This window comes from Petromyzon marinus, unplaced genomic scaffold, assembly GCF_048934315.1.
Source record: "Petromyzon marinus isolate PM22_M1 ecotype Great Lakes invasive population unplaced genomic scaffold, UKy_Petmar_22M1.pri1.0 PM_Scaffold_7, whole genome shotgun sequence".
Taxonomy (NCBI): domain Eukaryota; kingdom Metazoa; phylum Chordata; class Hyperoartia; order Petromyzontiformes; family Petromyzontidae; genus Petromyzon; species Petromyzon marinus.
This window is the reverse complement of record NW_027423677.1, coordinates 2,091,868-2,163,956: the sequence shown is the minus strand read 5'-3', so window position 1 is coordinate 2,163,956 and position 72,089 is coordinate 2,091,868. Positions and strand designations below refer to the sequence as shown.

Sequence of the window (72,089 nt, the reverse complement as noted above, 5' to 3'; positions counted from 1 at the left end):
AGCTATGATATTTAATACTTGTGTATACGTGATCAATCAGTGATTAAGCAAAGGTGATTTTTTTGATCGGTATAGTGATTTCTGTAAGACGATTTACGTATCGTAAAAAAGACGATTTGTAGATCAAAAAAGCCCAATGGTGGATTTTTTTGGCTGTCAGCCCTCCCATTGTACCTGATTGGCTTCCCTAAGCATGAACATAATGTATCATTAATTTTGTCGTAGATTAATTTAATTCTGTTACAGCGCCTGTGTGCATGAATGCGAGGGGAGAATGTACTCACTGAAGATGTCGCCGTGACGGTACAAGAGATGTTGTGGATCTTCACCTTGTCAACGACTTTGTTAACGATGTTACGGACGTGGTAAACCTCGTTAATGTTAGTCAACGAAGTTTACCAAGTCAGTTAACTGTGTCAACGATGTTTCTTAGCGATGTTGACAAAGTGGGTCCCGTATGCGATGCTGAAGTGCACAGCAAGCACGTCGGACCCCCACGGAGAACTCAAGTCACTACTTGTCGAGCCGCTTGTGGAGATCACGTACCCACAGCACCTAGACGCCACAGATAATGAAGCTGAGTGATCTCGGGTCAAATTTTGCCAACTAACTCCATGACTCACAACTTGTGGCACCTACCGTATACTTAGTGTCCACCATGTATGGGTCAGTCGAGAACGAGCTATGACATTTTGAATACATCTGTCTATGTGTTAAAGCAGTGATCGAGCTATGACATTTTGAATACATCTGTCTATGTGATCGAGCAGTGATCAACCTAAGACATTTTGAATACGTGTCTATGTGATCGAGCATTGATTGAGCAGTGATCACGGTGTGACATTTTGAATACATGCGTCTATATGATCGAGCAGTGATCAAGCAATTACATTTTGAATATTTGTTTCTATGTGATCGAGCATTGGTCGAGCGTTGACAAATTAGATAATAAAAAACGATTAATTCTTAATTTACCAGCTTAGGCCCACTGAACGACATAGCTCTTTTTCAGACGTGTCCTGGCCACAAATGATAGCTCATTGAAGTGGCTTATCACGTGGAAATTTATCTCAGCCAGGGCTCAAACCCACAACCGTCTGTACACCAGACGAGGTCGTTAACATCTCGCCACCATGGCACCACATTACATGTGTCTATGTGATCGAGCATTGATCGAGCAGTGATCGAACTATGATTCTTAATACTTGTGTTTACGTGACCAAGCAGTGATCAAGCAGAGGCATTTTATTTCAATCGGCAGTGATTCCTGTCACACGATTTGTGGATCAAAAAAGCACACTGGTGAAATTCCTTGGCTGTTAGCCCTCCCATTGATGCTGATTGGCTTCCCTGAGGATTAACATAATTGATCAGAGATTAGCTTTACTACCCGGCTTCGCCTGGGACTTGGATTCTTGTCTTGGATTAATACACGGCCTACGCGGAGGGTGGGGGGGGGGGGGATGCGTGACGTCAGCAGGCACACTGCGTAACGCTGCCGCATGCCGGTGACATCACAGATGTGACGTCACTTGTGCAATATATTATATCAATTATTCACCCCCCCCCAAATTAAAAAAGTATATTTTTATACTTTTTACATTGTGTACAGTATGGAAGCTAGCCACATGCCAAATGTAAAGTTTGTAGCCTAGTATATTATATCCATTATTTCCCGCCGCCCCAGCCGCGCATTTGTGCGGGATACACGGCATACAAGGAGGGTTGGGGGCGGGGGATGCGTGACGTCAGTAGGCACACTGCGTGACGCTACTGGATGCGGGTGACGTGAACAGTGACGTCACTAATGTGACGTCACTAATGTGATGTCACTGCTCACTTGCCGTGCAATATATTATATCCATCTTCTTTGGTTCTTTCGGTAAAGTCACGTAGAATGAGAATAAAATAATAAATTGATAAAATAAAATAACAATAATATTCTCACGACGTTTCGGGCACAACACAAGTGGCCTTCATCAGGTGAAGGGGACGAGACTGTCTGGAGGACAGCGCTGGAGTGAGAAAGCCACGCTGAGATCACGACCTTTAAGCTGTGTGAGAAGAAACAAAGCGCCTTGACAAAGGAATTAGCATATAATTTAGCATTGAAATGGCTGAGTGATTAGCTTGTGACTGGTCACAGAAAAGCCTATGTTAAAGTTAAAGCATACACATCCGCAAAGGCACCCCTTGACAAAGGAATTAGCATAGAATTTAGCATTGAAATAGCTAAGTTAAAGTATACACATCCGCAGAGGCACTCCTTGACAAAGGAATTAGCATAGAATTTAGCATTGAAATAGCTGAGTGATTAGCTTGTAACTGGTCACAGAAATAGCTATGTTAAAGTCAGAGCATATACATTCACCGAGGCAACTAGTACAAATCAAACAGGAGAATTTAGCATTGAAATAACTAGGCGAATTTAGCATTGAAATAACAGAGTGATTAGCTTGTGACTGGTCACAGAAATGGCTTTGTTGAAGTTAAGGCCTACACATCTGAGCTATTCACAGTAACTGGGTATACAATACAATATATAATGAATACTATATAGTGAACCAATAAAAATACTAAAATATAAATTACCTCAATGTTATCAATAAACTATATATTCTCCAATCAGCTAAGCTACCAACAATAAGTCGTTATATATCACAATGCTATATGGCGAAAAAATGGGTGGATTCTTACCCTCAACTTTAGCACCACGGATAGCTACGGGTCCCGTTCAGACGGACGAGTTCATCCATGATCGGAACAGAGGAGGGGGAGAGAGACAGCTGCGAGGCGCTATTATACTCCATGTTGTAAAACCATACCATTAACCGTGGTGTGAGAGGTATTAAGAGTCAATGCCAGCGAAAGAGCTGCGGTCTGAAGGTCATCATAAAATACAATTAATTAAGAATAGAAATGATTTAAAACATCTTTCCAGTGGTTACTAAGCCAGAATCCATCTTCTCGGTTGAAATTGTCTCTGTGCTTGTATATGTGAATGGCCTCATGAACGAATCTCTCATGGTAGCCGGTTGGTTTGCAAAGAACCTCCGTCTTGGAGAAGTCAATGTCATGTGAGCCCACTGAATTATAACAGTGATCTGCCACGGCAGAGGAGTTCGTCCTACCGTGTTTCAAGTCTGCTTTATGTTCGCGGATGCGGTCCGAGATATGTCTTTTGGTTTCTCCAATGTAGCTACTACCACAGAGGCACTTTAGTTTGTAAATGCCCGGGTACTGTATGTCTGGAACAGCATCTTTTACAGATGGAACTAGATCACAGATTTTATGTACTGTGTTGAATCGGACCTGGATCTTGTGTTTATTCAGGATTTTGGAGATCGTTTTAGTGACCCCTGCAATGTAGGGTAAGGTGATGGTTTTGAGTGGCTCCACAAGAGGATCCTTCTTCATGACTGGAGTGATGGCTTTGCGGATTGTGTAGTCGGAGTAGCCATTAGCCCTGAGAGCCTGGTGTACGTGCTTGAGTTCACTGGTAATGTGTTCCTGGTCGGAAATGCATTGGGCTCTATGGTATAGAGTCTTGATGAGGGAGTTCTTCTGGGATGGATGGTGGTGGGAATCCGGTTTCAAGTAAGCATCTGTATGGGTAGCTTTCCTGTAGACAGAGTGGCTCATTGAACCATCATGTCTCCTTTTAATTAAGACATCCAAAAAGGGTAGTTTGCCATCTTTTTCGACCTCCATGGTAAATCTGATGGCTGGGTGTATGGAATTGATGTGGTCGCAGAATTTGTCTAGAGCAGGCTGGCCATGTGGCCAGATGACAAAGGTGTCATCAACGTACCTCTTCCATAAGGTCGGGCGTAGAGTGGCAGTCTGGATGGCGTCAGTTTCAAATTTTTCCATGAATACGTTGGCTACAACCGGAGATAGGGGGGAGCCCATTGGGGTGCCCTCAGTTTTTTGTAGAAAGTTCCATTCCAGGTGAAGTATGTGTTGGTTAAACAATGTCTCTGGTGTCAGGTACTGGGACTTTGGTGAACAAGGACACCACATCAAAACTGACAAGCAGGTCGTTTGGGGACAGGGAAATGCCTTTGATTGTCGATACCAGGTGAGTAGAATTTAGTACCGCAGAGGTGGTTTTTCCAGTGAAAGGTCACAGTATATCAGCAAGAAAACGTGCCAGTTTGTAGGTGGGGGAGTTGATAGTAGCCAACGTATTCATGGAAAAATTTGAAACTGACGCCATCCAGACTGCCACTCTACGCCCGACCTTATGGAAGAGGTACGTTGATGACACCTTTGTCATCTGGCCACATGGCCAGCCTGCTCTAGACCAATTCCGCGACCACATCAATTCCATACACCCAGCCATCAGATTTACCATGGAGGTCGAAAAAGATTGCTGATTGGCCGTGTCGGGTGGTGGAGTGTTACGACACATTTATAAATAAACGCGATCTAACCCAAAAACCGTTATTATGAATAATATTGGTCGCGAAAGCCTACGTGTTAAACTGATTCATAATCTTAGTTCTTTCGGTAAAGTCACGTTGAAGGGAAACAACAAAATAATAAAATATATATAAAACAATACAAATTCTCACGACGTTTCGACCATAACACAAACCAATTCCTCGACCACATCAATTCCATACACCCAGCCATCAGATTCACCATGGAGGTCGAAAAAGATGGCAAGCTACCCTTTTTGGATGTCCTAATTAAAAGGAGACCTGATGGTTCAATGAGCCACTCTGTCGACAGGAAAGCTACGCATACGAATGCTTTCTTAAAACCGGATTCCCACCACCATCCATGCCAGAAGAACTCCCTCATCAAGACTCTATACCATAGAGCCCAATGCATTTCCGACCAGGAACACATTGCCAGTGAACTTAAGCACGTACACCAAGCTCTCAAGGCTAATGGTTACTCCGACTACACAATCCGCAAAGCCATCACTCCAGCCATGAAGAAGGATCCTCTTGAGGAGCCATTCAAAACCATCACCTTACCTTACATTGCGGGGGTCACAAAAAAGATCTCCAAAATCCTGAATAAACACAAGATCCAGGTCCGATTCAACACAGTACATAAAATCCGTGATCTAGTTCCATCTGTAAAAGATGCTGTTCCAGACATACAGTACCCGGGCGTTTACAAACTAAAGTGCCTCTGTGGTAGTAGCAACATTGGAGAAACCAAAAGACATATCTCGGACCGCATCCGCGAACATAAAGCAGACTTGAAACACGGTAGGTCGATCTCCTCTGCCGTGGCAGATCACTGTTATAATTCAGTGGGCTCACATGACATTGATTTTTCCAAGCCGGAGTTTCTTTGCAAACCAACCGGCTACCATGAGAGATTCGTTCATGAGGCCATTCACATATACAAGCACAGAGACAATTTCAACCGAGAAGATGGATTCTGGCTTAGTAACCACTGGAAAGATGTTTTAAATCATTTCTGTTCTTAATTAATTGTATTTTTACGATGACCTTCAGACCGCAGCTCTTTCGCCAGCATTGACTCTTAATACCTCTCACACCACGGTTAATGGTATGGTTTTACAACATGGAGTATAATAGCGCCTCGCAGCTGTCTCTCTCCCCCTCCTATGTTCCGACCATGGACGAACTCGTCCGTCTGAACGGGGCCTGTAGCTATCCGTGGTGCTAAAGTTGAGGGTAAGAATCCACCCATTTTGTCGCCATATAGCATTGTGATATATAACGACTTATTGTTGGTAGCTTAGCTGATTGGAGAATATAGAGTTTATTGATAACATTAAGGTAATTTATATTTTAGTTTTTTTATTGGGTCACTATATAGTACTGTGAATAGCTCAGATGTGTAGGCCTTGACTTCAACATAGTCATTTCTGTGACCAGTCACTAGCTAATCACTCAGTTATTTCAATGCTAAATTCGCCTAGTTATTTCAATGCTAAATTCTCCTGTTTGATTTGTACTAAGTGCCTCGGTGAATGTGTATGCTCTGACTTTAACGTAGCTATTTCTGTGAGCAGTTACAAGCTAATCACTCAGCTATTTCAATGCTAAATTCTATGCTAATTCCATTGTCAAGGGGTGCCTCTGCGGATGTGTATGCTTTAACTTAGCGATTTCAATGCTAAATTCTATGCTAATTCCTTTATCAAGGGGTGCCTCTGCGGATGTGTATGCTTTAACTTTAACATAGCTATTTCTGTGACCAGTCACAAGCTAATCATTCAGCCATTTCAATGCTAAATTATATGCTAATTCCTTTGTCAAGGCGCTTTGTTCCTCTCACACAGCTTAAAGGCCGTGATCTGAACGTGGCTCTTTCACTCCAGCGCTGTCCTACCAGACAGTCTCGTCCCTTCACCTGATGAAGGCCGCTTGTGTTGTGGCCGAAACGTCGTGAGAATATTATTGTGTTATTTTATTTGATCAATTTATTATTTTATTCTCATTCTACGTGACTTTACCGAAATAACCAAAGATGAATCCTTGCAGTCACGAAAGCTTTAAATCGAAATATTATATCCATTTTTGCGCCCCCCCCTCCCCCCCCCCAAATAGAAAAGTCTATTTTTATACTTTTTGAATTGTATACAGTCAGGAAGCTACCCACATGCCAAATTTCAAGTTTGTTGCATGTCGGCAAGTATATTAAACATTTCGAACACACATTCACATATAGATGTTCTCTCAGATTAATGTTATCCTGATACAGCGCGCGTGTGGATGTACTCACGGAAGATATCGCCTTGAAGGCAGAACGAGAAGTCACGGATGGTCACGTTTTGTCAATAGATTTCGTTAACTGTGTTAATGAAGTGTTCAACCTCACGGATGTTTGTCAATGAGGTTTACCAAGTAATTTAACCGCGTTAACGATGTTCACTGACGACGTTGTCGAAGTGTGCTCCCGAATGCGATCTTTAAGCACACGGAGCGCGCGTCCACCTCCGTCTGTAATGATCGCCGTTGCTAAGGAAGTGACGTCACTTGTTGTTAAGGTAACAAACCCCGGAAACCACGTGGTCCACTGTATCCTCCAGGCCTGATTAGTTACACGACTGTCAAATTTTTACTTTAAACTTTCGTAACTTGCAGTAATTCATAATTTTTGGTTCTTTCGGTAAAGTCACGTAGATAGAAAATAACATTTTAAGTTAAGGCAAAAAACCCACGACGTTTCGGTGGCAACACAAGCGGTCTTCATCACGTGTTGCGATCGAAACGTCGTGGGTTTTTTGCTTTTATTTTAATTTATTTTTATTTTATTGTTATTATTTTCTATCTACGTGACTTTACCTGAAAGAACCAAGAATATAGTAACGATTGTACCCTGGTCGCCACGGATGAAGAGGTCGAGCGGGCTCGGTTCAACTGTTGCCAGGTACCTCCACCACTCAGCTCGCAGCACACACACACAGTGTCCACTATGTAAAAATCAGGCTAAACTAAACCTTTCTAGAAGTTACTAAAATAATGCTATAAAAACAATGCAACAGTGATCATAAGAAATGTGATTGAAAGTTAACAATAGCGACATATATAACATATATTACTAAACCTAGCATCCTTCGCTAGCTGCTTGAGTCAATCCATAATAGCAGGAGTAACAATTATGTATGTTGATTAACTGCGAATAACCCAATCAATAACAGATATCCATTGTAATTTACATCAATACGTTACCCCCCCCCCCCGTCTTCGTATCGGATCTGCTTACAAGCGACGACGTCACATTTATCCCCCGTCTACGTCTATTAAAGACCGAAACAGGGGAAGGATTTCACCACAACTCTGGCTGTCACCTGACGAGGCGGGTTGTTGTTGTAGTTACAGGCGAAACGTCACGGTACTTGAATTGTAAATGTTGTGGGTTTACTCTCCAACACACCGATGTGCTGAAATAGTCACTAATTGGCATGTTTTGTTTACGTGACAAACTTGACTAAGATTTACGAGATCTAACCCAAACAAACAAAAACACTTTCTAATAAGTAACTATTTGTATTAATTCCATGAATGGACCTTGGCCTGGGACTGTGGGGATTGAGAAGTTATGGATGCAGCTTCTGTTTGTCCTGCCATCAGAATGACCAACAAATAAACAAATAATACACACGGATTGGTGACTACAGTACTAGACCCCCAGTGCTTTTATATTTAAAAGTGTATGTGCTTTGTGGTTGCTTTATTGCGCGTGTGTACGTACTGTGTAACACTTGTTTGAACGCAGGTGATGGGGTTGTCTATGTTGGGTGTCATTACAGCCAAAAACAAGCAGCAGTACGAATACCAGGACGCCGTGGCCGACCATGAGGACGGAAATTGGCCTCGCCCGGTCACAACGTACGACAGCAGTACAGGTTTCCCTCCACACATGCACACACCTACGAGTTTCCCACTGCAGAGACGAGGATCCCCCATATAGCCTTAACAGACTGTTGTGGCAAGTGCTGTTTGCAAGCACCAATGAAGGTCGGCATGGTATACCAGGGGGTAGGTGGCCAACACCACACCCGGCCGCCTTTGTCTCCCAAGCGGTGATGTATACACACACCGCTCCAGGTATTCATTTGAGGTTGAGTCGACCCAGGACCAGTTCAGATAAATAATCGTTATTGGTGTTGGCCATGAGCGGGACTCCAACTCGCTTGTTTGCGGGGTTCGGAGCGTAGCGTACTATCCACTGCGCCACTGCTACCCTCACATAACGCACACACAAACAACACACAGGGACCGACACGCACGGACACACAGGGACCTGCTCAACATTGAAATGTGCAGCCCTTGTGTGGCAGCCTGCGTTGAATTTGGGCGTTCATCTCGTCACCCATACAAAAGGTCTCGACACAATCAATGGCAGTCCCCCTTGCCCTGCCTGGCACGCACATCGGCCAGTCACCCCACGCACAGCACACACAACGTGCGCGTCGCGTATGCCAAATCAAGAGTCGTCCCCGAGTGTCTGGCAAATTGGACCGACTATCCCGGGCCCCGCGCTTCGGGGGAGGCCCCACGTGTAGACATCAGTGTCACATGTAATGCTTCCGGTTTAGTTTGAAGGCATCGGGGGGGGGGGCCCACGCACCCCCTACGGACGGCCCTGGTCAAAGCACACGGCAGCGCGGAGCACGCGCGTCACGCGCACGGGCCACGTGCGTCACGGGTACGTGACATCTACAAGGCAAGCACCTGCATCGCGTGGTCATCACTTGTAAGGCATGCCCTTTGTGCATGGGACGTGCGTAGTGTGTGCAACACGTGGCACATGTATGTCACACATGAGCATCGCAATGTGATGTCATGTGTACGTGGACATTTGAATCGCATGTAGCTGTCTGGTGGGCAGGACGGATCTACGTGTGGGCAAGTAAGGGGGTGGCTGAGTAAAACTGATACGGAGACACGTCAAGCCACACACTCACCACACACTCACCGGCACACTCACACACTTACCACATTCACCGCACACTCACTTACCGGCACACTCGCACACTGGCACTCACTGCACACTCACACCTCACACTCACCACGCACTCACTTACCGGCACACTGACTGCACATTCACACACACTCACCGCTCTCACCACGCACTTACTTACCAGCACACTGACTGCACATTCACACACACTTACCACACACTCACCACGCACTCACTTACCGGCACTCTGACTGCACATTCACACACACCGCACTCACACCGCATTCACACACACACTCACACCGCACTCATTCACTCACACACACTCACACACACACACATTTCCACACACTCACCGCACACTCACACTCACCGGCACACTCGTGTGCAAGCACACTAGTGAGCTTCCACAAAATGTGCTGCACATTAGTGAGGCCACACACCAAAGAGCACACACCAGCAGGTTTACACATCAGTGAGCTTACACACTAGTGTGCACACACACAGTCCGTAAGCTTACAGATTAGATAGCGTACACACCAGCTCACCGGTGAAGTGAGCTACACACTGGTGAGTTAACACACCCACCTGTTTGTGTGTGCAAAGCTCTTAACCCTAAACCGAACATATCCCAAATGTAATGGCTAAAGTTCTTTTACACACGCACGTGCATACACACGCACGTGCATACACGCATGCGCATATGAAGGCACGCATGCACACATACGTGCACACAAACACACGTGCACGCACGTTTAAACATATACAATTCCATGGCGTTGGACTTGAGACTCCCAGAAGTGGAATCAGGACTCCTGAGCGTGCGATATAGCTCAGTGGGCCTTACTTGGTAAAATTGAAATAATTAATTTAGTTTCAGGATGTAGGGTTCTGAAGATATTTCATCTTTCAGTCCTTTCTGACCGTTTGAGTGTGGGTGAGTGAGTGACAACTACTTATGCATTTTTTGTTATTACAAATACAAGCATTTCCAGCTATTGACATGAAATGTATTAACTCTGGAAGATGATGGTGATACAGGTGGTGGATAGCGGTAGTGTAGCGTTTAGCACGCTGCGCTACGAACCCGGCAACCCGAGTTAAATTCTCGCTCATGCCCAACGCAGGTAACGACTCTCTGAACTGGTCATGGGCCTCCCCTAGGTCGACTCAGCCTCAAATGAGTACCTGGTGTGGTGTGAACATCACTCCTGGGGAGACAAAGGCAGCCGGGCGTGGTGTTGGCCACCCACCCCTCGTGTGCCATGCTGGCCTTCACAGGTACTTGCTAACAGCACTTGCCCCAACAGTCTATTCGGGCTATATGGGGAGTCTTTGCTTTGGTCGTGATGATACAGATGGTGATTGATTATACAGATGGTTGGGATGATGATAATGATACATTTGGTGATGATGGTGGTGATGATGGGACTGTATGAGTGGTCCTTGAAGATATTTACTGTGTAATATTAAGACACACTAATATAAAATGTAATGATTGAAGCACAATATATAACATTTGTAATTTCTGTTTAAAGCATGTGCTTATAATCGGCACGTGTATTTGTACGTGGTTGTGCATGAATGCACGTGTTTTTATTTTCTGTATTAGGTGCTTGACGACAGCACTTGGCCCAACAGTCTATATTGGTTGTACAGGAAATCTTTGTGTTTTGATTTACGAATGTTCCATTCACGAAATTTAGTGAAAACGAAATTGACAAATTAAGGATACTTTTCGACTTACGAAATAGAATTTCAGCAGAAACAATATATCACATGGCACGCACCATGAGATCATCAAGCAAGAAGCTGTCATCCATCCACGACAGTGTCACGGTATCCCCATAGTGCAAAAGTAACGCCTCGTCACCTCTCCAGTCATTCCAACATGCAGATCTTTTGGTGAGTTCCTTGAAGATGTTAATTATTTTTGTCTTAAATTTATTATTATTATTCAACCGTTATAATATGTGTTCTTTATTATTTTTTGTATTGTGAAATATTGGTGTATATTTTGGGTTTAGGAGTATAGCAGAAATGACTGTCTGAAACACATGGCAAGTTTTTCGTATTCAATTAATGGGAAAGGCCATTCCGATTTACGATATTTTGTTTTGCGTGCGTTTTTAGAAGAACGCATCCCTTTCGTAATAGAGGCATACATCTACAGGAATCCCTTGCCAACCGCGAATTTACCAACCACGAGATTTTAGTAAACACGGATTGACTACTGGACACCTGTTTACTAACCACGAGCATCTCGCTTTTAGTATTCGCGAGTCGCGCCGAGTCGTGAAATCAAAACAACACGATGTACCTTATGGGGGGGGGGGTTCTTGTATTTGTTCTTGTATTTGTACGAGCTGTTGTTTGTTTATGTTACCGATGTTTACGAGGAGCGTTAGTGCAGCGGGTTAGCGAGCTGTACTATGGAGCCATAAATCCTGGCATAATTCCTGCTCACGGCCAACACCAGTGGCAATTATCTGAACCATTCCTGGACCTACCCTCGGCCTCAAATGAGTACTTGGTGCATTGTGAAAACATCAGCACTGGCAGAGAGAGACCCCATATGCTGTGCTGGCCTGCATAAGTGCTCATAACGGCACTTACTCCAACAGTCTGTTACATGGGGGGATCTTAGTCTTGGCGTGTAAGTGAGAGTTTGTGGACTTTGCATGTTCTTCCCCTGTTGTGCACGCGTTTTCTCAGGGTTCTCAGCTTTCAAAAAAGAACAACCAATTCTAACAGTGAGATTTTACTTGCAAATTACTTAAACAGGGATTACACACCGTGGCAACATTGCCTCCTTCTGTGAAAGCTGGACAGGACCCTCCTGCAAAAGAGTGAGACTTCCCTGAATAAACAAATGTAGCACGGTAATCTTTGAAATAATAAAATAAACTATTCACCCCTAGAGTGGACAGGGTAACGAGGGCGATCCTAGCAAGTGAGGGAGCTGTGCTCGGACGGAACGGACGACGGCTCCCAGCCGACCTCTTCGCCTTTGTCGATCTTGTCATCGTTGGAGACCGGTCTCAGCTCTGCGAGGATCGCCTCAAACGTGGGGCGCTCTAACGGCGCGTGGCTCCAGCAGCGGTGCATCACCTTGCGGCTGTGGGGCGAGGGGAGGGTGCGGTGAGGGTGCGAGGAAGGCGAATCGCGCACAAGCTCGGACTGCGCTTTGACCTCTTCCAGTGTGCGTTCGTTCTCAGAATGGTTGAATGAGTGCTGATGATGTTAATGACGTCACGGGGGGATGAAGGGGGTCAGGTGGCGAGGGGGGTGAGGGGGGGTGAGTAGGTAGAGGGTCATGAAGGCATAAAATATCTACAGTATGGATTCACACAGCGGCGTCTAAATGCCACTGCATCTCCATACGTAGTGCAGAAACACTGGTCATGTTTATCTTGTAGAGAGAGAAGAAGTCTGTGGGTCTCTACAGTGAGGGAAAAAAGTATTTGATCCCCTGCTGATTTTGTACGTTTGCCCACTGACAAAGAAATGATCAGTCTATAATTTTAGTGGTAGGTTTATTTGAACAGTGAGAGACAGAATAACAACAACAAAATTCAAAAAAACGCGTGTCAAAAATGTTTTAAATTTATTTGCATTTTAATGAGGGAAATAAGTATTTGACCCCTATGCAAAACATGACTTAGCACTTGGTGGCAAAACCCTTGTTGGCAATCACAGAGGTCAGACGTTTCTTGTAGTTGGCCACCAGGTTTGCACACATCTCAGGAGGGATTTTGTCCCACTCCTCTTTGCAGATCTTCTCCAAGTCATTAAGGTTTCGAGGCTGACGTTTGGCAACTCGAACCTTCAGCTCCCTCCACAGATTGTCTATGGGATTAAGGTCTGGAGACTGGCTAGGCCACTCCAGGACCTTAATGTGCTTCTTCTTGAGCCACTCCTTTGTTGCCTTGGCCGTGCGTTTTTGGTTATTGTCATGCTGGAATACCCATCCACGACCCATTTTCAATGCCCTGGCTGAGGGAAGGAGGTTCTCACCCAAGATTTGACGGTACATGGCCCCGTCCATCGTCCCTTTGATGCGGTGAAGTTGTTCCACCTCCATGCTTGACGGTGGGGATGGTGTTCTTGGGGTCATAGGCAGCATTCCTCCTCCTCCAAACACGGCGAGTTGAGTTGATGCCAAAGAGCTCCATTTTGGTCTCATCTGACCACAACACTTTCACCCAGTTGTCCTCTGAATCATTCAGATGTTCATTTTTGACATGCATTTTTCTGGATTTTTTTGTTGTTATTCTGTCTCTCACTGTTCAAATAAACCTACCATTAAAAATAGAGACTGATCATTTCTTTGTCAGTGGGAAAACGTACAAAATCAGCAGGGGATCAAATACTTTTTTCCCTCACTGTATATGTGCTTTCTTGAGCAGGCGGACCTTGTGTGCGCTGCAGGATTTCAGTCCTTCATGGCGTAGTGTGTTACCAATTGTTTTCTTGGTGACTATGGTCCCAGCTGCCTTGAGATCATTGACAAGATCCTCCCGTGTAGTTCTGGGCTGATTCCTCACAGTTCTCATGATCATTGCAACTCCACGAGGTGAGATCTTGCATGGAACCCCAGGCCAAGGGAGATTGACAGTTCTTTTGTGTTTCTTCCATTTGCGAATAATCGCACCAACTGTTGTCACCTTCTCACCAAACTGCTTGGCAATGGTCTTGTAGCCCATTCCAGCCTTGTGTAGGTCTACAATCTTGTCCCTGACATCCTTGGAGAGCTCTTTGGTCTTGGCCATGGTGAAGAGTTTGGAATCTGATTGATTGCTTCTTTGGACAGGTGTCTTTTATACAGGTAGCAAGCTGAGATTAGGAGCACTCCCTTTAAGAGTGTGCTCCTAATCTCAGCTCGTTACCTGTATGAAAGACACCTGGGAGCCAGAAATCTTTCTGATTGAGAGGGGGTCAAATACTTATTTCCCTCATTAAAATGCAAATCAATTTATAACATTTTTAACATGCGTTTTTCTGGATTTTTGTTGTTGTTATTCTGTCTCTCACTGTTCAAATAAACCTACCATTAAAAGTATAGACTGATCATTTCGTTGTCAGTGGGCAAACGTACAAAATCAGCAGGGGATCGAATACTTTTTTCCCTCATTGTATGTGAGGAGTCTGTGGGTCGCAACAGCACGTACGGCTGGAAGTAGGACATTCCAGACTAAGAGGGTTCATAATGGCCGTGTCAACGAGACTGAACCAGCCAGCACAACTCACTGCCAATAACACATCACGTAATTCACCCTTAAGCAATTGTTCAATCAATTAATTGAATCACTACAATTAAAATCAAAGAATATCCCAGAACAAGCACTTCGCACTCTCCTCCGTCAGCCACCTGCATCCACAATAGAAACGCATCAGTCCAGCAGTGGATAAAACCTGGAGTGGGAGGTATGGGGGGGCGGCTTACACTTGCGGTGGACAGCAGGGGGGTGGCTGCATGCAGTAGCCATCGCAGATCAAGCAGTAGAACTTGTCATCGACTGCCATGCGCCAGGGTAATGGGCCTCTCCTACACCCACACACATCACACTGAGCGGCACACACGTCACACCGAGGAGCACGCACGTCAAACCAAGGAGCACGCACATCACACATCCAGCGGCACGCACGTCACACCGAGGAGCACGCACGTCACACACGGAGCAGGTTGCACAGGTCTCCTTTATCAAGACAAACGTGGAGCAGATTACAACTACAACTCTTCTACGCCTGTCACAATGCCCCCCTCTCCCCCCCACCAGTTTATGGGGGGCCGCGGGCCTCACTCCCCCCTTCGCGTCAGCCTCCCCTAATAAATGGTCCGGTTGCATTGTGAATGCACCACTCGAATGACGTGCAGTCCCGTGGTGCACTGTAACGGGCTCGTGATTTACTCAATAAAATTCAACGTAAAAAAATAAAAACGATCCCAAGACATTATTTAAAATAAAGTATGGCCATCGTGTGTCAGCATCACAGGCGACAATTGGCATGTAAAAAAAAAACTTCACTGCGACTCACTCAATTGGGATTGCTCGCAGCAAACAGCACTTGACCTGCTTGCAGGTTAGGTGCTGAATAACCGTGTGTGACACAGAGAACAGTTGCCACTGAGGGTGCCCTTTTCAAATGCTTGAGATGAGATGTGATTATCGCGTGTAACTGTGCACACTTAAAAAAAAAATTCTAAGCGAACTATTATCGTTTCAGGTGGCAGGGTGGTGCAGCGGTGATCTTTGACCCTCACAACAAGAAGGGCCTTGGTTAATTATCCGACTGGCACTTTGCGGAGTTTTCTACGTTCTCCCCTTTGTTCTGTATCGGTTATCCAGTTTGCTCCCATAGCTAGAAAACACACAATCACAATGTAACTGGGTATTGGCCAAGCATCCCAATGCTAAAGTTACCTGCAAATTACTTCATTGGGATGACACTCGGCAGCAGAGCCAGATGATGGCATTGCTGGGGCCCTATGCCATTGTCAAGCTTAAGAGGCCCCTTCTATGAATGCCTGTATATTTTTGTCAGCAGAATGAAAATAACTGCTTTGGAGAGTCTTTTTTCTCACCGATCTTTATTTATTAAGCAATTATGTTAAAACTCGAAACCTCGTGTCCATTTCTTGTTTCGTATTTAGAGATCCCCCCCCTCTCTTATTGCGAGGCCCTAAGCTGCAAGTGTAGCTGGTGTGAGCTCGCCTGTGATGAATCACATGTATAATTGTGCACTCTAATTTTCTATGGGTGGCCAGGAGAATTTATTATTATTTAAGTGAATGCAATGGTGATCAGGGGATTGGATCCAGAGCCCCACGTACACAGTAGAGTACAAGGGAACGCCCACAATACAGATTTGAGCTGACCTGCGGATTGAGAAATTGAACTGTTTTGTGACGTGGAGGGTGTTTCTGAACGCTATTGTGACCGACCCGTCCCGACGGGAGGAGAGAGGACAGGGTGGACGGGCTCCATGAGCTTACTCTCCGGCACTGCACAGCACAACATCGCCTCCCTACTGCAAAAAACTCGGCAGGACCCTCCTGAAAATGAAAGTCTTCGGAATCAGTGAGGCCTGTCCTTGGGAGGACAGGCGTAGCCTTGGTCGTCACAAGCGAACATTTGTTTCTTCACATTAATTTTTATCCCCGGGTTACCATCAGGGCTGGGCGCTGCAAGCTTAGCTTCTGAGATCTGATGAGACTGGCCGTTTTTTAAAAGGTAATTTCGGCATCTGGAGCCCAAGCATGCAACAACTTTATGCAACTTCTTGGTTATTTTGGTAAAGTCACGTAGAATGGAAATACAATAATAAAAATAAAACATAAAAAATAAAATTCTCACGACGTTTCTGCCAAAACACAAGTAGCCTTCTTCAGGTGAAGGAACAGAACTGTCGGGACGACAGCGCTTCAATAACTGCTGCTAAGATTCGCAGCGTCTTTTAAGCTAGGTGGGAGAGGTAAAGTGCCTTGACAAAGGAGTTTACATATCAAACAGGAGAATTTAGCATTGAAATCGCTGTGTTAAAGTGTTGGATCAGCAGGGTGTTAAAGTCAGAAATAAGCATGTAACTGGGAGATTAGCATGATGTTAATGTGAGGGATTAGCATGTGACTGGTCACGGAAATAGCTATGTTAAAGTCAAAGTTTACATCTCAACAGAGGCGTTTAGTATATGGACGCTAAAGGACTGCAACTACCCAACTATCATACAATAAACCGATGTGAAAAAAACTAAGTATAAACTACATCAATGTTATCAATAAACTCTATATGCTCTCCAATCAGCAGAGCGCTTCAATGAACGCTGCTAAGATTCCCAGCGTCTTTTAGGCTAGGTGGGAGAGGTAAAGCGCCTTGACAAAGGAGTTTACATATCAAACAGGATAATTTAGCATTGAAATAGCTGTGTTAAAGTGTTGGATCAGCAGGGTGTTAAAGTCAGAAATTAGCATGTAACTGGGAGATTAGCATGATGTTAATGTGAGGGATTAGCATGCGACTGGTCACGGAAATAGCTATGTTAAAGTCAAAGTTTCCATCTCAACAGAGGCATTTAGTATATGGACGCTAAAGGACTGCAACTACCCAACTATTATACAATTAACCGATGTGAAAAAGTATAAACTACATCAATATAATAAATGTACTCAATATGTTCTTCAATATGTTGAGCTATAAACATAAAGTAACTGTGTATACACTACACTATATAATGAATACCATATAGTAAACGAATTAATAAAACTAAAATATAAACTACATCAATGTTATATTTATATTCTTAGTTTTTTCGGTAAAGTCACGTTGAAGAGAAACAACAAAATAACAATAAGTCATTATAAGTCATTATACATTACAATGCCATATGGCGAAAAAATGGGTGGCGGTTTTTTCCTTCTTTCCAACGTTAGCACCACGGAGAGCGACGAGCCTCGTTCAGACGGACGAGTCCATCCATGCTCGGAACGGAGGAGGGGGGAGAAACAGCCACGATGTGCTGCTCTGTCCTGTGTTGCGTTACAACCATGCCATAAACTAGACTACTATACATTGTAATGTTATACCTTCCAATCAAAACTACATTGTATAATATCGTATACACAGCCCAATGTAAGCTCGAACATTATGCAGTGTATTTATATGTCTTCAACTAAACTTTTTCCTACATTACACGACTATACACCGTAATATACACTACCATAGACAAACCCACCCTTGAATTACACAATGCGTTACTTTACACTACCCTATACTTTAGACTGTAAAATGTTAGACTTGTAATATTACACTATGTATTATTCTACCAACCCTACTGTATACCACACTGCTGTATATTCACAATACAATTACGATACTATATATTGCCTTATGAATTATGTTAAACATTACAATGTTATACTATTTATTATTATATAGCATGCTATAAACCATACCATTGACCGTCGTATGAAGAGGCAGTGCCAGCGAATGGACTGCAGTCTGAATGTCACCATAAAATACAATCAATTAAGAACTGAAATTGTTTATAATGTCTATCCAATGAAATTTTGATTTAAAGCTTTCGTGACTGCAGTAATTCATATTCTTAGTTCTTTCGGTAAAGTCACGTTGAAGGGAAACAACAAAATAATAAAATATATAAAACAATAAAAATTCTCACGACGTTTCGACCATAACACAAACCAATTCCTCGACCACAGCAATTCCATACACCCAGCCATCAGATTCACCATGGAGGTCGAAAAAGATGGCAAGCTACCCTTTTTGGATGTCCTAATTAAAAGGAGACCTGATGGTTCAATGAGCCACTCTGTCGACAGGAAAGCTACGCATACGAATGCTTACTTAAAACCGGATTCCCACCACCATCCATGCCAGAAGAACTCCCTCATCAAGACTCTATACCATAGAGCCCAATGCATTTCCGACCAGGAACACATTGCCAGTGAACTTAAGCACGTACACCAAGATCTCAAGGCTAATGGTTACTCCGACTACACAATCCGCAAAGCCATCACTCCAGCCATGAAGAAGGATCCTCTTGAGGAGCCATTCAAAACCATCACCTTACCCTACATTGCGGGGGTCACAAAAAATATCTCCAAAATCCTGAATAAACACAAGATCCAGGTCTGATTCAACACAGTACATAAAATCCGTGATCTGGTTTCGTCTGTAAAAGATGTGGTTCCAGACATACAGTACCCGGGCGTCTACAAACTAAGTTGCCTCTGTGGTAGCAGTTACATTGGAGAAACCAAACGACATATCTGGGACTGCATCCGTGAACATAAAGCAGACTTGAAACACGGTAGGACGAGCACCTCAGCCGTGGCAGATCACTGTTATAATTTAGTGGGCTCACATGACATTGACTTCTCCAAGACGGACGTTCTCTGCAAGCCATCCGGCTACCATGAGAGATTCGTTCATGAGGCCATACACATATACAAACACAGAAACAATTTCAACCGAGAAGATGGATTCTGGCTTAGTAACCATTGGAAAGACGTTATAAACCATTTTGGTACTTAATTGATTGTATTTTATGGTGACTTTCAGATCGCAGTCCATTCGCTGCCACTGCCTCTTAATACCTTTCACACGACGGTCAATGGTATGGTTTATAGCAGGGGTGTCCAAACTTTTTTTCCCGAGGGCCACATACAGAAAAATATACGAAGGATTGGGCCACTCACTAGACGTGAGGTATACTGCCTCACTTCTCATGCACTAATATTGTCAAAATCAATCAAATGCAGGTAAATTACGTTTGATTATTGAACATGTTAGAAGAAAAAAAGCCTCCATCATAGCTCTTCATTAGTAGATTTTAATTTTATTTTTTACAAAAAGGTTGGCAGGTAATTCTCTCAGTGACAGCCTCAGATTGGTTCTTAGGGTGCTGATCCCCCTTCATTGTCCATATGAAGGGAGAGACAAATAGGGGATGTGGATATTTCAAGCTTATTACACAAATAAATTATTGGGCTTGTTAACACATCAACTAACGTTTGTTAAAAAAATTGTCATCAACTTTAATTGACTGAATTTATGACGTAATTGGGCTTATTAACAAATGAAAACGGTGTGTATATTTTTAACTCACCTGTAATGGGAATAATGTTACGCTCAGTGGGAGCAGTGATGCTGCGCTTTGGTCTGAAGGATAGCTGGCAGGTCAGGAGTAAGTTTGGTGGTTGAGATGCGAAGGACGTCACGGAGATGGCTGTCGGTCGTTCTGGTTCTCAGCCTGCTTTTGTTCAGCGTTAACAGAGAGAATGTCTGCTCACATATGTATGTTGAGCCGAACAGACTCATCATTCGTTTTGCATGGCGTCTCGTCAGAGGAAACTTGGCCTTTTCCAAACTCCGGTAGAAGTCAGGTAGGGAGAGAAGCTGATGCTGATTCTTCAGAGAATCATCACACTGAATTTCGATCAGTTCTAATTGCAGACTCTCCTCCACTTCTTTTGCATCCATTGAAAACGGAGCCGCAAACAGTGTGATTTCCTTCTCAATGACAGAAACATCTTGGAAGCGCTGACTGAATTCTGTTATGAGAGATGTGATCACAGACACATATTCTCCCATTTTTGCAGAGAGCTTGGCATTTGGAAATGCGCATTGATTTCGGTCAGCGTGGGGAAGTGCGCTACATTGAAGTTGCGCAGTTGTGACTCGAAGAGACGGAGCTTCGCACGGAATGCTTCCATGTGCACATACAGCTGTGGTACCAGCTGCTCTTTGCCTTGTAGTCTCTTGTTCGGGGTGTTGAGATGATCAGTGAGATCAACTAAAAAAGCCAGGCCTGCCAACCATAAAGGGTCACTGATCTCATGGAGAGGTCTGCCCTTTTCTTTCAAAAACTTGTCGATATTTGATCTCAGGGAATAAAACCACTGCAGAACGGAGCCGCGACTGAGCCAGCGCACTTGAGAATGGTAGAGTAGGTTCCCGTATTCAGCATCGACATCAGAGAGGAAGGCTTGCAATTCTCTGTGGTAAAGCCCTCGGGCCATAATTTTTTTTGACATTTTTCACAACTGTGTTCATCACATCGCCAAGCTGGATTATCTTGGCACAGAGGGCTTCTTGGTAGATGATACAGTGCATTTTAACAGTCTCACCTCCGCTCTCCTGCACCTTGGCACTCACCATAGAAGCCATTCCTTTGCGTTCGCCTGTCATTGCTGGAGCCCCATCCGTTGTAATTCCACACAGCTTGTCCCATTTAAGTCCAGCCTGGTTAATTGAATCTGACACAGCTTCAAAACATATCCTTCCCAGTTGTTGTCCCCTTTAGACTCCGAAAATCAAGCAGTTCCTCCGTAATGCAAAAATTCTCATCAACTCCCCGCAAAAAAATTAACAGCCGTGCAGTGTCCGTGGCATCTGTGCTCTCATCACATGCAATCGAGTAAAAATCGAAAGCACAAGCTTTATCTGACACTTGCTGTTTTAAGTTAGCCGACAAGTCTTCAATTCGCCGCACAACCTTATTTCTGGACATACTAACATCGTTAAAATCCTGCATTTTCTCCAGGCACATTCCCACGACTTTAGTGAGGCACTGTTTGATGAAGTCACCGTCTGAGAAAGGTTTCCCGTGTAGGGCAATGAGTTGAGTTACTTCATTGCTGGCTATTGTTGCATTTTCTTGAGCTTTGTTAGCACGGAAAAAAAAACCCTGCTGCTGCGTTAGCAGGCTAGCTTGCCATTTGCTTTACCTTCTCTCTCCGCTCGGCGCCCGTGTAGGACGTGAAGGTCTGATGTTTCGTTTCATAATGCCGTCGTACATTGTACTCTTTCATCACGGCAACACTCTCATTACAAATCAAACAAACACACTTCCCCTTGGTTTCTATGAAAAAAAAAAATCCACCGAGTCTGAAATTTCCTGCACTCGCTTGCAACCTTGCGTCTCTTCGGTTCCGGCATTTCTGGTGACCCTGAGCAAATGTTTTCTTCGATTGCTTGCTTTGTGGAGACGCTGCCTTGTTCAAGACAATAGCGCCATCTAGTGTTTAAATTAAGAAATGCAATACAGTGGGCCATAGTCCATTATATTTTTTAACTTTGATACGGGCCAATTAAAAATGGATGGCGGGCCGCAGTTGGCCCGCGGGCCGTAGTTTGGACACCCCTGGTTTATAGCATGTTATATAATAATAAATAGTATAACATTGTAATGTTTAACATAATTCATAAGGCAATATATAGTATTGTAATTTTATAGTGAATATACAGCTGTGTGGTATACAGTAGGGTTGGTAGAATAATACATAGTGTAATATTACAAGTCTAATATTTTACAGTCTAAAGTATAGGGTAGTCTAAAGTAACGCATTGTATAATTCAAGGGTGGGTTTGTCTATGGTAGTGTATATTACGGTGTATAGTTGTGTAATGTAGGAAAAAGTTTATTTGGAGACATATCAATATAATGCATAATGTTAGAGCTTACATTGGGCTGTGTATACGATATTATACAATGTAGTTTAGATTGGAAGGTATAACATTACAATGTATAGTAGTCTAGTTTTTGGCATGGTTGTAACGCAACACAGGACAGAGCAGCGCATCGTGGCTGTTTCTCCCCCCTCCTCCGTTCCGAGCATGGATGGACTCGTCCGTCTGAACGAGGCTCGTCGCTCTCCGTGGTGCTAACGTTGGAAAGAAGGAAAAAACCGCCACCCATTTTTTCGCCATATGGCATTGTAATGTATAACGACTTATTGTTAGTAGCTCAGCTGATGGAGAGTATATAGAGTTTATTGATAACATTGATGTAGTTTGTATTTTAGTTTTTTTATTAGTTTACTATATGGTATTCATTAGATAGTGTAGTGTATACCCAGTTACTTTATGTTTATAGCTCAATTTATTGAAGAATATATTGAGTACATTTATTATATTGATGAAGTTTCTACTTAGTTTTTTTTCACATCGGTTTATTGTATGATAGTTGGGTAGTTGCAGTCCTTTAGCGTCAATATACTAAATGCCTCTGTTGAGATGGAAACTTTGACTTTAACATAGCTATTTCCGTGACCAGTCACATGCTAATCCCTCACATTAACATCATGCTAATCTCCCAGTTACATGCTAATTTCTGACTTTAACACCCTGCTGATCCAACACTTTAACGCAGCTATTTCAATGCTATATTATCCTGTTTGATATGTAAACTCCTTTGTCAAGGCGCTTTACCTCTCCCACCTAGTTTAAACGACACTGCGAATTTTAGCAGCAGTCATTGAAGTGCTGTCGTCCCGACAGTTCTGTTCCTTCACCTGAAGAAGGCTACTTGTGTTGTGGCCGAAACGTCGTGAAAATTTTATTTTTTATTACGTTTTATTTTATTTTATTTTTTTCCATTCTACGTTACTTTACCGAAAGAACCAAGAAGATGAATCCCTGCAGTCACGAAAGCTTTAAATCTGAACTTTACGCAATTAAAAATCATAGTGTAAGATAAGACTACAATCGTTGTCTGCTGTGAGGATCTTCTCTACTCAGGGCCCCGAATGTTTGTGGCAAGTGAAAGTTTGTCTCAGCAAAATATAAGATTTCTCACAGTAGCATACCGTATGACCACACGTCGCTCTGCACCTTGTAGAGCCCATGGAACATGCTTTCTGAAGACATCCACTTTACAGGCAGAGGCACCTAATGGACATGACCGCATGGCCACAAGCACAACAACAATATGTTCAGTAAATTCAGTTCAGGCCGATGCATCGCGATCCGTCATACGTTTTTTGCGTCAGGCCACATTCATCTTGCCAAATTAGCGTCATCTAGCCCTCCACTACCCTGAAGGGTTAAATGTGTAGTGACATCACGGGATGTCACTGTGTAGTGCCGGCCCTAGAGAGGCACGGCGTGCGGTGTATTGACATCGCGGATACCACTCTGGTGTGGGTGTAGTACCGGCCCTAGAGGGGCTCGGTCAGCGCTGATTGATCCCGCTGGATGGCATCACGCTTGGCGTGCAGTGCCAACCCAACAGGATAGGGTGTGGGAGTGCCGACCGTAGGAAACGGGTTACTAAATGCCATGGCACTCTGGTTGACCCGAGAGGACACGTGACCGGTTAAGTCTACAAAGGGGCCCCAAGTGGGGGCTAGGGGTGGTCACGTGGTCGGGGTCCAGATCTTGCTGCTCGATGATTCTAGAAGGTGGTCGTGGCCAAGGGCGGAGCCAGCCACGCCACAGAGAATATAAGCTGGGTCCCCCAGAGGGACCGGCGTTGTTGTTCATCCTGAAGAACCTTTGTCTACGTCTACGTTCTACCGAGTCTCCAACACATGGACTGGGACCCGAGCTGTGGTCCCGTTCTGTCGTAGCTAGTCATGTTGTAATTAGTGTAGTTAGCCTGGTGGTCACCACCACAGGTTGTTATTCTGGGCCAGTTACCCCGTGTACCACATTGGGGGGGGGGGGAGGAGGAAGGGGATTTGTGAAATTGCCCCATATTTTGAACTGTCGGCAGAGCAGGGAGATTGAATCCAATTGCCGACCTCTGGATTGCAAGTCAGGGTGGGAGAGCCATTGCACCACCGTGTGTGGCAGCACCCCCCACTCTTTTTTTCTTAGGGGCTGTGCAAAATAAAATAAAAACATTGAGTACAATTAAAGTGATGGGCCTTCTATCCCGATGATGGTGATGACATTGGTGATACTGATAATGATGCTGATGATCCTAAGTAAGGTGAAGGACTCACGTTGCCCTTCACCACGTAGTTGGGGTCAGTCTGGACGTCCCGTGCCAGCCCAAAGTCGCAAATCTTGGCGATGTGTCCATGCGTTACCAGCAAATTCCTCGCAGCCAGGTCGCGGTGGATGCACTAAAAAAAAGAAAAAAATTCCCTGTGTGGCCTTCAACAAACTTGGGGCAACTTCTGTGAAGGTTGGCCACGGTCCACGACGGGGTGGGTGCCCAGCACCACGCCTGGCCACCTTTGTCTCCCCAGTGTAGATGTTTACACACCGCACCAGGTACTCATTTGAGTCCACCTGAGGAGGCCCAAGACCGGTTCAGATAATTGTCACTGGTGTTGGCCGTGAGCGGGAAGCGAACTCTGGCCGTTGGGTTCGTACCGCAGTGAACTAACCTCTCAGCAACCACTCGCCACCCAGACAGACATTAAGGGCAACAAAGACGTGCACCACAGACAGAGTCACTTTCCGAGACACAGGTAAACACGCACAGTCACAGAGACACAGTTAAACATACTCTTTGGTTCTTCGGTAAAGTAACGTAGGTATAAAATAAAATAAATCACGACGTTTCGGGCGCAACACAAGCGTCCCTCATCAGGTGGGAAAGCATGATCTGCTGCTGAGGCAGACTGTTTTAAAAGGTTTGAAATGGGTGTAGCCCTAGGGTCATAAAGAAGTGGGCGGGGCTAGTGATGTTAATGTGAGAAATTAGCATGTAAATGTAAGATCGGAGAGCGGCCTCCTCGACGAGGGCTTCAAATCAAGACAGTTAAACATGCGCAGTCACACATGGTCAAATTGAAACACAGAGGTGAATTTCCGGAGGTTCTTAAAGATGGTCATGGCCCTGTAGGGATAGAGACAGACAGGCACGGAGACACATACAGAGAGACACAGAGACAGGTTAAAATCATCACGTATTTTCATCATTATGTTCCACCACTCTTTTAACCGAGGAGAGAGGCTCACTGCTGATTCACTCCTCTCGCGACTCACGTTCTTGTGAGCGAGGAAGGCCATACCGCTCGCGACCTGCTTCGAGACTCGGGAGGTTGTCCACCCCGGATGGAGTAGAGTCGCTCACGATCGCTTCTCTCTGAGACGACGACGCGTCCCAGCCTGCGGCGCACAAGGAAGCCCGGACGATTCAGAAATGCCCTAACTATAGAGTATCTATAGTAGATCATCGATTATTCGGCGGCTACGGGGGGGAAGGGGATGCCACATTTTTTAACAACGCCGGATATTCACTACATAATAATTTGAAGTAGCAAATTTTTTGCACATTCTTGCATAACATTATGTTTTTAAATGTTGTGAATGTTTTTGTCTTTTAAATTAGTTTACTATATGAAATTGGTATGAATAAACATACAAATACACAAAAATAAATATCCTACTGTAAAATGTAACCTATTTACTGTACCGTACTTACCAATCCAATCTCGAAGACTCTGAATGGAGTGATGTATATACGTGCAGTATTGTCATTTTTTAAGTTGTATTTAGTGTATAATGTACCGTCTATAATATTTAACACTGAAATCAAGTCGGTGGCCGCTCTGGTTAATACCGCGGTCTACTTCGCAGTAGACACTGTTAGAGCGAACACGTACATGATTCGAAAAAGAGAGTCGGCCAAGTGTTGTGTGGTGTAATTATCCAAATTTGAGAAATTTACTCGCAAATTATTCCATCGGGGAAGCTGCCTAATAACATCACAAACCCACTTGGCAGGGTAAAGCCCGCTTGCAAGGCTGTGGCTGCACAGGGGCAGCTACCCCCAGTTCATGGAAACTGGTATTGATGTAGTTTACGAATCGCCATGGGCGGCATGGTGGCACATTGGTAAGTAACCCTTGCGCCTTGCAGCAAGAAAGCTGGGTTTGATTCCCGACTCGGGCGCGTTTCGGCGTGGAGTTGTCATCTTCTCTCCCCCTGTTCGTCAGAGTGTGTAAGTGCAATGGAGTGTTTGAGTGAGTGTGTGAGCGAGTGAGTTAGCGTGAATGTGTGAGTGTGTGAAGATTGTATGTTCTCCCCCTCTTCTGGGTCTCCTCCGCGTTCTCGAGTTTCCTCCCATAGTAAAAAAAATACCCAATACAACGAGTCTGGCATTGGGCAAAACATCCCAATACTGAAAAATCACCTGCAAATTACTCAATTGGGACTACACAGTGACGGCAAAAACTTCGCAGGACCCTCATGAAGAAGTCTTGAGTTTTTGCACAGTAAACAAATGTAATAATAAATCTTGACTTAAAGCTTTTGTGACTGCAGGAAGACATTCTTTGGGTCTTTTGGTAACGCCACGTAGATAGGTTCAAATAAAATAACCAAAAATAACAAAAAACTACGACCTTTCGATCGCAACACAAGCCTTCATCATCAGGAAGAAAAAAAGAGAGGGGGACAGCTGCTGAGCTAGACAGTCTGCCTTATTTCAACCAGTGTTGTGCCTATCCTAGGTAAACTCTGTCTTAAATGAGTACCTGGTGCAGTGTGTAGACATGAGCACTGGGGAGACAGAGGTGGCTGCATGTGCGTGGTGCTGGCCACCCACCTCCTCGTGGGCCATGCCGCCTAACAGCAGCACAGTCTGTTAAGGCTTATTTGGGTGATCTTCATCTTTGTTGTACGCTTGTGCCATCTTGTGTGTCCGCTGTCAAAGATTCCAGGCTACATCCCTCCGGAGTCCACCCCATGGGGCTCCCCTTCTCCCCGGCCTAAAAAACCCAGACAGTACTCGTGCATCATGCATGCGGTGTCAACAAGAGGTAAGAGGTGCATGAGTGGGCACACACTCTGGGTTTCACATCTGCAGAGTTAGTTAAGTGTACAATGTGCTCGCAAGCAGAGGTGAACAATAAAAAATATCAGTGGCGGTTATGAGAAACGCTACCCTGAAGAAACGGGCGGTTTGCACTCTGAACTTGCAATCCAGAAGTTACTGGTTCGTTTTCCCATCGCAGCGTTTGAAACAGTGGCGCAATTTTCTTAAATTTACAATTTTTACCTTGCCAACCAGTACAAACAGCCAGGTGAGGTGTATAAGCGTCACTATGTATGAATAGTTTAGGACATCTTATGCTCACAAACTCACCCGTTCACGCACTCAACCACCAACTCAATCTCACTCAAACCACCAACTCACTCTCACTCAAACCACCAACTCACTCAACCACCATCTCACTCAAACCACCAACTCACTCAAACCACCAACTCACTCAACCACCATCTCACTCAAACCACCATCTCACTCAAACCACCATCTAACTCAAACCACCAACTCACTCAAACCACCAACTCACTCACTCAAACTACCAACTCACTCAAACCACCATCTCACTCAAACCACCACCATCTCACTCAAACCACCAACTCACTCAAACCACCATCTCACTCAAACCACCATCTCACTCAAACCACCAACTCACTCAAACCACCAACTCACTCAAACCACCATCTCACTCAAACCACGATCTCACTCAAACCACCAACTCACTCAAACCACCATCTCACTCAAACCACCAACTCACTCAAACCACCACCATCTCACTCAAACCACCAACTCACTCAAACCACCATCTCACTCAAACCACCATCTCACTCAAACCACCATCTCACTCAAACCACCAACTCACTCAAACCACCAACTCACTCAAACCACCATCTCACTCAAACCACCAACTCACTCAAACCACCAACTCACTCAAACCACCATCTCACTCAAACCACAAACTCACTCAAACCACCAACTCACTCAAACCACCAACTCACTCAAACCACCACCATCTCACTCAAACCACCAACTCACTCAAACCACCATCTCACTCAAACCACCATCTCACTCAAACCACCATCTCACTCAAACCACCAACTCACTCAAACCACCAACTCACTCAAACCACCATCTCACTCAAACCACCAACTCACTCAAACCACCAACTCACTCAAACCACCATCTCACTCAAACCACAAACTCACTCAAACCACCAACTCACTCAAACCACCAACTCACTCAAACCACCAAACTCACTCAAACCACCATCTCACTCAAACCACCATCTCACTCAAACCACCATCTCACTCTAAAAGGTTGAAGGTTAAGGTGCAGGCACCCCTGAAAATATATTGGCTCACGCCACTGCAAGCTCCCTTCTGGAGGATATGTTGTTGAGCCAGACGTTTGGAAGAGGTGGGAGTAACCCACATGTTACCCACACACGAACTGCCGATGGACTACCCATTGACAGTGCTGAGTGGACAACGGCAGGGCCAGTGAGGGGGGATTTAAAAAACGGTTCAATCACCTGCCGCGCTTGGAGGACGAACCGGCGGCATTTGGGTCGCCAAGCCCAGTGTGATAACTGTCACATTATGGCAGCATCATAATCTGAATATTTTTCCTGGATCAATCCGATGAGCTATAAAGCTCTTTTTCACAGGTGTCCAGCACCACTTCATCATTTGGATGAGGGGTTCCTGAATCAGGTGAGAGACAGATTTGTCCTTCTCTACCAGGTGAGGTCGGGCAATTTTACTTCTCACTTCACCTTCCTCACCTCAACTGGTAAGGTAGGAAAATCATTGCTCCTGAACTAGGTGAGAGCCCAATCAGGTGTGACCTGTGGTGCATAAGGGGACCACACCAATGATAAAAAAAATACTAAACTCTTTTTTATTTTCTTGGTTCTTTCGGTAAAGTCTCGTAGAAGGGAAATAATAAAAATATAAAACAATACAATTCTCACGACGTTTCGACTGCAACACAAGCAATCATCATCGCTTCTACGTGACTTTACCGAAAGAACTAAGAATATGAATCCCTGCAGTCACGAAAGCTTTAAATCAAAATGTATTTTGTATTTATTTACCAAGGTCACATCTATAACAGCAGCCACTATACCTGACCAGTGTTACCCATTTCTACTTTTACCTATTATTATTATGATTAGTGTGTGGACCCACCACAATGCGTTATACCCCTGCTACAACTTTATCACCTTAGTTCTCATATGATCTCCGATGCTAAGCAGACTTAAGCCTGGGCTTGCCCTGAGCTACAGACGTGTGACTGTCAGGTGACCAGGGGATGGCAGTGCTGAGTGTTTTCTTCAGCTGCAAGCCGAATGTGGGGAGTTGTGTCGACTGACAGGCAAAGCTGTACCAGCTCAGCGCTCAGACCTCTTGAGACACACACCCACATTACGATCATATGATATAATAATGTTTAGTTTTAGTTGGAGCGCCGTTCATGCAAATTGCATGAACAATGTCACTGCAGCCAAGCGGTGAGCCAGCACCAACAATTGCCCAAGCTCTATATACCAATATATTCCAGCCAATGTATGCGTGTTTATTCACATAGGGGGGCAACACTTTATCCCATACGGAAGGGACAGATAATATTAGTCCACATTTTGCTCTGCTGCCTTTTGGCATATCCAGGGTATGGCACTTCCTGCATGCTCACGGGAAAGAAGTTTCGCAACATTTGCGTGATCCATGAATCCTCGCCTCAACGGTGTTGGATTACAGGCGTGCACCACCGCCGCCCGGCTAATGAATGCTCCCCTCGTGTGTACGTTTGCGTGTATGCTTGCTTCTCAGATTGACCTGCTGGAGGACCCGTGCCTGCTTAACGTGGTGATTCTGCAGACGGTGTTGCAGGAGATCCGCCATCGCTCCGCTCCTGTCTACAAGAGACTTCGCGACATCATCTCCACTCCGCAGAAACACTTCTACGCCTTCACCAATGAGCACCATTGGTAGGCGCAGCTCTCCAACCGGTCCTAGCCATCTCGCCAATCCAGTGTGCACGGCACACGAATTGACGCCTCTTTACTTCTGAACTGTGGCACACGGTGGCGGTTGGTGGCGCAAAGTCTCGTTGGGTCTGTTTCCCAGTGCCAAGAGGGCCAGCAGAGTTGGTGGCATAGTGGTGTTGTGCATAAGGCTGCCCCTGTCCAGATGGCCAAGGATTGGTAGCTGATTTTTTCGCCAGGGCTGAAATTAATTGCACTCCTTTTATTGAATTTTGGCACTCCGTGGGGTGGGGTTTGAATTGTATGTATGTTGAACTTCCTTCACACAGTACTTAGCCAACTGTGCTATGTACAGTTGAGATAATAAACTGTGCATCTGATTCGGCTCGTGGGACTGAACGCCCCCGTGGCTTGAGTTACCGAGCAGAAAGGCGTTTTATAAATGTAATTCATGATTATTAAATACATTTCTTGTCATTAAAACTGGATTCCTGAAGGCGTTTCCAGCACTCGGAGGGAAACCTCTGACATGCCTAACAACTCACGGAACTACATGATTTACACTTCTCGCAGAGCTGTGCTCATTTTACTGCCCCAGAAGAGGTACACATTTCCTAGTCGACCTCTTAAGCACCATTTCAACTCCACAACTTTGTTACTGTGACTCGCGTGGAAGTGATTACACAGCAACGCCTAGTGTGATTGTCTAACAGCGCCGTAACTTGATTGTCGTGTGTCTCAGAGACACGTACGTGGAGCAGGAGAAGGGAGAGCCTTCCAATGACCGTAACGACCGAGCCATCCGATATTCTGTGTTGACTATTCCACCTGAAGACGGAAGCTTGTGTTGCCTCCAAAACGTCGTGATTCAATTGTTTTCTTTTATTTTGTTTTATTTTATCTACGTGACTTTACAGAATAAAACCAAAGAGTATGGATCCTTGCAGTCACGAAAGCTTCAAATCTTGTCACACTGCTTTTCACATGTAACAGCCCTCTTTTTCAATCCACTGCTGGGTGTGGGCCTCGTTCTGTGCGAGGTTGTGCAAGGTTGTTTGACCGTACGGTAGATCCCCGTTGAATGCGCGTTCACACTCCGCGTTTTGGCTTTAGCACGGTTTTACCTTTTTAGGGAAAGTGTTTAGATTTTAACGCTCAACCGCGCTCGCTACATTGCAAGTATAGCGCGTGGTCGCGGACTACTTTTCTGAGCGGCGTCGGTGTTAGCAGTGTTGTTGGATGATGCTAGAAGCTGTAGTACTGATGTATGCTGTGATACCCAGCGTACCTTCCTCTTCCTCGGTCTTTGTTCCAGCAGGATCTTTGTGCGCGGAGCGTCATCTCACTCCCTTATATTTTTCACTCACCATATCTCTCACTTGAGATTTAATTAAAGGAGTGTCATACTTAGCATATTGATAGAGATACTATATAAACACAACACATTTTAAAATAAACATGTAAAACAGTGTACTGTGCTATCAAAAATATATATTGGTAAATAAAGTCATGGTTTGTCAGTAGAGCAGAAAACAATAAGATCTATTTATATCTGCCAACCGTACACTCGTTGAGCACACGTTTGGCTGATTTATACACCAGTTCTCTTCATTGCAATTTAACTAAATCACCGAGGCGATACAAAATTTAGATAACAGCATATGAGGATTTGTGCACTTGATGTTGGCCATTAAAGTGAATTGTTCTCGTCTCAAATGATCAATGAGTGTCAGCCTCCGATCAGTAGAACTACAGGTAGGCATCACCTCAACTGAGCACATCAACAAGATTATGGAGGAGTGTGATATCACCTGGCTATGGGGTCAGCCTACAGCTGCGTGCCAGCTCATCTGGCTGGACATCCACGTTTATATGGGGCATTGTTCCCGAGCATGTCCAGTCACATTATAATGGAGCTGAATTTGTTTCACCACAATGCCAAATGACACGTGTGTACGACACCATCTGGCCAGCCACAAATCTCTTACATGCTCTTCGTTGTAGTCGTGAGGTCATGGGTGTTTGCAAAGAGATAGCCCTCACCCTAATAGAGAGCGGGGATCACAACACCTTCACGTGGCCTTATCAAATGCACAGTCCTTCATTCTAGGACTGTATATCGTTTCCTTGGCGATTACAAGCAGCGATTTTGCTAAACCCTGTTTGTTTGGTATGCTTCTCTCTCTGTGGCCCCTGTTGTATCTGTGTTAGTTCCCCCCTACTTGAGTGTCTGTATATACATCTGGGGTTATGTTTCTTATCTCTCGTAAATTTAGCTCTTCTGTACCTGATGATGGCTGCTTGTGTTGCAACCGAAACGTCGTACGCTATTATGTTATTTCATTATTTCTTATTTATACGTGACTTTACCGAAAAAAAAAGAGTAATTCCTGCAGTCACGAAAGCTTTGAATCAAGTCTGTAGTGCCTCTTGTTAAACAGTGCTTCAGTTGAACAGGAAAATTAATAAATCCAGCAGGCATGACTTGAAAAGTAACAAATTTACATTTTGGGTGGCACTCTATATTGTCCGGTAAATCGTATCGCCAATTATAATTTCTGCGTTTATCTGCGCGTGTCTGTGTACCCCCAGTGGAGGAATACGTGCGCAGCTTGCTGGACAACCCTGAGTTGATTGACCGTCTGGCACTGGCCTCGGAGCAGGTGAGACTCCGTATGCGTGCATCAGCTTTGCCCCCCCTTCATATTTATGGTGCGAGCCTGTACCCTTGTCCGACCCCTCACTTCCCCGTTGCATCCAGCTGCCTCATTGAAGAAAGGGACACTTGCCTTGCGCTGAGTACGACGTTTCGCTGGTTGTAATCGCCAGGGAAACGATATACTCGATTTGTAAGTGTTGTGGGTTTACTCTCCAATACACTGGCGTGCTGCAGTAGTAACTAATTGACACGTTTTGTTTTACGTAACAAACCTTACTAATTGTCTGTACCGGGTTAACTACACACATTTACGCGTTCTTACCCAAAAAACCTTTATTATGGATAATTTTGGTCGCGAAAGAATACGTGTTAAACAGCTCCCTTTTAGAACGTCTCTTCCTCACCAGCAATGGTCAATCAATCAAATAAATCCTAGATTTATAACGTGGCATATTTAGCAAAAAGCAGAGACGGAAGGGTGAAACTCTAGAGGTAGCTCTATGATATCCGCTTTTGTGGAACGTTCTCTAACACGGATGGCCGTACTGCTCTGAGATAAATCAGACTGGATCCTTCGTCTCGTTACGTGATGGCGGTTGCAAAATTGTTGTTGACGCGTGCATGTGCCGTGCGTGTGCTGTGTACGTGTGCAGGATGTGGTGGAGTCCCGGGTAATCTTCCCCGAACATCTCCCGCTGTCCCAGCTGCAGCAAGGTGTGCGCTCCGGCCGGTTTGTCCAGGGAACCTTCCTTGCGAGTCGTGAGAATTACCTGGAGGGGACTCTGAGGGTGCGAGGGGACGGTGACAGTGATAAAGAGGTACACGTTTCACAAGCCTGCGTCTGGAAGGAACAATGCTGTCCGATCGTATCTGTGTGAGTTTTAAAAACAAATTTATAATGAAGCAGTGGCATAGCGTTCTTGGCATGAGCAGTAGCTCTTAACCTTTACTGCAAGACTGCAGTAAAAGGTTAAGAGCTACTGGGCTAAAATATTTGTATGTTGAACGTCTTTTGCACCCTACGTAGGTGTCGTAGCCTGGCTCATGTCCCCCCGGCCTGTGGGTCCTGGTGCAGTTGCACTGCCTGCACACTCGATAGCTACGCCACCACAACCACAGTATATACGTTAATTGTGACTACTTTAATAATAGGGTTTTCCCCTTTTTTTCTGGCAACAAAACTGAAACCTTTTACAAGGAATCATGTGTGCATTAACCACAATACTTGTGGTCAAAATGCAAACAAAAAACACACTATGATAATATATGCATTGTCGATTTAAAGCTTTCGTGACTGCAATGATTCATCTTCTTTGGTTCTTTCGGTAAAGTCACGTAGAATGAGAATAAAATAATAAATTGTTAAAATAAAATAACACAATAATATTCTCACGACGTTTCGGCCAGACAGTCTCGTCCCTTCACCTGATGAAGGCCGCTTGTGTTGTGGCCGAAACGTCGTGAGAATATTATTGTGTTATTTTATTTTATCAATTTATTATTTTATTCTCATTCTACGTGACTTTACCGAAAGAACCAAAGAAGATATGCATTGTCCTTGAGACTGATTGGTCCACACCAGGGACGGCTTTCTTTTGAGCCTCGACCCAATTGGTGCGAGACCAGTGGACGCCAAAAGGCGTACGCATATATTGCAAATATTATCACTGTGTTTTTGTTTGCATTTTCACCACAAGTATTGTGGTTAATGCACACGTGATTCCTTGTAAAAGGTTTCAGTTTTGTTGCCAGAAAAAAGGGGAAAAACCCTATTATATTTTGGTACTGGCAAAGGAGGTCTAATGATGGTTGTGACTACTTTGTTAACAAATTGAATGGTCTATTTCCACCCCCAAAATGTAACGTTAAATAACAATTAGGTACATTGGCCCTTTGTTGAAAAAAAAAACAGTCCAGAAATTGCCCTGCTTGAACATATGTTACTGAAATACATTGGTTTCAGAAGATTCATGGGCTCATAGTCCTACATTTTAAAGTGTTTATTCGTGGTATTAAAACTCTTGTACAGTAAAACCTTGGATTGCGAGCATAATTCGTTCCGGAAACGTGTTTGTAATCCAAAGCACTCGTATATCAAAGCACTCGTATATCAGTTGTGATCACGTGACGCTCGGCAGTACAAAGCTGCTCGTATTGCAAGACCCTCGCTCGTTTATCAAATTAATATTTATTAAAATTTTGCTCGTCTTGTAAAACACTCGCAGACCAAGTTACTCGCAATCCAAGGTTTTACTGTATATGCTGCTCTCTAACAGCACTTGGCCCAGCGGTCTGTTAAGACTATACGGGGGATCTTTTTTGTCTCCGTGCAGGTGTTGATCCAGGGGCTGCAGCATTTAAACCGCGCGATGCACGACGACATCGTGTGCGTGGAGATGTTCCCCGAGGAGCGCTGGGTTGCCCCCTCCTCGCTGGTCCTGCACGATGAGGGCGTCGCAGGGGACGTTGCAGAAGAGAATGAGGAGGATGTGGTGAGTGGAGCGTCAACACTGCCGAACCAAAATCAAACCCAGACACCTGCAGTGTGCGTGTCTCTCTCCCCGTGGTCGCATGGATTTTTCTCCAGGTCCTCCGGCTTTTCCCTCCACAGTTACAATCTGACATGCACTTAGAGTATTTGGCTGCTATCAATTGAAAATGTGATAAGATACTTCATTGAACGATCATTTGTGGCCAGGTCACTTAAAAAGAGCTATATAGCTCTCAGGGTCCTTACCTGGTAAAGTTATTTAGTTTATAGTTTTTAAATAGTTTTAATATAGTTTAAACAAAGAATAACAACAAAGACTCAACCACTTCAAGAGAGACCTTAAACATAATGAACTCCGTGTGACCAGACAACAATCCACATTAGAGATGCTGTTAGCTTGATTTTGCCTTTATTAAATGACTTAACATTACATTACTTCAAAATCAAGTCAGGAGTGCTAATCATTTCGTACAATTTTTGTATGTACGTAGGGGATATTTGACCATACTTCGGTGCGGGTTGGTGAAGGGGGGGGGGGCATAGATCTGGAGCATAGAAGGACAGGACAACAGTTCATTTTGCTGTACTGCGCTCTGCTGCCAGCCATTTTGGCGCAGAGCCTATACCACCTGTTATGCATATCCAGGCTCAACACGGCGTCGCTTCCACGGTCTGAGCTGGGTCACAGGGTGGCCTCTATATTGAAAACTAATTTCTTTAGAACTGCTTTTTGTATTTATATTGTTGTCCTTTCCGCGCACCTCCGATTAGCATGGTTGGCTGTGTACGGTGCGAAATAAGTTCTACATGCATACATACCACAGTGACAAAATGCAAAACATAATAAAGTACAGCAATGAAGTTAATTGAAATTGGCACGAAAACAACCGTGGTTTATGAAAAGTTGACAATATTTCACAAACATAAACAAGTGTTAGATGTTAAATCGCATGTAGTGCAAGTTGGCTTGGGCAGAATATTTATAGACTGATCATTTCACAGTTATACTTATAAAAACGTTACGTAAACATTAAACACATATAGGGTGACTGATGTGCTAAGCAGGTAAGAGAAAATGTCAATCACAATTGCAAGTGAAATCATAAAGAATCGAGAGATTAAGCATCAAATTGTGAATTAGATGGGAGGGTAACCTTTGTTGTAGATAATATTGGTCGCAAAAGCCTACACGTTTTTTAAACGTGTGGTATCTGATGGGCGTGTTCCGGTTGATTCTATCAATCGCCAGAACTGTTTTAACTTATCAATATTTACGGAGGACTCCTCACTGTGATCTTTTGTCATTTTAACAAAGCGTCAGTCTCATTATTGACATTGATGAGACACAGCATGAAACCACATCCGCAGGTTAAGCGCTATTGTTTTGGATTGCTCCTTCACCTTCAAGCCATATTGTATTGTGTTACGCAGTGAGCTGGTAAAAAAATAGTTATTTCATTATTTCAGTGTGTGAGAGAGACGCTACTGTGGTGAGTGCTCATTTGAGTTTGCGTTGTCATTTCCCGGTGCTATCCCAGCTGCTGCTGCTGCTGCTGTCGTCGCTCTTGCTTAGATTACGCAACACGATGTTTGTCCTTTGTTTTGGTCTCCAGCTGAAAGCCGAAAGTGGGAAGATGCGTCGGCCCACTGGCAAAGTGGTCGGCATCATCAAGCGGAACTCGAGGCCGCTGTGCGGCATGCTCATGCCCAGCCCAATCAAGGAGGTGGGCTGATCTGCATGTGTGTGTGTACATGTGGGGAGCGGTGATGTAGCGGTTAGCGCGCTGCGCTACGAATCCTGGGACCCGAGTTGGATTATATTTATCGCTCATAACCAATAAACAGCGGCAAATGTCTGAACCTGTCTTGGGCCCTTCCCTAGGTCGACTCGGCCATAAATGAGTCTCTGATGTGGCATGTAAACATCAGCGCTGTGGAGACAAAGGCGGTCGGGCATGGTGCTGTCCGTACCCACCCCGTCGTTTGCCGTACCAGCTTGAATAGGTGTGTGCTGACGGCACTCGCCCAAACATTTTGTTGAATGCCTTACTGGGGGATCTTTGTGCGTGTTGCAGGCCACCCGCCACCTGTTCACGCCCGCGGACCGCCGCATGCCACGAGTGCGGGTGGAGACAAGACAAGCAGCGTCCCTGCAGGCCCACCGCATCGTGGTGGCCATCGATGGCTGGCTGCGACACTCCTGCTACCCGAACGTTCGACTGCACCGTGACGCCCCGGACGCCGTGACACCTCATCCGTCCGTCCCGTGGTCGGCATCGTCGGGCTCATCCTTCTGTCACTTGACGCACGGCCACGCGGCTCTGTATGCAATACAGCCGTCGAACCCAAAACACGAACGGTGACACGGTGAATTGGAAGTCAGGGTGGATGAGATGGCACCACTGTGATTTTTTAGGTTATTAAGGTGTTGTAAGTTGATAGTCTCAGCCCAGTCACCAATAACTGCACCAAAAACGATATTAAATTTGGTCATGCACTTCGATTGTTTAATTTCCATCTCTGAGAAAACTACTGCTTTTGACTGCCATGTGATGAACATTACTTTGATTGGCAGAGTGGTTGGAAAAGCACTGCCCCCCTACAATTTGGACCGCATTTCACTTCATTGGATCTTAGAAGTAGCTCTGTTATGTGTGCTCCTGTGGGTCGTCCTTGACCACGAAGGGTGGTATAGATTGCTTGTCTTGTGTGATACCATTAACACAATGAGAAAAAAAATTGGGGAAAAGCTAAATATATTGTTAAGATGGATTATTTGGGTTGTATCTTTGTTTAAACAGATGCCGGTTAATATTCTACATCATGAACGTTAGGTACAAGGTTGGCATTGTGGTTGTGCTTTTCATACCTATTTGCCACTGCACAACCGAGCGGCACCATGGCTGGCACGGTTTAGTAGGCTGCAGGTTGTTTATTCACTGCAAAAGCGGATCCATGCCATGAACGGTCAATGCTTTGAACAAGTCTAGGCACGTGCAGATGACGCTGTGGTGCCACGTCCCCGTGGTGTACCGACTGCCGTCACCCAATTAACATGTCGCTAGCCCCGCCCCTGGCCCTGCTCGGCCCCCGGATAGATTTGGATGCCTTGTGGGGCCAGCATATCACGGTTTGGTTCCGGTTCGACACGGCAAAAAGCCAGTGGGTGACCACAGACACCTCGAGAGATCTGCGCCGTCTGGGTTCCAATGTATCATTGGAAAAGGGATACCGGTGACGATTGGCCACGTATGTGCATATGCATGTTGAACTTCTTCCGTACCATACGTAGACAACCGTGCTAATTGTCGGTGTGCTTGTGCAGGGCCATTTTGTGCGCTCTCTGGGCGAATGTGGGGATAAGGAGACGGAGACAGAGGTGCTGCTGCTGGAGCACGACGTGCCACACCAGCCCTTCAGCCAGGCCGTACTTGCATGCCTGTCCCCTCCCACGTTCAGCATCACAGCAGAGGTACGCATGAGACGTGTGACGATATGTCAATTCATCGATTGAGTTCAATTCTTATGCCTGCGGTGTGTTGGTGTGTTTGGTCGTGCATGTGAGAATCCTTTACTTCAATGTTCTTTATTACAAGACCCACGGGCCACTGGTGGCCCCTGGGTGGCCTTTGGTGTGGCCCATGACGTGTGGCCCCCGACAATAGACAAATGCGAAAACACCCCCCATCATCATCATCGTGCTGTCAAACCTCAATAGTTTCAAGATGTTTGGCCTGCGTAGAATACCTTCTAGAGGGCCTCTCTGGAGCTCTCCCTCCAGTCGAGGTCCTTCCGCTGCACTGGCATGAACGAGAAGCCACGGGGCTCTACACCTTTACCGCAGACCGTATATAGAAAAGCCGTCGACCTGAAAGAAAGTCGATGGCTCGGACACATCATCGTAAGAAGAGAGGAAATTCACATCGGAGGAATGAAGGCGACGGACTTATGGAAGCACCAGGGCGGAGACCCGAGAGGCAGGCCTCGAGAGATGCGGATCAAAGTGGTGAGCCAGGATATGGAGGACTTTGCAGTAGCCGTGGAGATGGTCCAGTACAGAAATGAATGGAGCAAGGGGACTACAAACTTTTTTCCTATAACGCTGTACTTGCGTTCCTGAAGAACACCGAATTGTGGAAAAATCGCATAATAAATAATATAGGGTAAAGCACAGTCCGCGATAACACGTGAGATGCGTACGCAGGCTTAACAAAGACTTTGGGTACGTGAGTAGCATCTAGAAGCATCCAGAAGCATCCCGCCTTGTGTAATGCTACACCGAGGCAACCGTACAACCGCTTATTCTGCCTCGCACAACGCAGTTCTGTTCACTCGATCGCCTTTTATCCAATTCGCATCCATGTTATGAAAAAAATGTGTTCCCTAATGCATTCATCGCATTATATCTAATTCACGATATGAAAACACGCAGAGTTATAGGAGAACGGACTGTACTTTGAAAATATTCAGTCGCCTATTGAGAAGATAGTTCGCCATTGGAATGAAGTTGGTTTACCCATGTATGGCTCACCCTGTGTTTTGTTTGTTGTAAGGCAGCGTTTTGTTGAACCTGGTGCTGTGTGTGTCCCGTACAAGGACCAGGCTGGCAGGGAGGACCTCCGTGCGTTGTCCATCTGCAGTGTGGATCCTCCAGGCTGCACAGACATCGACGATGCCCTACACTGCAAACCGCTCGACAATGGGAACACCGAGGTATTCATTTGGTGGTGGTAATCGTGGTCACGGTCGCGGTAATTCGTGCCTATTCCTTTCATGGTTTTGTCAATGCTAGCGGAGGTGACAAGGGGAGTTTAGTGGCACAATGATAAGTGCACTGCACATTCATCCTGTCAAGCTGGTTTAGTTCCAGTCATGGCTAACACCGGTACAGAGTGATATCTAAAAAAACTGCCCAAGTTCTCCCCTTCACCACATGCATTGACCATCGTAATAAAGCAAGGTCAAATGACAATCGCGACCCATTACGGCATGGAGAAGCCCTCATCCTGCAGTGGATTGACAAAGGGGTGGACAATATTCCTGTTATTAAGTCTCCAAACATTGTTGCCTTAGTGCCCGTATTCTTGGTCTCTGCTCGGCTCAGGACTGACTTCAACATGGCTCGGTTCTGGCTTGATCTGCTCCGTTGCCTCCAAAGAAGCATGAGTGGCTCAGCTGTGCCTTGGCTCAGACTTAGCTCATGGAAATTCTGAGCGTGGCTGGGAGCATGCAGAGATATACGAGGAGGCACAAGAGACACAGAGGCTCAGGGCTGGAACCATGCTTAGAGGCAGCTCGGGTTTTAAGCGTTGCTTTGATGTGGATTATTGAGAATTATAATCATATTTATACTGGAGGAATCCGATGAGCTATAAAGCTATTTTTCACATGTCCAGCAGAGGCGGGTAAGAACGTTACAACAACAAACAGTACAAAAACATAATAGTAGTGCAAAGTACAAGAAAGATAAACAAATAACCCAAACACAAACAAATACAACAAAACCATCCCCATCCTACCAGGCAAAGCCCACTGAGGTATTGATTTATTTTTGATTAGTGACCTGGCCACAAATGAATAGCTCAACAAAGTGGCCCATCATTTGGACATTTATAGCAGCCAAAATAATAGAAATAATCTCAATGCATGTTGCGCGAGAGCCAAGCCTGAGCCAAGCCATGGCTAAGACCCCACTGGCCTAAGTGTCCACGTCACTGGCCGAATGCCTGGTTCACAATGAATGCACCAGGTAGTAATGGGTGTGCATTTCATTTCACATTATTCTGCTTTGGTTGGAGTGGCTATGGTGGAGGTTATGCATGCATGTGGAGTGAGCGACTTCCGACAGACGTCTAGTAGAAGGCGTCTTATTTATTAAAAGCACACAGGGCGATACACTTCGTAACGCGGCTACACCTAGGCTGTACAAACACGCAGCCCATCTGCGTCCTGCGTAGCTACGCTGGCTGGTTGACGAGCGTAGCGGCGGAGACAGAGCTGCTCTTGCAGAAGAACCAGCCACGTGGTCGGAGACGAAGAGATGACGACCGTAGCGACGCAACCAGGACCCAGACCCCACGCTAACAGCCCCGAAGTTCTGATTCGGTGCTCTTTATATCTGCCTGGAGTGGCCAAGCTCCACCTCTGGCCACGCCCCCTTTCTAGAACCTTCTAGGCCCTTCGGGATGGTTCCCGGAGCTTCTCGACTGACTCCGCCGTTGACCTTTACCCCAGATACGCCCCTTCATAATAAGGCATTATGTAATGCAGCTATAACCTTAATTACCCTTACAGGCCGGCAGGTATCACCCTGTCATTACACATCCATGCATGTGAGGGTGGTGACGGTGTGTTAATGTTTGTTCTAGGTTGGGGTACACATCGCCGATGTGAGCTATTTTATCCGGCCGGGGAATGCCTTGGATGAGGAGGCATCTCTGCGTGGTACCACAGTTTACCTGTGTGAGAAGGTGAGATGTGGATTTCTTCTTGCCACAATATCAAGTGTTTTATGACCCGCCGATTTCATCCTTTCATTCTTAACTTTACGACATGATGTAAAATATTACGATGTAACGATCATCGCGGTACCAGTTTCCCCACAACTTTGTAATTGTATTTGACATTTTCACCACATTTTTTTGCGTGCTTTTCAGTACTTCCCGTATGAATAACGATAACTTAAAAATGAATTAGAATTAAAAAAATGTGCAACAACAATGCTAAATATCTCTCATGATGTTTTAAACGAGGTGATTTTTGTGGATTTCTTATAATATGATGTACCGTGACATCATGAGCGGCAGGTTATCGGCGCAGTGGTAACACTCGTGCCTTGCAGCAAGGAGACGCTGGGTTTGATTACTCAACTCTTGTGCCTTTTTGCTTGCAGCTTTGTTTGTTCTCCCCCCTGTTAGTGAATGGGTTTCCTCTGGATTCATCAGATTTCCTCTAAATAAAACCCATACAATCTTAACTGGCATTCGCGAAAACATCCCCTTGCTGAACAGTTACCTGCAGGTGACTTAATCATGTGTGGGTTTGCTTGCAAAACACTCGTTGAGTTGGTGCATATGTATTTGCCAGATTGTGTTTATTGACAGAGAAGTTGTTGCGTTTATGTGTTTGTGCGCCTGCAGAGGATTGATATGGTGCCAGAGTTATTGAGCTCAAACCTGTGTTCCTTGAGATCCAACGTCGACCGGTGAGATGCACCAACAACTGTGAACTCGCGAGTGTGCACATTGCAACCCATACTCAGCAGCTAACGTGCGTTGTTGCCAGGTGCACATGTAATCCCATGATGCGTGGCACTGTTTAAGTGTCATTGTACAGATCCACACAAGCATGTGTACATACATAAGCAGCCAAACCAGGATGGCACAATGGTAACACATGTCTCACAGCAAGAATGGCCTAAGATTGATGCCCGACTTGGTTGCCTTTCCATGTAGATTTTGTATGTTCTCCCCCTATTTAGCATGGGTTGACTCCAGGTTATCAGGTTTCCTCTCATCGCTAACATAAACGTGTTATTACTACTATGATCCTTAACCATGGAAAGCCTCACTGAATCTCATAACTTCGAGAGGGTACTGCAAAGCTTTTGCAGTCGAACAATGGTTGCTACATATATATTCCAGTTGAGTAATTTGTAACAACCCAAACCGGTATTTGGCCAAACATCCCGCTGCTGAAAGAATGACTCGACTACCAAAAACTTGGCAAGACCCTCCTGAAAAAGAGTCTCGAGACTTTGCGAGGCTTTCCTGAGTGAACACCCTGCACCACTCCAATGTCGACGACTCTGCCACTCGACGGTGAATGGCGACGGTGCATGTGCTGTGCGCGTGCAGGCTGGCGTTCTCGTGCATATGGGAGATGACTCCAAAGGCTGAGATTGTGAGCACACGTTTTACCAAGAGCATCATCAATTCCAAGGTGATTCCCCCCCCCCCCCCACAGACGTTCAGTTTTTGTAAAACTCTCGTTTGCTTTCACGTGTATTGTATCGGTGCCTTGCTATGTTAGTGCAGTTGAGGTTTCCGGATGGCTGAGAGGTCAGAGCGTTGAGCTTGCACCTCTGAGTTCACAAGTGTAGCGAGATGAAACGGGTTCACAAGTGGTAGTATGTATGTTGAACTTCTTTCGCACCGTACGTAGCCAACTGTGCTAATCGGAGGTGCGAGGTAGGACATGAAAGTAGTGAGTTGATGGTCTCTGTCCAGTCAACAATCACTGCACAAAACACAGGTTTGTTTTTTTAGGTTAGATCGTGTAAATATGTAAATGTGTCATTAAACCCACCCCCACCCGACACAGCCAACTAATAAGGGTTGTCACGTAAACAGAACATGCCAATTCGTCACGAGTACAGCACACCGGTGTGTTGTACCAGTGACGAATTGGCCACGTTCTGTTTATGTGACAACCCTTACTAGTCGGCTGTGTCGGGTGGTGGCGGGTTTAACGACACATTTATGTATTTACACAATCTAACCCAAACAACCTGTATTATGGATGATATTGGTCACGAAAGCCTACGTGTTAAACTCACTGCACGAAAGACCACCAAATTACATTGCACTAAATTTGGTTAAATTCCAGCTTTGAGAATTAAAAAAATATATCAATTTTACTTTCTTTGGGTGAGCGTAACCCTCAGTGGTCATCGGGAGCCACGTAGACATCTGTTGAGTTCTGGCTTGGGCTTGGATCAGGCGTGGGCATTGTGTAATTGCGAGGACCCCATGGTTCACCCGTGGTGTGTTCATCGTATCCCCGCAGGCGTCTCTGACGTACGCAGAGGCTCAGCTAATGATGGACGACGCTGGGCGGAAGGATCCGGTCACCAGCAGCTTGCGTGGCCTCAACTCCCTGGCCAAGATCCTCAAGCAGAGGCGCATTCAAAACGGGTAACTCATTGTCAAGATCCTCATCCCCTCCACCGCCACTGGAGCGATGAGCCGTATTAATGTGTGCACCGCATTTAGTCGATCGGCAGGTCGCCTGTGGCGCGGTAAAGTGTGGTTACTCCCGTGTCTTCTAAGACATCCGGCCAGCGTGGAAGAGTAGGCTAAAATACATTGAGAGGGACTGTAAAAGGGTGTATCCCTAGAGGGGCCGCCTCTTATGGGAGCCCCCTTCTTCCAGCAGTGGCTTGAGCAAGCCATTGCAAGGCTGCACCTGTTGCTTTTTTGACCCCATGATGCATGAGGCTTGGGTGAATATCATGCACAAACAAGTGTTACAGGATTCATACTCTGGTTTTTTTCGGTAAAGTCACGTAGGTAAAACTATAAAATAAAATAACAACTAAATTAAATCACGACGTTTTGGGCGCAACACAAGCGTCCTTCTTCAGGTGGGACAACCACAGCCAGAAACAATTGCTGAAGTGGGCAAAAAAGGGCTGTTGTAACAAGAGGCTATATAGGTAAGAGAGTGGGGGGGAGCAAGGGGGGAGAGATAGAGATGGGGGGTGTGGGGTAGGGGAAGTGGGGTGCTGCTAGAGGGATTAAAGAGGCGAGCACGGCAAAATGCCGGGGGGGGGGGAAGTGAGTGGGGCTGGGAGTGGGAGGCTGAAGAAGCTGGAGATGCGGAAATGAAGGCAACAATAAAGAAGTTAAGGTTTTACCTGGTTAATAACATCCTTCTAGATTGGAGTGTTACAGGCTGCTGCGGGGCTACATTGTGGGCAATAGAGGACAATGCAGTGACATAAATTGTTTTACTCTTCTTAATGCTCCCATGTCTGTGCTCCCCCACCTTTGCCAATGCGTACTGACCACCACGGTTAAGTACGGTAAAACCACCCCACGACCCGTATGACATGGGGCGGCCCTCATCCAGCAGTGGATTGACTTAACGAGCTGTGCATGTTCAACTCAAATATCTGAGTTTGTGAAGTGTCTTATATTAAGATTCTGTGTTGTTTTGGCTGGACATGATAATCGCTCATGTCCCTTCTCCACCCGTAGGGCATTGACTCTGGCATCCCCTGAGGTCCGATTCCACATGGACAGCGAAACCCACGACCCGATCGACCTGCAGACCAAGGAACTCAAGTGAGTCTCGTCAACAAGACACCTCCCATGACTGCGATCCGACTGTTGTGCAGATCTCTCTATCAGAATCAAAATATATATTTCTACTGGAAGAATCCGATGAGCTATAAAGCTCTTTTTTCACAGATGTCCAGTTGGGGCAGGTCACAACGTTACAACAACAAACAATACAAGCACACGTTAGGATTGCAAAGTATTGGAAAGGTAAACAAATAACTTAAACAAATATACAAATAAAACTAAACTATTTTTATCTTACCAAGTAAAACCCTGACCACAAATGATAGCTGAACAAAGTGGCTTATCACGTGGGATATTTATTATCAGCAAAATAATCTAAGATAAAGAATCTTGACCCTTGTGGTTGATGTGTTGTGGTGGCAGAAACTGGTGCGTGTACACAGGGAGACCAACTCGATGGTGGAGGAGTTCATGTTGCTCGCCAACATCTCCGTGGCGGAGCGCATCGTAGGCGAATTCCCCGAGTGTGCGCTGCTCCGACGCCACCCGGCGCCTCCGCCTTCCAACTACGACATCTTGGTGAAGGCGGCGAAATCAAAGGTAGAGTTAGAACCCCTTTTAACGACCACCCTTGTTAACTAATCGCTTAACAACGGGCCTCCATAGAGCTCAATGTGTAGGCTTAACCGACCATTTCCCTGTTAACGACGGGCTCTTGTAGGTACAGTAAATATGAATTAATGCCACGTAGAAGGAAAACAATAAAATAAATATAAAACAATAAAATTATCACGACGTTTCGACTGCAACACAAGCAATCATCATCAGGTGTGAAAACCACAACAAGAAAATTTGAAAAAAGTGGCAGTTATTTTTAACGTTAGCACCACGGAGAGAGATTTGACAGTTTGTTCAGATGGACGAGTCCATCTATGTTCGGAAAAGAGGAGGGGGGAGACAAAAAATAATGGATGCGTTCTGACAGCCACCTTAAGCGTGATCAATCAATTAAGACCCGAAATGGCTTATCAAATCTCTCTCCGTGGTGCTAACGTTAAAATAACCGCCACTTTTTTCAAATTTTCTTGTTGTGGTTTTCACACCTGATGATGATTGCTTGTGTTGCAGTCGAAACGTCGTGAGAATTTTATTGTTGTATATTTTTATTATTTTATTGTTTCCCTTCTACGTGAATTTACCGAAAGAACCAAGAATATGAATCCCTGCAGTCACGAAAGTTTTAAATCAAAATGAATTCATGCATTTATTAACAGTGTTTATTTTAATATGATGTGTTTATAATGTTAGTATCTTTATGTATTAATATCCATTGTTTAAATATTATAAAGTACGTTTTTTGGGTGAACAAGGGAAACTTTCGATGCTATCGGAACGAATTAAGCTTTTAACACGTATTTCCTATACTCGCTTAATGACCAAATCCTTTAATGCTCGTGTTCGTGGAACCAATTACCGTCTTTAAGAGGGGTTCTACTGTCTCTAGATTGCTGTTAACCTTCCTTCAATATCATCCTCCTCGCAAGGAATTCAGAGGTCGTCGGGTGGCTCAAATTTTTGTTTGAGGTCTTTTGGTTTAACCGGGTGAGAACTCAAGAGAACATAATAGTCTCATTTGCAAGGGTCACCTGGGTCACCCTATGACCCAGAGATTACAGCTGGGACCCTGGCTTCAAAATCCAGCAGCCACATTGAACATACTGTGTTATCAAGTGTAGGGAGTTGAAGGACTCGGCTCGTTTCCCAGCTACTCCACAGAAATAAGCAACAAAAAACCATCACGATAAATGTAGTACTGTATTTAATTTTAGATAAATTCCAGCACTGAAATGTTGAAATATCAGGTCGACTTATTGTGATGAACATTATGCTCAAAATGGGTGGGAATGTGCTACCCCCTACTGTGAAGCAGAGGTGTCTTGAAACGATGTCAGTATTAGCCTGAGCGAGCAATTGCAGGGCTGCACCTTTTACCTTTATCTTGAGATGTAGCCGTATAGTTTCCACTCGCCATTAGAGGCAGAACAACTCAAAAGGTGTGACGAACCACAGACAACGCTGGAAGGCAGCCAGGCACTGTGCCAGATGTAGATTAATCCACTTGCTGTACTGCCTTCTCCTGGCAAGCCAGGTTATGGAAACCTGAATGCCCACAGGAAGTGCGCTGAATAACGTTTTCTTTCCAATACACCACAACCCTTGCTGCTTCCCCAGCACTGAACTACAAGCCACGTGCGGGATAGTCACCTCACAAACGCCGGTGTGCCCGATTTTTTTGCGCAGAACATCGAGATCCAGGTGGACTCGGCTAAGGCGTTGGCCGAGTCCCTGGACCGGGCGGCGGTGCCGGGAGCGCCACCATACCTCAACACTCTGCTGCGCATCCTGGCCACGCGCTGCATGATGCAGGCCATCTACTTCTGCTCCGGAATGGAGCCCGACACCCACCACTACGGGCTCGCCACCGCCATCTACACCCACTTCACGTCGCCCATTCGACGGTGACGTGCTCTGGCGTCAGGCACACGCGTGAAATCGACCTTCGCGATTATTGAGGGGACTATGTTGTTGTCTTGGTGTGGTCTGGGACTGTGCTGCCTTTCCCAAGTTTAGGAATTTATTTATTAATTGATGTACTTATGCAATGTTAACTTGTGATTACGGCACACCTCCAATTAGCACGGTTGGCTACGTACGGTGCGAATTAAGTTTAACATACAACTTGTATATCTTTTTTCTATTATTTACTTTTACTGATTTGTTTACCTTTCCTCTTCTTAGCACTCCTATCATATACCTACTGTACATCTGTCAAAACGAGCTTTTATCGCGAATCGGATTTCTCCAGGATAAAGATTCAGATTTTGAGTTATTTTTCCAAAAGGTCCTATAAACGGGAAGTTTGGCCAATTCCTTAAATGGTTGTTTGGCTTGTGTTGGGGAAAAACTAGAGGATCCGGAGAACACCAACGCCTACAAGGAGGGTGACAGTGTTCCACGTGCAGAATCAAGAATCCATTGCCGTGTTGCAGCGGCGGCCAAAAGTGAAATGCAATTCTGCCATGGATCGCTAACGATTTTGTTGTGGATCTTAAATAAGAACACAGATATGAGCACGCAGCAATTTGCGCTACATCTGTTGACATAAAAAAATCCTCAACAAAGAATTAAATTCATACATTAACAAAGATAATTTCCAACAGCAGATGGTGCTAGAACGTGGTATGGCCAGAGTACAGTATTCTATCACAGCGTTAAATCCATCCGAGTCATTGTTTGCGTAGCTTTCTGGTGGATCGTCAAACCCGCTGAGATCCACCAGAATGAATCGCGGTGCTTGGTGGATTAATACCGCTGCTCCGTTGGCATCTCGTGGCCATACCGCAGCCTGTATCTACTGTAAATTTAATCTTCATATTAAATAGAGGCTACAACAAATGTGAATATTGTTGTTGTTGTTGTCTCCCTGTACCGTTACAGATACTCGGATGTGATTGTGCACCGGCTGCTGGCCGTGTGCGTGGGCGTCGACCCCACGTACCCGGCGCTCACCGACAAGCAGAATCAGCAGCAGCTCTGCAACAACCTCAACTACCGCCACAAGATGGCGCAGTACGCCCAACGCTCGTCTGTAGCTTTCCACATGCAGGTGGGAGGCGGAAGTGTGGGCCACGTGGAGCTTGCACGGCGTGTGCTTAGGCACCTGATAATGCGTCCATTCGTCTCTTGAAAACCATTTTTAAGGTCACGAAAGCAGGCATCGTATTGTGCGTGTAGTAAGAATCAATTGTTTTCTATTCGCACGCTTACGTGTGGTGGTGCCGTGGCTGTACTGGTTGGCTACACTTGACATTGCTTTTCAGCATTCTTCTGTATTTGCTGAAAAACCTGGTTACTTGGCACATTTGCCCATGATGTGACAACTTTATTTGATTGGCTCTGTCAGGTGATGGAGGATTATAGTCAATACAATTGACATTGTACCTTCACGATTGAACTCAAAATAATCCCCATGACATGATGCCAATAGCACAACTGGAATTAATTAGCGGGGGGATGCAGAAAAATACCTTAAATTTTGTTAAATAATTGTGGGCCTGGTAAGTGATGCGCGTGTGTCTCCTCTTGGCAACGTAGCGGTGATTAACGGCTTCTGTTGTTGTGGTCTTAGTTGTTCTTCAAGAGCAAGGGAGTGGTGAGCGAAGAGGGCTTCATGCTGTTTGTGCGCAAGAACGCCGTGGTGGTGCTCATTCCCAAGTACGGCTTGGAGGGGACGGTTTTCTTTGACTCCAAAGATCTCAAGCTCAACGTTACCTTCGACGAGGAGGTAGGGCATGTGTTCACTTAACCGGGAGGCATTGGCATTTCCCGAACGGCTGAATTCTGCATTTAAACCCAGGACTGGCTTAATGCACTGGGACCCAAGCCCCCTGACCATCTCTCTACGATTAGGTTTCTATCAGACACACAGACACTTGGTTTAAGGTGGAAGAACGCAGTGAGATACGAAGCTCCGTTTTTTTGCCATTTGGCAGTGTGGACTATTACAGAGGAAGTTACACCGGTGGATACATTAGAGCCGGATGGCTCACAGGGCTATACCAAAATAAACTGAAACTGAATTTAATGATGTAAATGCGTTTCAATTATAAAACGGTCACAATTAAATATGCTTTGGAAATAACTGTCATGACGGAGCCCGTATTGTCACGGAGAGGACATCAGATTAAAAATACAGTAAAATCCCTCAGATCCGGAAGAATTATAGAGAAAATCTAATGCTTTCTGTAAACAATGAGAAACTCAAAGGGCAGAAAAGTACTTGTAGAATAAAAACAAATGAGGGAAATAGTAGTTGATGCAAAAAGTGATCTCTAGATGGCAAAAAGCACATGTGTGACCAGTGGATCCGGTCCTTTCCAGCATGCCTTGCATGCCGCATTGTCACTCTGCGTGGATAATGCACACAGCCTAATTTGGACCAGAAGCTCAAAAGGGCTTCTCATGCCTGGTTTTCAGCTCGCGCTGAGGTGGCCCAAGCGGTATTGCATTCGCTGTGTGTTGTGGAGGTTTGCGTTTCAAACTCGGTGGCCACTCCGGTTAATACTGTGGTGTGTATTAAGCGTAAAATATTTACAGGCTATCCGCTTTAACAGTGTACGTTAAAAGATCCTGTAACGTTATTCGTGTGCCAGCATGATGGTCCAAGGTTGGCAAATTACATGCAAATTACTTATTTGGGGAGCACATATCAATCGTTCGCCTCCTTTTACAAAGACGTAGCAGTGACCTTGAATGCAAACGTTTTGAGAATCAGTGAGGCTTTTCTGAGTGACCCATGTAATAGTATGAATAATAACGTTGGGTTTACGTCAATCCGTGCTTGTGTGCAGGGCACTTGGCAGAGAGCAGTCAGCGGTAGTGTAGTGGTTAGCGCTCTGCACTACGATCCCGGCGACTTGGGTTCAATTCCTTCGCACGGTCAACACCAGTGATGATTATCTAAACCGGTCCTGGGCCTCCCCTAGGTTGACTCGGAACTCAATTGAATGCCTGGTGCGGTGTGTAAACATCGCCACTGGGAAGACAAAGGCGGCCGGGCATGGCGCTGGCGACCCACCCCCTTGTGTGCCGTGCCGGCCTTCATCTGTCCTCCTCGCCAACAGCACTTGCCCCAACAGTCTGTTAAGGCTACATTGGAGATATGTCTTTGTGTTTTGTGTAGGGCCCCACGCTGTGCGTGGAGGGCATCGCGCTGAACATGTTCGACCGCGTGTGCGTGCGCGTGTCGCTGGATTCGTCCAACCTGCAGCACCAGCAGATCCGCATGCACCTCGTCCGCCCGGAGGTACTCACCGTGCGGCGCGACGCGCAACCTCGGAATACCACCGAATTGTATTGTGACCATGTTGCTGTTGCTGCTTGCTGCGCCAGCAGTAGTGCACAAAAAACAAACGCTCTCCGCATCGGAACGTCAGCGGGCCGAAAATTAATGACACAAGCCACAGCATAGCGCTTGTTGCCATGCAACCCAAACTGTGGGACCGTATAGTAAACCCATAGAGACACAGAGATACATAGGAGATACAGAGAGACCCATTATGATTCCTAGAGATTCATAGAGACTCATACAGATACATAGCAGTGCATTAAAAACAAGCTACTGTACGATTGTGGCCATGCAACCCAAACTATGGACCACATTTTACACCACTGTAGTCTGCGCTCCTTCAATGGAGGGGGTGGCAAGATGACACAAACTCTCTCCTGAGGCTCTCCCGTGGCTATCAGACCCATACATTGGCATTTAGCCCCTGAACCTAATACCCTTATAACACAGGAATAAAATATAAACTCCGGTCTTGGATGGAAAAAATATATGTTTAGCTAGCATTTTGAGCTGCAGTCTGTTGTCCTATACCTCCTGTAACTGGCAAATTGGATATAACGCGATGATGAATGTATGAAGGAACGCATTTTTTGTATAACGCGGATCCGAACTGGATTTAACTCGGTTGAATGAATGGAACTACGTCGCGCGAGTAGGAATAAGCGGTCGTAACGGCTGCCTCGGCGTAGCATCACACAAGGCGGGATGCTGCTGGATGCTTCTAGATGCTACCCACGTTCCTTAGTCTTTGTTCAGCCTGTGTTACGCATCTCATGCGTTATTGCGGACTGCGCTTTACCCCATATAATATATATTATTTATTATAACACGATTTTTCCAAAACGTGGTGTTCTTGAGGTACGCAACTACCGTATTATAGAACAGACTGTATATCCAAAGACTATGGGATACTATCCCTACCTATATCAGTTGTGACTGTCCGTGTGTTTAAATCCAGCTTGAAAACGTCGTTATTAATTGGCTTTTCCTGGATTCTGATTGGTTATTACTGTGAGGGGAATCATTATAATTAGCTTTTATTGCATTTTGCATGCTGTGTAAAGTGTCAGTATCACTATCATTGTTATTATCGGCTTTTACTTTATTTGTATTGGCTTGTATCTATACTTGAGTAGTTTTTTAATGTCCAGTGCTTTTTTGAGATGTTTCGATATGCAAGGTGCTGTATAAAATAGATTTTTATTATGGCCCTAGTTCATTGCACAAGAAGGGCCATTATCTGAAACGTGACCTATTTAAATGATCGTTTGGGGCTGTTGTTGATGAATGCGAGTTCTCAAGATACCAAGCTAAGTCAGGGTGTGGGAGCCTTGGTAGATATCAGATTTCTTAACAAAACTCCATGAGTCTGTTCTGCATGGCTTTCCTCCGGGTTCTCTGGTTTCCTCCCATATCTAAAAATAAGCATGTGTTGAAACTGGTATTAAGGTAGTTTACGTATCGCCATGGGCGGCAGGGTGGCACATTGGTAAACCCTTGCGTCTTGCAGCAAGAAAACTGGGTTTGATTCCCAACTAGAGTGTTACTGTGTGGAGTTGTTAAGTTTTTCAGTGTTAATAAGTGTAATAATAACGTATCACTTGTGTTGGAAATACCCGCATGTGTGTGTGTGAGAGCATTGGTGTAGTGGTTAGCACGCTGCGCTATGAACCCGGCAACCCAATTCCCACTCACCGCCAACACCAGTGAGGATTATCTGAACTGCTGTTTTGCCTACCCAAGGTCAACTCTTTCTTAAATGAGTACCTGGTGCAGTGTGTAAACATCAGCACTGGGGAGAGGTGTTGGCCACTTACCCCCTCGTGGGCCATGCCGTCTAACAGCAGCACAGTCTGTTAAAGGCTTATTTGGGTGACTATCTTCGTTGTACGTTTGTGCCATTTGTGTGTCCGCTGTCACAGATTCCAGGCTACAACCCTGCGGAGTCTACCCCATGGGGCTCGCCTTCTCCCCGGCCTAAGAAACCCAGACAGCACTAGTGTATCGTGGATGCGGTGTCAACAAGATGTCGGAGCAGGTGCATGAGTGGGCACACACTCTGGGTTTTACATCTGCAGAGTTAATTAAGTGTACATTGTGCTCGCAAGCAGAGGTGAACAATTGAAAAAAGCAGTGGCGGTTATGAGAATTGCTACCCTGAAGTAACAGACGGTTTGCACTCTGAACTTGCAATCCAGAGGTCACCGGTTCTTTGTTCTCCTGTCGCAGCGGTTCAAACGGTAGCGCAATTTTTTTTTATTTAGAATTTTTACCTTGCCAACCAGTACAATCAGCCAATTAAGGTGTATACGCATCAAGATGTATGAAAGGTTTAGGATATATTCTTAGCTCTTTCGGTAAAGTCGCGTTGAAGGGAAACAATAAAATAATATATATTTTATTATTATTTTATTGTTTCCCTTCAACGTGACTTTACCGAAAGAACTAAGAATATGAATTACTGCAGTCACGAAAGCTTTAAATCAAAGGTTTAGGATATCTTATGCCCAACTTCTTTGCCAGCCAAGACACTGACCCCCTTGTGATGAAGGTGATTTCACAAAAATATTGGTTACTGAATCGGTGGTGTTTATTGACTAACGCAGCAGCGTCCAACCCACAAAGCACTGTGATCCATTCTGGTATATCTCAACATGTTCCGTGATCTACCAGCAATATATGACCAGCAGTTACCCGGATGGATTTAACCGACTAATAGAACACTGTAGACATGCCAAGTGCTAGTGCAATCTATTGGTTTAAAATATATATTATTAATCCATTAATTCTTAGTCGGGGATTTTGTTTTGCCATCTGCTATAACAAGAAATGCTTTATATTAGAGGTGTTTATTCCTATTTGTCCCGAGATCCACAATCAAAATCTTTTGCGATCATCCACCCATGGATCGCGATTCACATATCGGCTACCACTGATCTAACAGTTGAAAACCAGTTTAACACGTAGGCTTTCGCGACCAATATCCATAACACGGGTTTTTTGGGTTAGATCGCGTAATAAATATTTAAATGTGTCGGTAAACCCGCCACCACCCGACACAGCCAATTCGAAAGGTTTGTCACATTAACAGAACGTGCCAATTCGGTACTAGTAACATCACACCGGTGTCTTGGAGAGCAAAGCCACAACATTTACAATCTGAGTACAATGTTTCACCAGTATTTACAACCAGCTTCATCAGGCGACAGCCAGATTCGTGGAGAATCCTCGTCCCTTAATGCGCATGCATAATGTTTGTTGATTAACATATAAATAACCCAATCGGAAATGGATACCCATAGTCATATGCATTCATTGATTCCCCTCCCAATTCGCGAAAGAAGTGCTCACAAGTGATGGCTGTCGCCTGATGAAGCTAGTTAGTGCTGGCGAAATGTTGTACTTAGATTGTAAATGGTGTGGCTTTGCTCTCCAACACACTGGTGGACTGTACTAGTAACGAATTGACATGTTCTGTTTACGTGACAAACCTTACTAATTGGCTGTCGGGTGGTGGTGGGTTTAACAACACATTTATATATTTAAACGATCTAACCCATAAAATGTGTATTATAGTTGAAAACCTACAATTGTGCCAGGTTTGGCCTGTCGGAGTGGGCCATTAGGGTGGCCACTCGGAGGGCAAAGCTCTGGGGAATCCGAGCAAGAGCTTCGAAGTATGATTGTGCACGGTGATACCCGCAGGGGTCTCGTGATGGATGGCAAATTGAAGATTTTTTATCGCGAGAGGATTCCCTGCAAGGGATGTTAGGTTACTTATTCTTGTGAGGATGCCATTTACTGTATGAAGGGGCAGCGGTCAGCTGCATAGAACATAGTATAAAATTCCCCGAGCTGTTGCTGTTTAAATCGTCGGTTTAACGGAGAATTTCACCTCAGGTTTTTTTACACAGCTGCCCCACCCCTCATCGGACTCTGTGCAATCACACAAGGAATGTTTTTTGGAAAAAATGTCGGTGTCAGAAAATTTTAAGGTTTAATCGTTTACAAATGCGCATTTCGTTACAGCTTCTCTTGTCCTTTAGACGTGCAAAGATAATTTCTGACAAAATATTGACACGTTTTCAAATTGTTTCGTAAATGGTCATAACTTTGCTCACGTATATACAGTACTTGGGCAATAATTCTGAGCTCCTGGAGTACTGGTAAAGATTTAAGCGAGTTGATGTCTTTGCGACTTTGTGTAAATGTGTTTAACATTTTTTAGCTGAATCGTATATTTACAAGCATGTACACATGAGTTATACGCGTTTATATACAAAATTAAACCGATTTATTTTCCATGCATCTTGTTATTTTGGTTACTTTAAGTTACGTTTTCCACTGCTGGATGAACATCTCGCCACGTGATGTTGGATGCCAGCTTTAGTTTGACCATACTTCACCATGCTGGTCACTGTTGGATGATAATAATGTCCACTTGCAATGCACCACCGCGCAGTATTCACTCACCTTCGAATCGAGTCCTGCACCGCCGTTTCACATGCAAATTTGATTCACAATCCCTGGGCCAACTTGCTCCTGATTAGCATGCGATTTGCCACATTTCGATCTCGGAGGTGATTAAATGCGCCGGCTTCCAGGCTTGTTGAGCCGCTCGGAGCCCAATTAACGAAAATTGTTGCCAAAGCAAAAGCGTGAGCTCGAATGTTGTCCGTGTTCTTTTCAAACCACCAGTCGAACGCCGGCCTCTGCCCACTCCGACCGTGCGGAGGCCCTGGCCGTCGGGGAGGCCCTCATGGTGCCTCGCGGCAAACGTGGGGCCCGGGTGGGCGCGTCGACGGTTGATCGCGTACAGGCGGTGCAACTCCCACAAATGAAACATCACACCTTGCTGATCTCGTGTCCAGGAGCATAAACGGTCATCACGCAAACTCCGGTCATCCTCGCAGCAGCAGCTCTTGGCCATCGAACAAAGACGATCACCGCTTCCTTCCGATATTAGAAGCCACGAGCTATGAACGACTCGGAGGTTCGAGCAACCACAGCCGAGTGGGAAGGCAGCAGCAGCCCAGGCGGTGAGCCAGCTCCAAAATCCCCCAAGCACTGAAGTTCTCGATTTAGTACATTGAAAAACACGACAGTAAGTGAAACAACGTAAATCGAAACCAATTTTGCCATTCACTTGAGGGGCCGTCCATAAATGACGTCACGCAATTTTTGACCTCGTCACTCGGCGTCACAAAAAGTCAGACCCCCCCCCCCTCAAATATGGCGTCACAAAGCTCTGCCCCCCCCCCAAAACCATATTTCCATTTTGAAAATAAAACATGCTTCAACTATTGCCATTGTAGTGCGTGGCGCTGCACTGATGTAGGAGTGTTATAACAATTAGTGTTATAACAATTCTATACTTAAAGTTGCGCATTTTGATGTGACGTCACATTTCTCAAACCCCCCCCCCCTCCCCCACGTCACACATCGTCACAAATGTCTGACCCCTGACCCCCCCCCCCCCCCCGAGGTGCATGACCGCGTTACCGTGTTCATTCTGTGGTGAAGGGATGAGGAAAAGGAAGAGGGAAAAGCATCCAGCGTCGCCGCACGCAGGCAACGTGTATATCACAGTGGTAAAAATATAAAAATACACATGTAGTGGGTTCCACGGAGACTGGAGACGTCTTTAGAGGCAACACGGTTTATTTGTAACTATGAACAGAACTCCCCTTAACTCCCACTATCTAGGGAGGTACAGCCTCCGGGCTAGCGTGCCCTCGCACTGATCAAACCTGGCTCTCAGCCCTCTGGCTATCTGTGCCCTAGGGGAGGCTAACTGACCCGACCCAGCCAAGGTACGGGTCCTGACCACTGGTCCGCGCTCGGCCCCGACCCTTATAAGGATGTCGGGTCCCAGGGTCCTAGCTAGGATGGTCTTCTGTTCTTCGTCTTCGGAGCACTGCCCCGAGCTGTCCCAGAGGTGCCCCTTTAATACACCTCTCGGGGGCTCTCCGCCCCCGGTGCCGCCCCCTCTCTAGAACCTTCCAGGGGGCTCTGGAAGAACCCCCCAACCCCTCACCTGGGGCCTGGCTCTCTCTGTCCTTCCCCAGCTCAGGGTGGCACCCCCTATGGGCTTGTGCCCGCAACTGCAGGTAAGTATACCGACGGTATAGGATGTGCATTTATTACGCTACATCTATGCGAGAGAGGTTGTGGACAAGAGTCTGCTCTGCGGGAAGCAAGCATTGCCATACGAATGAGATGAGCTCGCGTTCGATGCGGGCAGTCTTGAGGACGACCGTCGACAGGCACGCGTGGAGGCACGCCGTGGTCACAGCGCAGCGCCGACTAGTGTAGGTGGTGATGGCCCAGTTGTAGAGAGGAATGCCGGAGCTTCGAGCAGATGTAGCCGAATGTAGGATAGAGCATCTTGAGGAGCGTTGCCCTCGACCCCCTCCGGGAGGCCGTATGGTTTACTTGGCACTCCCGTCCCTTAGAGTCCAGTCTGATGTAAGCCTCCTCAGGTTCCAGCAGCCTGGCTTCGTAGGTCTTCATTGCACCGCTCTGCTCGTCTAGCATAGTCTGAAGGGTCATATGTGGCTGCCTCCTGAATCTTCACCCTCCTGCAAACCTTACTCGACATCTCGTTGAGGACCCGAAGAAGGGCAGTATTCTCTTTGGTTTTTTTTTTTTACAAAAGGGCTTGTGAGAGCTCTCGTTCCTCCCACCGGGATCTCTGGTGTCAACTTGAACGGGGTGGGGGGGGGGGGGGAGACAAAGCTATGGCTTTTTTCCCAGGGGATCTGTCTTCCATGGAGCACAAAGATACAGGCGGAAGGTCCCCTTGGCCTAGCCATGAGGTCAGGCTCGAGTTGCTTACTGAGGACCCTACACCTAAGGAGGCTGTGGATCGCCCTAGGAAGCTCCAAAGTAAAAAAAAACAGCTTTCCAAGGCCCCCTATAAAGTGCCTGAGGCCAGGTAGAAAAATAAGAAAACTATCAAACAGGAAAGCGAGTGGTTATGTTGGGTCGAAAAAGGTAATGTTCTAATGTAGGGGTTGGAGCGGTCATTGCTGCTTACTCGACCATGACGTCACTGCAACTCGTTTGATTAACACTTTTAAAAGAAAAAATCACAACGCGCACTGAACATATTATTCCGAATCGGTTTTACCACCACTACCACCATGACACAGTGGCAAGGCTGGCACATCGCAGTGCAGCTGCTAGGCTGAATCATATGAATAAATATAATCAAATCTAGAAATATCCTTTATGTACCCAGGAGAGCCACATTGAGTCTCGAGACTCATTATTAGCTCCGTGCTGCATTAAGATGTTTGGACAATTTCAAGCATCAGGGTTCGGCACGTAGGAGGAAACCGGAGAAACGCGCAGATGTTGTGAAGCTGGCTTGGTGGTAGAAGTCAGTCCAGAACATTTGGCCCCACACCTATCACTGTAACGAATCAGTGTTTTACGGGAGCATTCTAAGCGAGGACTGATTGTATTAAAATCTACTTTGATCTACGAATCGTAATGTATCAATAATGTTAACGTGTAACATGCCCCATGGTTTTTCTTAATTTGGAAGGAGGGAACAACGGATGATCTGTGTGCTGATGATGTTGGTGATGATCTCGTAATGGCTGTTCACTTCAACGAGTGGGAGAGTCTGATGGTGAACCTGGATCGTGCCAATAAGAGGTAGGGCCTTACCATTCGCCCTACCAAACAAATCAAAGCAGTACCTGCCTTGATATTTTGTATGTCTTCAAGGACTCCACCCCCTCAACTCCGCATGATAGGTAGTTGTGGAAAGAGTGGAGGTATTCCCATATCTGGGCAGTTTATGACCAGCTCCGATTTCAGAGCGGAGGTCTTACTCTGAATTAGTTCAGTGGCATATCCTTTTTTTCAGCTGCTTAGTGCTGTATAAAAGTTACATGGCCTATTACTTCATACAAAGCTCTGGTTCTTTTCTGCCACACTTGTCCTCTCCCTCCCAGCTATAACCTCCCGAAAGCAACATTTGACCTTTGTTTTGGCGTGACAAACACCAGTGAAAGCAAAACACCGAAAGTGTAATGACTACACGTAATGCAAGAATCTCAGTTGTATTTCTCAACGGGTATTGAATATGAAGTCCCAGGAGTGGTGAAGGTGCATCAACCTGCAGACCCACAGGTGGCAGCGGTGGATTGGCCTGCAGACGTTGGGGTGGTGGTGGATTGGCCTGCAGACCTTGGGGTGGTGGTGGATTGGCCTGCAGACGCTGGGGTGGCGGCGGTAGATCGGCCTGCAGATGTAGGGGTAGCGGCGGTGGATCTTCCAGCAGTAGCCGACCAGTGAAGTTCTCGAAAAAATGTACGCAATTTGCCGAACCTGGTGGCTTTGGCACAGGCGGTGGTGGATCTCCCAGCAAAAGCTGGGGAGGCAGTGGTGCATCTGCCAGCATGAGCTGGGTTGGGATGACAACGTTGGATCTCCCGGCAGCAGCCGGGGCGGTGGTGGCGGTGTTGGAGATGCCAGCAGCAGCCGGGGTGGCAGCGCTGAATCTGCCAACATCAAGCGCCATGGCGGTGGGGGTGAATAATATGCCAGAAGCAGTCGGGGTGGGGGTGGCGATGCATCTCCCAACAGCATCCCTGGTGGTGGCGGCGGAACTGCATGTGGCTGCCAGGATGGCGTTGGAGGCAGTGGTGGTGTTGGTAGAGACCGTGGTCGTGGCTTTCTCCAGCTCCTTGAGCTATCGACGCATCATTTCCAACTGCAGATGGCGCTCCACATTCTCCCGTTTGTATACTTGAGTGCAGGGAAATCATCGACAGTTTGGTCAACATTAGCCCCTACACGAGCCTTCTAATCATCGCAACTCTTCAAACTATATCGCTTATATAATGTACATAATTTCAGTCACAACAAAAATTACATATAACACATCGGGGCTGTGAAAATTACGGCTTCGTATTGTCATGCGAACGGTGAGGAATCAGCCCAGAACTACACGGGAGGATCTTGTCAATGATATCAAGGCAGCTGGGACCATAGTCTCCAAGAAAACAATTGGCAACACACTACGCCGTGAAGGACTGAAATCCTGCAGCGCCTGCAAGGTCCCCCTGCTCAAGAAAGGTCATATACATGCCCGCCTGAAGTTTGCCAATGAACATCTGAATGATTCAGAGGACAACTGGGTGAAAGTGTTGTGGTCAGATGAGACCAAAATGGAGCTCTTTGACATCAACTCAACTCACCGTGTTTGGAGGAGGAGGAATGCTGCCTATGACCCCAAGAACAGCATCCCCACCGTCAAACATGGAGGTGGAAACATTATGCTTTGGGGGTGTTTTTCTGCCAAGGGGACAGGACAACTTCACCGCATCAAAAGGACGATGGACGGGGCCATGTACCATCAAATCTTGGGTGAGAACCTCCTTCCCTCAGCCAGGGCATTGAAAATGGGTCGTGGATGGTTATTCCAGCATGACAATGACCCAAAACACACGGCCAAAGCAACAAGGGAGTGGCTCAAGAAGAAGCACATTAAGGTCCTGGAGTGGCCTAGCCAGTCTCCAGACCTTAATCCCATAGAAAATCTGTGGAGGGAGCTGAAGGTTCGAGTTGCCAAACGTCAGCCTCGAAACCTTAATGACTTGGAGAAGATCTGCAAAGAAGAGTGGGACAAAATCCCTCCTGAGATGTGTGCAAACCTGGTGGCCAACTACAAGAAACGTCTGACCTCTGTGATTTCCAACAAGTACTAAGTCATGTTTTGCAGAGGGGTCAAATACTTATTTCCCTGATTAAAATGCAACTCAATTTATAACATTTTTAACATGCGTTTTTCTGGATTTTTTTGTTATTCTGCCTCTCACTGTTCAAATAAACCTACCATTCAAATTATAGACTGATCATTTCTTCGTCAGTGGGCAAACGTACAAAATCAGCAGGGGATCAAATACTTTTTTCCCTCACTGTATGTGAGGAGTCTGTGGGTCGCAACATCACGTACGGCTGGAAGTAGGACATTCCAGAATAAGAGGGTTCATGATGGCAATGTCAACGACACTGAACCAGCCAGCACAACTCACTGCCAATAACACATATCACATAATTTACTCTTAAGCAATTGTTCAATCAATTAATTTAATCACTACAATTAAAACCAAAGAATCTCCCAGAACAAACACTTCGCACTCTCCTCCGTCAGCCACCTGCATCGACAATAAAAACGCATCAGTCCAGCAGTGGATAAAACCTGGCGTGGGAGGTATGGGGGGGCGGCTTACACTTGCGGTGGACAGCAGGGGGGTGTCTGGATGCAGTAGCCATCGCAGATCAAGCGGTAGTACTTGTCATCGACTGCCATGCGCCAGGGTAATGGGCCTCTCCTACACCCACACACATCACACATCCAGCAGCACGCACGTCACACCGAGGAGCACGCACGTCACACACCGAGCAGGTTGCACAGGTCTCCTTTATCAAGACAAACGTGGAGCAGATTACAACTACAACTCTTCTACGCCTGTCACAATGCCCCCCTTTCCCCCCCTCCCCAGTTTATGGGGTGGCGCGGGCCTCACTCCCCCCTTCGCGTCAGCCCCTACTAATAAATGGTCCGGTTGCATTGTGAATGCACCACTCGAATGACGTGCAGTCCCGTGGCGCACTGTAACGGGCTCGTGATTTACTCACTAAAATTCAATGTAAAAAAATAAAAACGATCCCAAGACATTATTTAAAATAAAGGATGGCCATCGTGTGTCAGCATCACAGGCGAAAATTGGCATGTAAAAAAACTTCAATGGGAATCACTCAATTGGGATTGCTCGCAGCAAACAGCACTTGACCTGCTTGCAGGTTAGGTGCTGAATAACCGTGTGTCACACAGAGAACAGTTGCCACTGAGGGTGCCCTTTTCAAATGCTTGAGATGATATGTGATTATCGGGTGTAACTGTGCACACTTAAAAAATTATAAGCGAACTATCATCGTTTCAGGTGGCAGGGTGGTGCAGCGGTGATCTTTGACCCTCGCAACAAGAAGGGCCTTGGTTAATTATCCGACTGGCACTTTGCGGAGTTTTCTACGTTCTCCCCTTTGTTCTGTATGGGTTATCCAGTTTGCTCACGTAGCTAGAAAACACACTATCACAATGTAACTGGGTATTGGCCAAGCATCCCAATGCTAAAGTTACCTGCAAATTACTTCACTGGGATGACACTCGGCAGCAGAGCCGGATGATGGCTTGCTGGGGCCCTATGCCATTGTCAAGCTTAAGAGGCCCCTTCTATGAATGCCTGTATATTTTTGTAAGCAGAATGAAAATCACTGCTTTGGAGAGTCTTTTTTTCTCACCGATCTTAATTTTTTTAAACAATTATGTTAAAACTCGAAACCTTGAGTCCATTTCTTGTTTCGTATTTAGAGCCCCCCCCCCTCTCTTAATGCGAGGCCCTAAGCTGTAAGTGTAGCCGGTGTGAGCTCGCCTGTGATGAATCACACGTATAATTGTGCACTCTTATTTTCTATGGGTGGCCAGGAGAATTTATTATTATTCAAGTGAATGCAATGGTGATCAGGGGATTGGACCCAGAGCCCCACGTACACAGTAGAGTACAAGGTAACGCCCACAGTACAGATTTGAGCTGACCTCCAGATTGAGAAATTGAACTGTGTTATGACTTGGAGGGTGTTTCTGAACGCGATTGTTACCGACCCGTCCCGAAGGGAGGAGAGGGGACAGGGTGGACCGGCTGCATGAGCTTACTCTTTGGCACTGCACAGCACAACATCGCCTGCCTACTGCAAAAAACTCGGCAGGACCTTCCTGAAAATAAAAGTCTTCGGAATCAGTGAGGCCTGTCCTTCGGAGGACAGGCGTAGTCTTGGTCGTCACAAGCGAACATTTGTTTCTCCACATTAATTTGTATCCCCGGGTTACCATCAGGGCTGGGCGCTGCAAGCTTAGCTTCTGAGATCTGATGAGACTGGTAGCCGTTTTTTAAAAGGTAATTTCGGCATCTGGAGCCCAAGCATGCAACAACTTTATGCAACTTCTTGGTTCTTTCGGTAAAGTCACGTAGAATGGAAATAAAATAAAATAATAAAAATAAAACATAATAAAAAATAAAATTCTCACGACGTTTCGGCCACAACACAAGTAGCCTTCTTCAGGTGAAGGAACTGAACTGTCGGGACGACAGCGCTTCAATAACTGCTGCTAAAATTCGCAGGGTCTTTTAAGCTAGGTGGGAGAGGTAAAGCGCCTTGACAAAGGAGTTTACATATCAAACAGGAGAATTTAGCATTGAAATAGCTGTGTTAAAGTGTTGGATCATCAGGGTGTTAAAGTCAGAAATAAGCATGTAACTGGGAGATTAGCATGATGTTAATGTGAGGGATTAGCATGTGACTGGTCACGGAAATAGCTATGTTAAAGTCAAAGTTTACATATCAACAGAGGCATTTAGTATATGGACGCTAAAGGACTGCAACAACCCAACTATTATACAATGAAACCGATGTGAAAAAAAACTAAGTATAAACTACATCAATATAATAAATGTACTCAATATATTCTTCAATAAGTTGAGCTATAAACATAAAGTAACTGGGTATACACTACACTATATAATGAATACCATATAGTAAACGAATTAACAAAACTAAAATATAAACTACATCAATGTTATCAATAAACTCCATATACTCTCCAATCAGCTGAGCTACTAACAATAAGTCATTATACATTACAATGCCCTATGGCGAAAAAATGGGTGGCGGTTTTTTCCTTCTTTCCAACGTTAGCACCACGGAGAGCGACGAGCCTCGTTCAGACGGACGAGTCCATCCATGCTCGGAACGGAGGAGGGGGGAGAAACAGCCACGATGCGCTGCTCTGTCCTGTGTTGCGTTACAACCATGCCATAACCTAGACTACTATACATTGTAATGTTATACCTTCCAATCTAAACTACATTGTATTATATCGTATACACAGCCCAATGTAAGCTCTAACATTATGCAGTATATTGATATGTCTCCAACTAAAATTTTCCAACATTACACGACTATTCACCATAATATACACTACCATAGACAAACCCACCCTTGAATTATAAAATGCGTTACTTTACACTACCCTATACTTTAGACTGTAAAATGTTAGACTTGTAATATTACACTATGTATTATTCTACCAACCCTACTGTATACCACACTGCTGTATATTCACTATACAATTACGATACTATATATTGCCTTATGAATTATGTTAAACATTACAATGTTATACTATTTATTATTATATAACATGCTATAAACCATACCATTGACCGTCGTGTGAAAGGTATTAAGAGGCAGTGCCAGTGAATGGACTGCGGTCTAAAAGTCACCATAAAATACAATCAATTAAGAACCGAAATGGTTTATAACATCTTTCCAATGGTTACTAAGCCAGAATCCATCTTCTCGGTTGAAATTGTCTCTGTGTTTGTATATGTGGATGGCCTCATGAACGAATCTCTCATGGTAGCCGGATGGCTTGCAGAGAACGTCCGTCTTAGAGAAGTCAATGTCATGTGAGCCCACTGAATTATAACAGTGATCTGCCACGGCTGAGGTGTTCGTCCTACCATGTTTCAAGTCTGCTTTATGTTCACGGATGCGGTCTGAGATATGTCGTTAGTTTTCTCCAATGTAACTGCTACCACAGAGGCAACTTAGTTTGTAGACGCCCGGGTACTGTATGTCTGGAACCACATCTTTTACAGACGGAACCAGATCACGGATTTTATGTACTGTGTTGAATCGGACCTGGATCTAGTGTTTATTCAGGATTTTGGAGATCTTTTTTGTGACCCCCGCAATGTAGGGTAAGGTGATGGTTTTGAATGGCTCCTCAAGAGGATTCTTCATCATGGCTGAAGTGATGGCTTTGCGGATTGTGTAGTCGGAGTAACCATTAGCCTTGAGAGCTTGGTGTACGTGCTTGAGTTCACTGGCAATGTGTTCCTGGTCGGAAATGCATTGGGCACAATGGTATAGAGTCTTGATGAGGGAGTTCTTCTGGGATGGATGGTGGTGGGAATCCGGTTTTAAGTAAGCATCCGTATGGGTAGCTTTCCTGTAGACAGAGTGGCTCATTGAACCATCAGGTCTCCTTTTAATGAGGACATACACAAAGGGTAGCTTGCCATCTTTTTCGACTTCCATGGTAAATCTGATGGCTGGGTGTATGGAATTGATGTGGTCGAGGTGGCGGCGGAACTGCATGTGGCTGCCAGGATGGCGTTGGAGGCAGTGGTGGTGTTGGTGGAGACCGTGGCCATGGCTTTCTCCAGCTCCTTGAGCTATCGACGCATCATTTCCAACTGCAGATGGCGCTCCACATTCTCCCGTTTGTATACTTGAGTGCAGGGAAACATTCGACAGTTTGATCAACATTAGCCCCTACACGAGCCTTCTAATCATCGCAACTCTTCAAACTATATCGCTTATATAATGTACATCATTTCAGTCACAACAAAAATTACATAAACACATCGGGGCTGTGAAAATTACGGCTTCGTATTACCAATATCTTGCCTGTCCAGAGAAGCCCATGAACTAACGTTGTACATACAAACTCATAGACTCAGAGGCCCATAGACTGAGTCACAAATAGCAGTGGATAGGGCCCGGAACGGTGTGGTGTTAGTGAAAATATGAACCCAACTGCGTCCTTTTCAATGGAACCAGGGACCCAAGTGTCATCATAGGCTTTCCCTCGCAATCGAGGATTGCCTTCCAGAGAAAATTTGGATTTTCTGTGGGTCCAAAGATGGCTGAAGAGACCAATCTGGGATCGACAGATTCTGCCGCAACTCTGGCACATGTGTCCAGAAATAGTGGTGGGTGGAACTGCATTAGTCGGGCTGCAGGCTGTTGTTTCCGCCATTCCCACTTTTTCTGTTTCTGCTATTAAGTTTTAAAATGTTTGGCTTCTTGAAATAGACTGTCTCCATCTGAGGTGATCCTGGGAAAGATACTCCCTTGAGTTAGTGTCGATGGAGCACTTCTTCATGTTGGACTTGAGGACATCCTTGAAGCACTTTCTCTGACGAACTACATTCTCCCACTTTTGGTTAATCAAGTTTGACAGTTTTTCATTGAGGCATTGGTGGAAGAGGTCTTGCTTAATGGAGTCCTATAAAGCTTCAATGTTAATCTTCTGTAGACATCTCTTCTGATGAAGCCGTCACTTGCGAGCCAGTTTTATGAGCATGGTTGAGCAGATGAGTCAATGATCAGTCCAGCCACCAGCAGCTACTAGAACAGCCTGGATGATGCAGACATCTTTGGGATCCTGTTCATGGACAATGACGTAATCGATCAAGTGGCGGTGCTTAGATCACGGATGATGCTATGATGTTTTGTATTTGTTTTTTCTGGCGTAACAGGGTGTTGATGATGATGACTCCATTTTCCGTGCATTTAGTCAAGGGAAGAATGCCGTTGGAATTGACTTTACCCACTCCTTCTTTCCCGATGGTTCCATTACAGAGGTTTATGTTTCTTCCAACTCTGGCATGCATATCACCGAGCAGAATAAGTTTGTCTCCCACAGGAACAGTAGAAAGAACCTGATCAAGGTTGACGTAACATTCATAATCGGAGTGAAGAATCAGGGCATATACGCTGATGACAGTAGAATATTGGCTCCCCACCAGTTGAGACATAGAGTCATGAGGCGCTCACTCATCAAGTAAATTCTTGATGGAGAAACCAACTCTGTGCAGCCGCCGCTGTTCTTCCTGTCTGCCTTTCCAGAAGAGGGTACAGCCAGCTCCTTGTTCCTTGAGCTGCCCCTTCTCTTCTCGTCGAGTATCATTGAGGGCAGCTACGTCAGTGTTGTGTCGTCTGAGTTTCCGGGCCACGATTAAGGTGCAGCATTCTGGGCGTTCACTTTTAGTCTTGTCCATAAGGGTCCTGACATTCCAGTTCCCAAAGGCAATTATCTGACTTTTAGTTTTGTTTCCACCACAGTAATGGGGATCCTTCTGAACGTGGTTATCCAGTCCGGAAGAAGTGAGACAGACTATGTTTAGGGCCACTTTCCTAGCTCCTTCCCCACGTGGGGTGAGCAGAGTGGATCATTTGAAAGGACTTCTTAGTCGCAGGTACAGCTGCAGAAACACACTCTTGTTTCTGCTGAGTGTTAGACGACCTTCTTGTAGCTGCCACTAGAAGCTTCCAGACTTCACAATCAAGCTCCCGTCGTCACTAGCTGGTCACCAAAAACACTGTATTGAATGGGCCAGAAGATGTTGTTCCTTTAATGAAACACGCCTGTGCATGATTTATTTTATTGTGGAGAAGCTAATAATTGTTTTTTTACCCTGTTATCTGGCAACAAAACTGACACCTGTTTTTTACAAGGAGTCATGTTTGCATTGACCACAATACCCGCGGTCGGAATGCAAACAAAAAACATAACTCTGATAATGTATGCACTGTCCTTGAAATTGATTGGTCCACACCCGAGACAGCGTTCCTTAGAGCCTAGTCTCACATGGTGTTGGACCAGATGACGCCAAAAAGCTGTTGTACAGTAGCTTCCACACAGTTCTTGAGAGAATGGGACCATGAATCCAATGGCAAGGAGACCAGTACGATTGGAGATATCGTTCTGCTGCAGTCTTGGTCCGCCTTCACAGCTGTTGAGATGTTAACATCTTCTTCCTCCTGCTCTGCTGTTGAGGACTTGTTAACCCATGGCTGGTGGCAGACATGCTTATTATAATGGCGGCCTATACTCGCCATGTGGAAGCATCGTTAAAGGGTATATGTCGCTTTTCAAGAGGAAAACCATTGGCATTTTCAGTCCTAACCACACCCTGGTGGTGCTGTCACTGCTTGGTCCACAACTGCTTATCCGCCAGGGTTGCCGCTGCTTATTTTGCAGCTAAAGTTCACAGAAGGTCGTTCCACTATCCACCACCTGCGGATACGCTGGGTCCCTGATATACAATACCCTGGCGTCTACAAACTAAGCCGTGTCTGTGGCAGTAGTTACATTGGGGAAACTAACCGACATGTCTCGGACTGTGTTCATGAGCATAAGGAAGATTTGAAACACGGTAGGACCAACACGGTAGCCTTGGCTGATCATTGTTTTAATGCGGTTGGCTCACACGCCAATTGATTTCTCTAAGACGAAGGTACTTTGTAAGCCCACTGGCTATCAAAAAAATTCGTTCATGAAGCCATCCACATATACAGACACAGTCACATTTTCGACCGAGACGATGGGTACAAACTCAGCAATCATTGGAAGAACGTCATCAACCAGTTTAAGTCATAACTGGTGTTGTTCTCATCCTGCCACCTTCCGATGTTAGTTTTTATTTTCCCCGTAGGTTCGGCTCTCCGATCTTACATTAACAGGTGAAACAAATTTCACACCAACATAGCCCCTTCCGCATGCTGACCTAGACGTGGCGGCAGCTCTGCGATCTTACATTAACATGCCAATCTCTCACATTAACCTAACCACCTCCGCGCCCTCGTCATGAAGGCCGCTCTCCGATCTTACATTAATGTGCTAATTTCTCACATTAACATCACTAGCCACGTCGTTTATGACCCTTGGGCTACACCCATTTTCAACCTTTAAAACAGTCTGCCTCAGCAGCTTTCCCCCTCTTTCTTCTTCCTGATGACGATCACTTGTGTTGTGATTAAAACGTCAGAGCTTTTTTGTTTATTTTATTTTTATTAATTTGAACCTATCTACGTGACTTTACCGAAAGACCCAAATAATATGAATTCCTGCAGTCACGAAAGCTTTAAGTCAAGATTTATAGTAATAACTCTTCCTCAGATCTAATTAGATGAAATCATTACCAGATGTATTTGCACCATTCCTACAATGCAAGGCTCTCACGAAGGTGATATGTTTTACAGATGGGTAGAGTGTGCCATGGTTTCACATTAAGGGCAATGCTGCTCTGTGGTTTTAACCAATTGGATAATTGGAAAGTATTATTTAAAGTCTGGTAAATTTGGACTGTGGCACTGACGCAAATGGCCGGCTCTTTTTTGAATAACAACCACCATTAGTTTAACAAGCCTAACTGATGAAACCCAAATGGGAGCCGGTATAATTATATTGCTTAAAACAAATGCTGCTGGGGAATGTTGGTGGGAAAAGCCATTAGGCTGATGTATTTAAACATCGTATTCTGATTTATGTGGAGACACAAAAAGCGAGTTATGCTTCTACAGTATTTGCTTGTGCAAAGCATGGACAATCATTGCCACAGAGACTGAATCAGCTCGGTGGCTAGGAGATGTTAACTACCTCACCTGGTATGGAGGAGGCCGAGGGTTTGATCCCGACCCTGATGCCTTTATAAGGAGTACCTTGGATATCGAGGTGGTTACATTTTTGGAAAGTGTAGCAAAAGCCAAAAGCGTGATATTCAATACTTAAGCTTGACCTAAATAATGAGCTTACATACACGCAACCAAAAATAGACACATCACAATGGAAATGTGCTGTACTGAATGCCAAATTTACTACTATAATGAGCCAATAATGTCTGTGTCCCGCACGTGACGTCACTCCACGTCGAGCAGGCCCCCTCATTAATACTCATGAATAGACTAATCTCTCACAATACAAAGGCCACTGCCACAGCCATTGACATGCTAATCTCACAATACAAAGGCCACTGCCCCAGCCTCTGTGGTTGGACCATCTCTAGCTCCACCCACCTACCTTGATGCACTCATCTCAGGCCTATATAAGACCTTGTCTCAGCAACTTTCGGGTGACGTCACTCCACATGGGGGGGGGGGGGCGAGGTGCCTCCTCCCCCCTCCTCAGCGTCAACTTAGAAACTCACTACAAAGGCAGAACCCTCACGTCACGCGATCTCCCTAACGCTATTGAGACATCAAAGTAAAAAGGACGTCATGATGAACAAGGGATTATAACCTTTAAATGAAATAGGTCTGTCACCGCGGCCTTACAAATTGCACACAAATGGATGCAATGAATATCATTTCGCGGTCTGATTTACTGCAATAGATTTACTGCAATACACCCATCCTTGGACGGGCAAAAGGCTAGTAAACAAATAATCCCCTCGCCTGCTCCCCACCACAATATCACACAATGATATAGTACTTCCTTGTACAGTATACCCGCTAAAGACCAAAACTAATCCCCATGATAGGTAAATTGATATACATAGAGCTTGCCGGCGATAGGTCTAAACCACGAACTATGAACTCGTGATATTCAAGGGTCTCCCGTATTTGGAGTGTGCATGTTCTCCCCATGGTCACGTATCCTTTTCTCCAGGTCCTCTGTTTTTTTTCTCCACATCTAAAAACATGCGTTAAGATAATTACTGCTATAAATATTCACAAAAGCCACTACGTTGAGCAACCATATGTGGCCAGGCTGCTTCTGGAAAAGAGCTATATATCTCGGTGGGCCTTACCTGGTCAAATAAAAATAGGTCGCTTACAGGAGCTGAATGGATTGCCACATCACAGGGACGCAAGGAATCGCAGCATGGAGAGGGCTTCATCCAGCAGTGGATTGATCCTGGTTTATGTTTTGCAAATAGTAAACGTAAGCGTGCACTTCCAAATGAAGGTGTTTAAAGTATCTGTTTATCTTCTTTGGTTCTTTCGGTAAAGTCACGTAGAATGAGAATAAAATAATAAAATAAAAATAAGACAATAAAATTCTCACGACGTTTCGGCCGCAACACAAGCGGCCTTCTTCAGGTGAAAGAACATAACTGTCGGGACGACAGTGCTTCAATGAGTGCTGCTGAGATTCGTGGCGTCTTTAAGCTCGGTGATAGGTGTGAATGACCTAGAAAGCAGGAGAATTTAGCATTGAAATAGCTAGGGATTAGCTTGTGACAAAAAATAGCTGTGTTAAAGTCAAAGTTTACATATCAACAGAGGCATTTAGTATATGGACGCTAAAGAGCCTCCAACTACCCAACTATCATACAGTAAACCAATGTGGGAAAAAACTAAGTCTATATTACATCAGTATAATAATTGTACTTGATATATTCTTCAATAAGCTGAGCTATTAATCACAAAGCAACTGGGTATACACTACACTATATAAACAGGTCCCTGCAGGGTGGGCTGGTAGGAACATTGGAATTTTGTCTATTGCAGGTTGGTACACTCAGTTTACAACTTCGTTCCTTCCAGTATTAATATCATATAGTAAAACCAATGAAAACCAAAATATAAACTACCTCAATGTTTTGATTTAAAGCTTTCGTGACTGCAGTAATTCATATTATTAGTTTTTTCGGTAAAGTCACGTTGAAGGGAAACAACAAAATAATAATACATATATAAAAAAAAAAATTCTCACGACGTTTCGACCATAACTCAAACGGTCGTCTTCAGGTGTGTTGGTTTGCATAAATTTATTTTTAAACGGCGCATTTATTTATTTATAAAAACGTTAGCGCCACGCGCAACGATTTGGCAGTTTATTTAGGACTAGTCCATCTATATTCTGAAAAGAGGAGGGGGGAGACGAAATTTTTTATAATGTATGCTGTCTGAAAGCCACTGTAAGCGTGAACAAT

At 45.2% G+C, this 72,089-nt stretch overlaps 1 protein-coding gene across 1 annotated transcript; it reads left to right on the top strand.

The window, feature by feature from the left end:
- Positions 1-29,742: 29,742 nt before the first annotated feature.
- LOC142923790 (exosome complex exonuclease RRP44-like) lies at positions 29,743-48,131 on the top strand. Its single transcript, XM_076064768.1, has 5 exons — positions 29,743-29,781; positions 30,261-30,418; positions 30,558-30,576; positions 46,017-46,193; positions 47,895-48,131. The coding sequence occupies exons 1-5, from the start codon at positions 29,743-29,745 to the stop codon at positions 48,114-48,116; spliced, it is 615 nt and encodes a 204-aa protein (XP_075920883.1). The 3' UTR covers positions 48,117-48,131.
- The last annotated feature ends 23,958 nt before the right edge of the window (positions 48,132-72,089 follow it).

Excerpts from the sequence above, each read along its gene's own strand:
- LOC142923790 (XM_076064768.1), top strand. The coding sequence starts at position 29,743 with ATGGCAGTGCTGAGTGTTTTCTTCAGCTGCAAGCCGAAT. Across the intron at positions 29,782-30,260 it reads TCTTCAGCTGCAAGCCGAAT|ATTGACCTGCTGGAGGACCC; the intron begins GTGGGGAGTTGT and ends CTTGCTTCTCAG. Across the intron at positions 46,194-47,894 it reads TGAAGGCGGCGAAATCAAAG|AACATCGAGATCCAGGTGGA; the intron begins GTAGAGTTAGAA and ends TTTTTTGCGCAG.